At 37.3% G+C, this 72089-nt stretch overlaps 2 long non-coding RNA genes across 4 annotated transcripts; one reads left to right on the plus strand and one right to left on the minus strand.

Annotated features, from left to right (window-relative positions):
- The first annotated feature begins 21270 nt into the window (after window positions 1-21270).
- Window positions 21271-23631, plus strand: LOC113331210. Of its 2 annotated transcripts, none has more exons than XR_003350803.1 (4): window positions 21271-21521; window positions 21926-21955; window positions 22326-22431; window positions 23253-23631. It is a non-coding gene; the product is annotated as an uncharacterized LOC113331210 (long non-coding RNA). The 2 variants fall into 2 exon arrangements; XR_003350802.1 differs by having other exon boundaries at window positions 21272-21521; window positions 22326-22441.
- A 247-nt stretch (window positions 23632-23878) lies between these two features.
- Window positions 23879-27558, minus strand: LOC113331448. Of its 2 annotated transcripts, XR_003350923.1 has the most exons (5): window positions 27235-27558; window positions 27023-27106; window positions 26764-26904; window positions 26364-26410; window positions 23879-25019 (listed from the first exon to the last, which is right to left on the minus strand). It is a non-coding gene; the product is annotated as an uncharacterized LOC113331448 (long non-coding RNA). The 2 variants fall into 2 exon arrangements; XR_003350922.1 differs by lacking the exon at window positions 23879-25019 and having other exon boundaries at window positions 25959-26410; window positions 27235-27557.
- Window positions 27559-72089: the final 44531 nt, after the last annotated feature.

The following is a 72089-nucleotide window of genomic DNA, read 5'->3' on the forward strand; positions in this document are numbered from 1 at the left end:
AGGGAAATACATAGTGGATGACAGCTAATCCGTCCTTTATTTTCGGGTATGGTCTGCGACATTCTCGCAACCTTACAAATGTTAATTTCGCAAGCTCTCTAATTTTCGCAGGACTATCACATCTTTCTCGTGATCCTAGCTGACGTCGTTTATCGTATCATTTCTGAAATTGTTCTGCGATGTTGTTGTGTTGTGTTGTGTTGTTGATAATTTCGCTGAGACATTATCGTTGCGAGATTCTGATCCTACACTAACCATTTGGTTAACTACTGTTGAAACAACTAAGTGTACATGTTTGGGTACGGTTACACAAACCTAAATAAACGTGCATTTCCTTTGTGTGCAACAATCTAAGTTCGATCTAACGGTTGAAAGATATTAGCTTGAATTTAATCAGGTTTTCATCTAACGGTGAATATTGAATGCTTTGTTACTAATCTAACATTGATTGCAAACCCTGATTTGAAAGTCTATATAAAGGAGAACTCTAGCAACTGGGAAACCTATTCCCCACACCTCCTGTGTGATACTAGTTGTATTAGCTAGAGTCGATTCTCCTTTAACCTTATGTTTCTTCTCGAGACCCTGTAGGTTAACGACTTGAAGACTTCATTGGGATTGTGAAGCCAGACCCAACTATTTTCTTTGTAGTTGCGTGATATGATTTTGCTGTTTCTATCGTATTTGAGTACAATCGTAATATTGGCTTGAGATTGATTTATGTGATAGGCAAGATATAAAAGAAGTCACAAACACCTTCGTCTCATCGTTTGTGATTCCACAATATCTTCTTTCGCTAGTTGATTACGATTACTGTGAGGTGATTGATAATTCTAGGCTGTTCTTTGTGAATATAAGTCTGGGTTATCAATTGGTTCTTGTTCACCTTGATTTATCAAAAAACGGAACCAAAACTCGTAGGTATTTCTGTGGGAGACAGATTTATCTATTATCGTAGACTTTTCTTTGTGATGCAAATTTTTTAATTAAAGTCTTCGACTTTGGGTTATAGCAACTCTTAGTTGTGGGTGAGATCAGCTAAGGGAATCAAGTGCATAGTATCCTGCTAGAATCAGAAACGTAAGGAGCACAACTGTACCTTGGATCAGTGTGAGATTGATTGGGGTTCAACTATAGTCCATACGGAAGTTAGTTTGTAGTTGGATAGTGTCTGTAGCGGCTTAATATAGTGTGTGTTCAATCTGGACTAGGTCCCGAGGTTTTTCTGCATTTGCGGTTTCCTCGTTAACAAAACTTCTGGTGTCTGTGTTATTTCTTTTACGCATTATATTTTGTTATATAATTGAAATATCACAGGTTGTGCGTTGAATCGGTCAATTGGGAAATCCAACCTTTGGTTGTTGATTGAAATCGAATTATCCTTGAACATTGGTCTTTGGTACCGTTCAAGTGATTTCTCTTGTATTCAATTAGACTCGCAGATTTCTATTTGCTTGAGTAAGTATTGAATCGAGAAAGTGAGATATAGCTCTTTGATATACTTTTATTAAGATTGAATCTGACTGTCTAGTTGATTCTCTTAAAAGTATATTGGAGTTTGTCCATACAGATTGCTAAGCGAAATATTGGGTGTGGTTGTTAGACCCCCGTTTTTTCAATTGGTATCAGAGCAGGAAACACCATAAACCTAATAAGTTTGTGTTTGATTGATCCTTAAAAATTTCCCTATGGGAAATTTCTTTGGAAAACTTGCTCTTGGCATCTGTAACGCACGCCATGACTCCTTAAAGATTGTTCGATGATAATTATGGACAAAACCTCTGGTTTCTCATGATAATCTCTTTTCATCTAAGATCTTGGAAAACTTAGATGATGAGGACAATCTAAAGGAACAATTAAAAAGAAGGAAAGATTGAGAAAGCGTTCGTTATGCTCAAAGATATGGACCCTCACTAGATTAACTCTTAATTTTTTTGAGAAATTCTATCATAATGGATCAATTGACCAAGATCTATTCAGAGCGTCTGAAAGCGTTTTTAGATTCTTAGAAAAACTTAATTTTGTTAAGTTTAAGAATCGACCCGATAAAAGTCCCGTACATGTAAAACCATGGAATAATGATGTATGAACTGGACACGCTGTCAACACAAGTAGATCCAATACGGGTTCGCATGTTTTTGACACAGGTTCAAGGTATCGGAAGAATCTTCTTTCTAGTCATATAAAAAGGAAGATAGAAAGCTCTGAAAACCCTGATTATCATCATTCCTTTGATTATATCACTGGGACTGCTCACAAATATCAACCAAAAATGTTGCATGAGGATCTCTTTGCACATCATGCTTCTTGGTAACAAGCCTGGTACTACCTCATTTGTATATATCTTGAGATGGGGCAAGAAATAGTTTGATTTGTGTACAATTGGGTTAAAATGATATCCTTCTTGGATTTTCTAATAAGCTTTCTACTGCATATGTTTCTTCTCACAAATTATGTTGTCACGGGATACACAACCTTGATGTGCGAACATCAAAGAAAATCCCACATTCCTTTTGTGGGTCGCGGTTCATAAACGGGTCCAAGCCCATTAGTGAGCTTATAAAGAAGAAGTACGCGTACCTTCTTCTTCCTCTCATCAGTCAGCGTACGAGAAATTTCTAGGGTTCATGAATTTCCTCCATTAAAATCTCTTGGAGGAAAATAAGACAAAGGGGTGGTCAAAGTTCATTCCAAGTAAGTGATTTCCTCTTGTTTCTTTCCAATTTCTAGATCTCATGATGAATTTCAAGGTTTCAAAAAGAACTTCAAAAAGTTTAGGTTCCTCTAGCATGAATCTTCCTTTAAACCAAAATTCTCTTAGAATTAGCTTTGTCAATGATTCTTGTGATGATGTTTTTGAAAAGATTTCATCTAATGATTTTATTCTAGAAAAGAAATTGGATTCATCTAGTGGACATAAAGAGGATTTAGTTTGTTTTGAAAAATTCAATCTTGGAAACATCTTTGATGGTCTTGGTCAAGGATTTGATACTCTCACAAGAATTTTCTATGCCAACATTCATGATGTTGATCTCGAAAAAATATAATTTAAAACCATGATAAATAGAGAAAGTTTTCTTTTTAATAGAGAGCTGATTTCGAAGATTACCAAAATTCCGTTGGGTAATATTCGTCTACCTAGGCCAAGTGATAAACGACCATCGTATGAAGACATCTCTCATGGTCTTTGTGATAAGAAGGTTGCTTGGAATCAAGGGAAGTTTCCTACTAATTTTCTTAGTGTGGCCTTGATAGCTTTCAGAAAACTTGGTATCTCTAATCTTTGTCCCTTCACAATTGAGAATTCTCAGTGGAGTCGCGAGTTTGCAGAATTGGTCTATTTCCTTGAATTGGGTGTTCCGAGTCTAGATATTTGTGGTTTCATCATTTTTCAAATGACTTCGATGACTTCATCCAACAATAAGTTAGGTTTCCCTTGCTTTATTAGTCAAATTTTCCGTGTACGTGGTTTTGACCCAATTGGCAACTCCCTTGGAGCTCCCAAACCTGTTCGTCCCTGTACTTTCAAAAAAGAAAAAGGGAGAAATGTGTGCAAAAGACAAAGAGATGATTCCCTTGACAATTCTTGTGATCCTACCACCTTGAGTCTTCTTCAAATAATTCAAAAGGGTGTGTGTAAGGTCAATTCAAGGGTGAACTGCGTGCAAGAACAATTGTCATTGGTCGTAACTAAGTTTCTCGAGATCAAGGAAGACTTGAACATGATTCAAGGATCTTGGATTGTTTTCGATGATGAAAATGATGAGTAAGTGTTTTGCTCATGGATTTTATTTTGTATAGTAAATATTCTTATGAGAATTTTATTCTTGTGTTTTTAGGAAGAATAACTAGAGTTTGGAATAGCCATTATTGTGATTACACATAGTTATGTCCAACGTTCTCATCTTTATTTTTTAGGTTTATTTGTTTAAATTCTAAAAATTGTTTGAAAGATGATTTTTGCAGTATTAATATTTATGGTTTCATATATTGCAATTTGTTATGAGATATGTGTGTTTGCTTCCGTGAACTATGATTGTCCCATACCTTGTCAAAAGTTAAGTCGTCCATATGTCGATATGCATGTATTGATAAAAGAATGAATGAACTTTTGACATTACAAAAGTTAAAGACTTTTATGTCATTTTTTGATGGAAGAAAGAATAAAACTTTTGTTTACGAGGATTATGTCTATTGTATGTCATTGTGCAAATAGTGATGGAAAATAGGATGAATCCTTGTTTATTCCGCAATATTTGGTCGATCTCCGATCCACATTTTTGTGCATATACTGTGTTTGTTCCAGAAGGTTTCTTATGTTGAGCACAACCGACTGAGTTGATCATTCTCTTATGATTAAATTAGTTGTTGCTCCGTAAGGTTCCTTATGTCGAGCATAACCAACTAAATTAATCATCCTCTTTTGGTTAATTTAATTGATTATTTTTGGATTCAAATTCATATTTGTATGTGATTTGTTATGTCCAAAGAAATCCTTCTTTTCTTGTGAAAGTAAGGTCGCTCTTTTTGTTCTTTCGGGAATGACATTTTATGGGGGAGAGTTCTTAATTGAACTTGCGCTTAATTGCCAAATCTTTGTGGGGAGTGCGGCTGTGGAATATTATAGGAGTTATATTGTATCTTTATAAACTCCTTGATGAATGCATTTAGCTTCGGCCATATGATGACATCTAAAAATTTGATATGTGCTTTCTTTTGGTCATGAAATGTCTCTATGGAAATTTCATTAGGACCCCACTAGTTTTCATACCTTTGCCAATTTTATTGACCAAAAGGGGGAGAATTAATGTGTAGTTCACACTGCAAATACATATGGTTTTCGGATCATTATGTAAGGGGAGTGGTTTCCATGTGAGATGGAGTATTGACTAAGGGGGAATGATACATATCACCATAGTATTGTTGTCGAAGTTGGGATACAATTGAACTTTGATGTTGTGTAATAATACTATGACACTGTGTAACAATGATTGAGAATTCTTGTTTTCTCATTGTTCTAGCTACGGATTTTCAACAACGATGATACTAAACTACAACCTTTGGAATCATTGGAGTACTTGGAAGTGACGAAGATTTCGAGTAATGTTGAAGAACCAAGGAGATCAGACATGTGGAAGAGAAGCTACAAAGTTTATTTATTTATTTTGTATTCCATATGTATTGATAGTTTTGTCATTAAAACTGACAAAGGGGGGGATTGTTAGAGCACTGCTCGGTCGAACTCGCATGCGTTGCAATCTCAAGCATGTTTGTCAATGTTAGTGATCAAAACTATAAGTCTTGATTTCTAGTCTACTATTTTCTAAGTCTCGGACTAGGATAGAAAGTGTAGTTGAGTTCAAGACTCCATGGCGATCATCATACAAAGACGAAGAATTACTCAAGGAACTGGTGGAACTTCATCGACTGAAAGGTATGTGAAGATTTGAACTTATCTATCACTCAAAAGTTTATTTACTCTATCTCCTATCTTGAGATAAAAGTCGTATTGTTATAGACTTTGATTATACACATTTGCTATTTCGAGCCGAGTTTTTCTCGCTTATCTATTTCTCGAAATATGTGTTGGTAAGCTTTCGCTTTGTCCAAGTTCATCTTTACTAGTGACGAAAGTCATATTAGTTTCAATTATTTGAAAATTGCTTTAACGAAAAATATCTTGTGAACAACAACTATATAACGTCCTCTAAGAATGTTTCAATGGTTGAAATGAGAGTTTAGAATATATAACCTTAGAAGGATATAAATGGTAGGCGAATATAGATGTGTAAATAAGATGAATAAATGGATGCCTACAGTGATACCGCAAGTGCACGGTGTTGTTGCAGTGAGTGCACAAGTACGGGTCGAATCCACAGGGACTTGGGGTGTTATGAAGTTTTCCTAGCTAAGCTAATTCTATATGCAAGGCAGTGACAATGAGGGATAGGCCAAGGCAGGGAAACAAGGTGGAAAAGTAGTGAAGAAAATGAAAACAGTGGGAATGGAAGTGTATGGAGATGGATGAGAATTCTCTTTCACCTAGCTAGTTAGCCTGGGATAAATCCTTGTCCCTAATGGACAAGAGGGTCTAGTTCAAGCTAGCCTCTTGGACAGGGCAATTCATGTGGCAAGTTATCTAACCTAAAATCCATAGATTAACACCTAGCATTGCCTATCTGATTAAAGCATAAACAATCACAGGTCATTTAGGTTTCTAGGTCTCTAACTAATATGGCTGGTTAATCCCTTAGAACTACCACTAACCCCTAGCATTAGTGGTCTTTTTACATCACCACTAATCACAAGTCAGTGAGGCTTTTAGGAATTTAGCTAGCCTAGACTATTTTGAGTTCTACAAGAATCAACCTAAAGGCTAACCAACAAGGCTTAAGGGTCTTCTCACCCTAGTGGTGGATTTAGAACATGCTGAAGTTAGGAGTTTTCATGTTTGTCAAGCATTAAGACTCAAAACAAGAACATGTGAGTCAAACAGGGGAATTACATGAACATTAACGTACACAAGAACATGAACATAACATCAGAACAAAGTTTAGAACATAAGAACAAAATTTAACAGTGAAGAACATGTACTGATAGTATTATGGAATTGAAATTGAAATTAAACATGAAATTAACCCAATTAGGGGGTATCTCGGATGACCCAAGAACCCCTTTTGCATTCTCTACAGCTTCCCTTTTATAGTTTTTCAAAAATACAAAACCCTAATTCGAAACCCTAATTTTTTGGGGAAAATCAAATTCTCTCACCAATTTCCTGAATTGAGCTCGACCCATGCTTTGGGTATGTCCCCTCTGCTCTTCTGAAGCTTTTCCTGCCCTCAATTTTGTCTTCTCCTCGCTGTTGGTGAAACCCTAGCTCGAGCTTTCTTGTCAAACCCACACCTAGGGTTCAGAGATGTGAATTTGGAAAGAAGTCTAGGCTAGGGAGAGATGTCGTGGTGTTGTCGGTGGTTGTGTGGTTCGAGAAGAAGGTGTAGGTGGTGGAGGTGATGGAGTTGCAGAACTGTGGAGCAGCTCTCTGCAGTTTGGGGAAGATGAGAAGAAGAACTCGATGGAGAAGAAGGGTCCGTTTGGTTAGGGGTATAGGGTTCTGATGCTAGGGTGTGAGGCGGGTGTATCAAAGGTTGATGCTCAGCAAAGTGAAAGTGTAGGATGAAAAGGTGATGGAATGATCCAACGACGCGATAGAAGCGACCGTTGGATGATGAGATACAACAAAACTGACGGCTTCAGATGGAGTTAGGTACTATAGTGTTTGACGGGAGCTTCGGAGTTTGATGCACAATGATGAGGCGACCGTTGGATGATGAGATGGATCCAATCTGACGGCTCTCATGGAAATGGGTATGGATAATGGAAATGGATTTGGGTAAGGGTTTTGGGCCTTGGGTATGCCAAGCCCATATCTTCTTTAAGAACAATTCTTCCTCTTCAAGCCCACTTCTCGTTGATCCGGCTCTTGCAAACATCATTCTTCGCTTCCTCCTAGCGAGAGTCTTTGCCGTTCCTTTGCTCTTTTCGCTCCGTGAGTTAACCAGGCTTTATTTAGTACCTAAAAATGCAAAATTAATTAAGAAAAGTTTATTCTTGAAAACAACGAAAACACAGAATATGGGATAAAATGTAGAATTAATGCACAAAAGATGAGTTAAATGCCAAGAAAAATATATAGAAATATGCACTTTTTAGCACTCATCAAATACCCCCAAACCTGAATTTTACTTGTCCTCAAGTAAAACAAAACTAAGGAAATCCTACCTATACCACTGTCGCTGGTCTCTCGAATGCATTTAGCGTATGCACTAAGCCTTTTAAACCACTAAGTGTCCCTAGTGGACGAGTGAAGTCTCGTGAAGGTTTGCTTAGAACGTACCTACAAAGTTCTAGGACAAATATAAGCTCAGATTCCATCAAATGTGACATGTGCAAGTCAGTTTAAGCTCACAGCAAAATGGAGATGTCAATCTAGCTATCGAAGGCACAATCCTAGCACTGATAACAAATAAAGACATGTGATAAGGTGTAAAGTGTATCTACACATGTGTAAAGAAAGATCGGATGTTATGACTACTAATCACCAAGAGATAGTTTCTCAGGCTAAGAACCAAGGTCGAAATCTAGCTAGCTGTCCGGACTTTACGAGAATTGTGAATGAGTTGGAGGTATTTCACAATTACTCGCGTTGTACATCAATGGCATACACCCTCCTTGCTTATTACAATGAAACAACAAAATGACTTTACATGACTCTTATTTACATTGACTACTCTTTTTATTTTGGAACAAGAGAGGATGGAATTGAAAAATACTTGATTTTTTTTTGTATTTTTCTGAATATATCATCTTTTTTTTTTTTTTTTTTTTTTTTTTTTTTGATAAGGAAACACTTTTGATACATATACAAAAGGAAACAAAAGATTACATGACACTTTGCAAGAGGTAGCCCTTTTTGATGCACCCAGTTAAATTCGATGGTTGTCTTTCTTAATGTAACCTCCACCTTCTATCCCAACCAACCAAAGAACAAGCTAGTCAAGTTTCGTTCAGTATTCTAAAGTGATTGGCAACTAAAACTTCCGATAGAACACCTCAAGGATGAGGCTATACATGTATTGGTAGATCGTGCGCGTGCAATTTCTTATCACTATGTGAATTGTGCTAGAATCAGGGTGCCTAAATATCTAGACTAAGACTCCTAATAATTACATATTTGCACAAGAGTCAACATTTCAAGGTAAATGAGCTCCATTTTTATGTTTTTTTCAATTTTTATTTTTATTTGATTTTTTTTTTCATTTTTTTCAAAAAGAAGAGTTCTTTTTTCAATTATGGCATATTATCAAAGTATCTACTTTTCACCCCCAAACCTAAACTAAACATTGTCCTCAATGTTTCAAAATATGAACAAAATTATAATAAGACATATGAAGAGGATCATGTTGAGTAGAGAAAAAGGAAAGAGAATACCCGATTTCGGCGAAAGCAATATTAGAACTCCGTTATTCAAGGCAAGAATCCAACATATGTCAGCCGAGATCATATTGGATTAGCAAAATATATACAAAAGGAACAAAAGGGTTTTAAGAAATTTTATCTACTGGATTATATACAAAAATTCACCATACACTAACAATCTAAAGAGTTGAGGATCAACCCAAAAGACAAAGTGTAGAGGTTTCAACAGCTTCACACAAATATAACAGGAAATAAACGCAAGTGAAACTGTGAAACAAAATGAGCTACCCCCAAACCTGGATTTTTCAACGGATAAAATTTTGGAAACAAAATCTCGCAGTTTTGGGGGTTCATCATGTACAAGGTCTAGCTCGAAATGAACTGTGCTAGGGACGGGCAAACATGCTAATTCCAACTGTGGTTCCTCAAATGTATTATACTTAGATGCAAAATAGTCCAAAAGGACTTGGGAAGCACACAGTTCCAAACCTAGATTAGGGACTCTCAGAAAAGTCGGTTTGACAATATGGGTACAAACCAAATCTAGGTTGGGTGGAAGGCCATCAGATTGTGACTTATGTAGGACGATAGGCACATCATTACTAATCACATCAACATCTCCTAAGTCTTCTACACGTGTCACAACATGCTCACAATCATCAAACAAATTGGCAAGATCACAATCAGAGTCATCAACATCATCAACAAATTTATTCTCATGCATCGGCAAATCAGGAGAAATATCACAATGTGACCTAGGTAGAGAATCAGACACATCAAATATATTTTCATGCATATTAGCATTAGTGTCTACAGAAGATTCAACTATTCCTATGTCATGCTCATCTTCGCAGAATAATTGTACGAATCCCATGTCAATATCAAAATCATATGAATTACAATGAGTATTAGAAAAAACAACATTCATGAAGGTCGAGGGCGAGAAGCCATATGTTATTGAACCAACAGGTTCCACAATATTTTCATGTTCTTCTAACATATCATCATAATCATCATAATCATCATCATGGTGGCATGCATATTGGTCCTCATTAACAGTGGTGGTGTCATTAGTCGATTCATGTTCCTCTAAATTAGGTTCATATTCAACATCATTTACATGAATGGGACTAGACACTTCATTAGGGACAACATACATTTCCTCATGAATTTCCTCCTTTTGTAGGTGAAGCAAAATATGATCTAAATATGCATGAATTCGTGATGTAGATCTATCAAAGTTTTGCTTACTGAGTCTTAAAGCTTCTGTGGTGGAGTCTAAATTCATGGGAGTACAAAATTCTTCATGTTCAAATTGTGGTGAATGGTACATGCGTGCATGGTCATTAGGGTTTACAAAATATTGATCGCAACCCTCAAAGGATTGATTATGGTCCCAATGACTACCATTCTCACAATTTATGGGCATTTCATACCTTGGATTTTCTCTAGATTGCCTAAAATTATGCAAAATATGACAATTCTCAACAGGGTGGTCTAAACTACCACATGCGGGACATGCATAGATTTCAGGTTGCCTAAGAAAATTAGATGTGACAGATTCCTCATGTGATTGCATTTCTAAAGCTGTGATTCGAGCTTCTAATTGATCGATCAGTGATGATTGTGTGAGTGAGGCACTATCAAAATGTTCATTTTCACGTTGTGATGAATGATGCATGTGTGAATAGTCATTAGGGTTCATGTATTGAGGCTCGGGACTTTGAAAATGTCCATAATAATTCCTATAACTATTGACATCATGGTCTATGGGAGGTTCATAACGTGGAGTATGTCCATACGCAAGTTCTCTAAGGGATTTGTTGTATTCCCCAACTGTAGACCAAGATCCAGACATGTTTTGGCTCAAAAGCTAAGTAACTATGTTACAAATCCCAAAATTTGGTTTTTAATGGGTTTGGATTTTTGGGAAAAATTTGGTTTTTATGGGTAACATTTGGTTTTGTCGGGTTTTGGAAAAAATTTGGACTATAATGGGTTCGAAGAACTTTGGTTTATTGGGTTTTGAAAACTTTGGTTTTAGACTTTGAAGACAAAGCCCATTTGGGAGCTTTTGGTTTTGATGGGAGCAAATTTGGTTTTTATGGGTTTAAAAATTTGGTTCTTATTGGGATAAGAAAACACTTTGGTTTATTGGGTTTTGAAAACTTTGGTTTTATGGGATAAAAGGCCAAGCCCACTGTTGGGTTTTGGAAAAATTGTTGTGAAACAGAGCCCAACTTTCGGCCTAGAGTTTGGGTACACGGCCCACTAACGACTTCAGCAAGCCCAGAAACTAACGAAGCCCAACTGAGTTGGTAGGTTCAGTTAAACTTGTTTAGGTTGTTTGTTGGGTTTTTGAAACCCAAAATTTTGATAGGGAAAATCCCACAGTTAAGCTCAAATACAAACCCAAAAGTTAACTTAAATTACAAGCCCAACAAAAAAATGGAAAAAATTATTACAAGCCCACAAATTAAAAATGGAAGCCCACAGGTTGGGTTCTCTTAATGGGTTTAGGCTTACTTGCTTAAGCACAGCCCAGCTGCTCAGTTTGGTTGCAAAAGCCCAGTTGGGATTTGGATCACAGCAACAGCAGCTCCAGCAGGAGGTAGCAGCAGGAGAAGCAGCTCAGCAGCAACAGCAGCACCACAAGTTCAGCAGCACCACAAGCAGTAGCTGAACAGGGGCAATGTTGCAGGCTTGGCAGCAGCAGCTCTACAGGTTCAGCACAGAAGCAAGCTGCACAGGCCAGCAGCACAGGGAAGAGGAAGAAAGTAGCAGCAAGTGGCAGGGCCAGCTGCAACTCAATCAGCAGCAACAGCAAGGGCTCAGCCAAGCAAAACAGAGTCACAACAGCACAGCAACAGGAGCACCTGGAAATCTCAACAGAAGCTGTCAAGAACAGCAAGGGAAAATGATGCAAAGATGAAAAATTATGCAAAGATGAAAATGCAAGTTATGATGCACTAAATACTTATACTAAGATGCAAAGACTTCACTACACGACACCAAGTCCCCGGCAGCGGCGCAAAAAACTTGGTAGGCGAATATAGATGTGTAAATAAGATGAATAAATGGATGCCTACAGTGATACCGCAAGTGCACGGTGTTGTTGCAGTGAGTGCACAAGTACGGGTCGAATCCACAGGGACTTGGGGTGTTATGAAGTTTTCCTAGATAAGCTAATTCTATATGCAAGGCAGTGACAATGAGGGATAGGCCAAGGCAGGGAAACAAGGTGGAAAAGTAGTGAAGAAAATGAAAACAGTGGGAATGGAAGTGTATGGAGATGGATGAGAATTCTCTTTCACCTAGCTAGTTAGCCTGGGATAAATCCTTGTCCCTAATGGACAAGAGGGTCTAGTTCAAGCTAGTCTCTTGGCCAGGGCAATTCATGTGGCAAGTTATCTAACCTAAAATCCTTAGATTAACCCCTAGCATTGCCTATCTGATTAAAGCATAAACAATCACAGGTCATTTAGGTTTCTAGGTCTCTAACTAATATGGCTGGTTAATCCCTTAGAACTACCACTAACCCCTAGCATTAGTGGTCTTTTTACAGCACCACTAATCACAAGTCAGTGAGGCTTTTAGGAATTTAGCTAGCCTAGACTATTTTGAGTTCTACAAGAATCAACCTAAAGGCTAACCAACAAGGCTTAAGGGTCTTCTCACCCTAGTGGTGGATTTAGAACATGCTGAAGTTAGGAGTTTTCATGTGTTGTCAAGCATTAAGACTCAAAACAAGAACATGTGAGTCAAACAGGGGAATTACATGAACATTAACGTACACAAGAACATGAACATAACATCAGAACAAAGTTTAGAACACAAGAACAAAATTTAACAGTGAAGAACATGTACTGATAGTATTATGAAATTGAAATTGAAATTAAACATGAAATTAACCCAATTAGGGGGTATCTCGGATGACCCAAGAACCCCTTTTGCATTCTCTACAGCTTCCCTTTTATAGTTTTTCAAAAATACAAAACCCTAATTCGAAACCCTAATTTTTTGGGGAAAATCAAATTCTCTCACCAATTTCCTGAATTGAGATCGACCCATGCTTTGGGTATGTCCCCTCTGCTCTTCTGAAGCTTTTCCTGCCCTCAATTTTGTCTTCTCCTCGCTGTTGGTGAAACCCTAGCTCGAGCTTTGTTGTCAAACCCACACCTAGGGTTCAGAGATGTGAATTTGGAAAGAAGTCTAGGCTAGGGAGAGATGTCGTGGTGTTGTCGGTGGTTGTGTGGTTCGAGAAGAAGGTGTAGCTGGTGGAGGTGATGGAGTTGCAGAACTGTGGAGCAGCTCTCTGCAGTTTGGGGAAGATGAGAAGAAGAACTCGATGGAGAAGAAGGGTCCGTTTGGTTAGGGGTATAGGGTTCTGATGCTAGGGTGTGAGGCGGGTGTATCAAAGGTTGATGATCAGCAAAGTGAAAGTGTAGGATGAAAAGGTGATGGAATGATCCAACGACGCGATAGAAGCGACCGTTGGATGATGAGATACAACAAAACTGACGGCTTCAGATGGAGTTAGGTACTATAGTGTTTGACGGGAGCTTCGGAGTTTGATGCACAATGATGAGGCGACCGTTGGATGATGAGATGGATCCAATCTGACGGCTCTCATGGAAATGGGTATGGATAATGGAAATGGATTTGGGTAAGGGTTTTGGGCCTTGGGTATGCCAAGCCCATATCTTCTTTAAGAACAATTCTTCCTCTTCAAGCCCACTTCTCGTTGATCCGGCTCTTGCAAACATCATTCTTCGCTTCCTCCTAGCGAGAGTCTTTGACGTTCCTTTGCTCTTTTCGCTCCGTGAGTTAACCAGGCTTTATTTAGTACCTAAAAATGCAAAATTAATTAAGAAAAGTATTTATTCTTGAAAACAACGAAAACACAGAATATGGGATAAAATGTAGAATTAATGCACAAAAGATGAGTTAAATGCCAAGAAAAAATATATAGAAATATGTACTTTTTAGCACTCATCAATAAACATTGTGAGGTAACACATACGTGTGTAAGTCTTTATTCCTTGAACCAAAGTATGTGTACTTTGCTGCTCAGGAAAACCATAACTAAAGTCCGCGTACTAGCACGCACACTGTCGGAAGTTCACGTCCCGAGAATTTCTGCTGGAGTTTGTGAACTGAAAACAAACTCATTCCGGGTACTTAAGTCCCCGTACCAGTATGCGTACTTAAGTTGGTTATTTTCTAAAAACGATTATTCGTGAACTTAAACTTATATAAACTAAGGAATGCATAATTGCAAACCGTGGATATAAAGTTCATGAATTGATTCGAGTGAATCAAATCGTTTTTGCTTCGATTGTGTCTTGTATACTTTTATAAGATCTAATCAATTGAACAACTCTCTAACTAGTTCATTTGAGTCATTTGAACTAGTTGTGGTAAAGAAGAATATGGTTGATATGGAAGTGCTCATATGGATAACCATTTGGTTAAATAATGTTGAACCAACTAACTGTACATGCTTGGGTACGGTTACACAAACCTAAATAAACCTGCATTTCATTTGTGTGTAACAAGCTAAGTTCGATCTAACAGTTGAAAGATATTAGCTTGAACCTAATCAGGTTTTCATCTAACGGTGAATATTGAATGCTTTGTTACTAAGCTAACATTGATTGCAAACCCTAATTTGAAATTCTATATAAAGGAGAACTCTAACAACTGGGAAACCTAATCCCCACACCTCCTGTGTGATACTAGTTGTATTAGCTAGAGTCCGTTCTCCTTTAACCTTAGGTTTCTTCTCGAGTCCCTGTAGGTTAATGACTTGAAGACTTCATTGGGATTGTGAAGCTAATAAGTGCATAATTCATATGATTTTAGTGTCCATTCCATACTTATTTTAGCTATTATTCTTGCATATTTTCGTATTATTACTCTTGTTTTCTCTTATTTTCCTCTATTAGGTGAATCATCCACAAAGGAGCTACAAAGTGCTGAAAAGAGCTCAGGAAGAGAAGTATTCGAAGTATCCAAGTGCCTAAGTCCAAGCGAAGTGGAAGAAGTGGACGAAAAGGAGCAAAACGCTCATAATCAAGACACAGGCCAAAGACGGATCTTAACTCATTCAAATTAATAATTTACATCATCATCTTGAATAGAATTGAAAGATAAAAATAATGCAAAAAGAATGAGGTCATTCCGAGTTCGGATGAAGAAGTTGTGGCCAAAACAGTTTTATTGAAAACCGAAGATAGTGCAGTCCGCGAACTGGGTTTTGGTCTGCAACTGACTCCACAATCACGAGATTTCAATCGTGTCACATGGGGGATATTAACCAGGTTTTGGTCTGGCGGTCTACGGCACGTGTGTTCACCCACGATGAGAATGTGAGCAAGTCGTGCAATCAGTTGGAAGAGTCAGCAAAGTAGTGGGTGGAAAGTTAACCAAGTCTCCGCACGATGAGTAATTGGTTTTAGCATGATTTCCCCATTTCCCATTCTCTGATTCCATCAACTGTCACACTTCATGGGATCATGGTGTTTTCAACTACGGCATTATAAAATGTCTCTGAATCCTGATTGAAAATACAGAGAAGTTTTTGAACATTCGAACGACATTCTCCAAGACGAGCAATTTCTCATCAAATTTCATACAGACAATCTTTCGTCTACACGAACTCACAGAAATTACTCTCAATTGAGCAAAATTCAATCATCTAGAACATTTTCACGCTGAATTCATACACACCTACAATCTCAGATCACCATTGATCTTACGCATTTCTCAGCTTCCCTCCTATAGATCAACCCATCCTTTCTTGTGACCGAATTGACTCTGGAACGGCCATTGTTCTTGGTTTAGGCCGGGGTCTTACATATTGATCTCTCGAACTTAAAGCACTCCCTTCTTGCAGTGCATCTGAGTGAGGTTCAACATTTCGCTCGGTTCAAGGAGTCTCCACACGGTCGACTCTTCAATTCCGTAAAAACCAGCAAATCGTTTTTCCTCACTCACACAAGGTACAGTTGTGTTCCTTACGTCTCTGATCCCAGCAGGATACCGCGCACTTGATTCCCTTAGTTGAGCTCATCCACAACCAAGAGTTGCTACGACCTAAAGTCGAAGAATTGATAAACAAATCTGTCTCATACAGAAAAGTCTATAGATCGAATAAATTTGTCTCCCACAGAAATACCCAAGAAGTTTTGTTCCCTCTTTTGATAAATCAAGGTGAACAGGAACCAACTGATAAACCAGACTTATATTCCCGAAGAACATCCTAGTATTATCAATCACCTCACAATAATCTTAATCGACTAGCGAAACAAGATATTGTAGAATCACAAACAATGAGATGATGATGTTTTTGATTACTTTTATCTTGCCTATCGGAGAAATTAATCTCGAGTCAATTATTTCAATTGTACTCAATACGATAGAATCGGGCAAGATCAGAACATGCAACTACAAAGAAAATAGTTGGGTATGGCTTCACAATCCCAATGAAGTCGTTAACCTACAACGTCCCGATAGAAACCTAAGGTTAAAGGAGAATCGACTCTAGTTATGCAACTATTAACACACAAGAACTGTGGGGATTAGGTTTCCCAATTGCTAGAGTTCTCCTTTATATAGTTTTCAAATTAGGGTTTGCAATCCAAGTTACCTCGGTAACAAAGTATTCAATATTCACCATTAGATGAAAAACCTGATTTAACCAAGCTAATATCTTTCAACTGTTAGATCGAACTTAGCTTGTTACACACAAATGAAATATACCCTCATTTAGGTTTATGTAACTGTACTAAACGTGTACACCATGTTGGTTCACAAATAGTTAACCGAGGTTAGCCATATGATTACTTTCATATCAACTTTATTCATCTTAACCATAGCTAGTTCAAATGACTCAAATGAAACTAGTTAAAGAGTTGTTAAATTGTTATATTCTCATAGAATTATACAAGAACACAATTGAAGCAAAATCGGTTTGATTCACTCGAATCAATCATGAACATTATAGCCACGGTTTGCAAAGATTGCATTTCTTATTATATAAATGTTTATGTTCATGTTTAAAACCGATTTTAGAACTTTAACCTTCAAGTATGCAAACGGGTACGCATACTTGAAATACCCGGACTAAGATTGAGTTACGCCAGTACGCAAACGGGTACGCATACTTAGGTTCCAAGATTTCTCAAACCAACAGGTACGCAAACGGATGCGCATACTATGGTTCCCGGACATGGATTACATATGTGCAAGAGTTTACAACATGACATATCCAATAATGGTTGAGTGTTCTAAACTCTTATTTCAATCATTGAAACTTTCTTAGAGGATGACAATAGCCGTTTTCCACACACTATTAGCATCAAAGCAATTTTCAAGTTATTGAAATAATCATTACGAAATATTCCAAGACAACACCAAATGATTGTATCACACAAACCATGCAAGATGTTACTCGAAAATTTTCACATGATATAAGATGAACTTGGTCGAAGCGAAAGCTTGGCAACACATATTTCGAGAAATATGTGAGCGAGTTAAACTCGGCTCGAAATCTCAAATGTGTATATAGAAAACTGTATTGTAATACGACTTATGTATCAATATAGGAGATAGAGTAGAAATAGACTTTCCAAGTGATGGATGAGTTTAAGTCTCCACATACCTTTTGTCGGTGAAGTTCCACAAGCTCCCCTTAGTAGTTCTTCGTCTTCAAATGATGAACGTCGTGAAAACTAAGCTCAACTACACAATCTATGTCCTAGTCCGAGACATCTATAAATATTTTAGAAATCAAGACTTATAGTTTTGATCACTAACATTGACAAACATGCTTGAGATAGCAAAGCATGCGAGTTCGACCGAGCAGTGCTCTAACAATCTCCCCTTTGTCAATTTTAGTGACAAAACTATCAATACATATGGATTACAAAATAAATAAAATTTTGTAGCTTCTCATCCAAATGCTTGATCTCCTTGGCATCTTCAACACGACTCGAACTCCATGATTCTAAACGTGTTCAACTCAGCATCATAGTTGTTGAAGATCCGTAGCGATTACAATGAGAAAACAAATGCTCTCAATCATTGTTATACAGTGTCATAGTATTATTATACAACATCAAAGTTCAAATGTATCACAACTTTGACAACAATGCTGTGGTGATATGTATCACTCCCTCTTAGTCAATACTTCTTCTCGACATGAAAACCACTCCCCCTTACATAATGATCCGTAAACCATATGTATTTGTAGTATGAAACTACACATTAGTTCTCCCCCTTTTTGTCAATATAAATTGGAAAAGGTACGAAAACTAGTGGGATCCTCATAAAATTTTCATAGAGATACTTCATGACCAAAAGAGAATAACATACCAACTAATTTAGATGCACGCATAAAGCCGAAGCTAAATGCATTCATCAAGGAGTTTATAAAGATGCAAGATGACCCCTAATATTCCACAGCCGCACTCCCCACAAAGATTTGGCAATTATGCACAAGTTCAAAAAGAACTCTCCCCCATAAAATGTCATTCTCGAAAGAACAACAAAGGAGACCTTGCTTTTACAAGAAAAGAAGGATTCCTTTGGACATAACCAAATCACATGAAAACATGAATTTGTATCCAAAAATCTCAATTGAATCAACCACAAAAATTATCAACTCAATTGGTCATGCTCGACATAAGAGAACTTACGGAGCAACACAGTATGTGCACAAAAATGTGGATCGGAGATCGACCAATACTGTGGAATACACAAGGATTCATTCTATTTTCATTCACTATTTGTACAATGACATACAATAGACATAATCCTTGTAAACAAAAGTTTTATCCTTTTTTCCATCAAATAATGACATAAAAGGCTTTAACTTTTGTAAGTCAAAAGTTCATTCTATCTTTTATCAATACTTTCATACCGACATAATAGAGATAACTTTTGAACAAGTATGGGACAGTCACAGGTTCACGGTCGTAAACAACATACCCATAAAAATTTGCAATATATAAAATCATAAAGATTAAAATTGCAAAACTCATCTTCCAAATAATCTTAGAATTTAAATAAATAAATCTAAAAACATTGAAGATGAAATCGTTGGAAATAGATATGTGTACTTACAATAATGGTTATTCCAAATTCTAGTTATTCTTCTAAAAACACAAGAAATAAATTCTCATAAGAAGATTTACTAGACACTGAGACCTCTGAAAAACTCTTTATCGTCCCCGAACTCCTTGTCGTCAACATCCATAGGAACATAAGGTTCGTGGAGAAAGGAGTCAATTCCAACACACCTTCTAGGATGATGATGTCGAACCAGGGCCTTCTGAATTTTGAGAGTTTTCAAAACAAAAGCCTTTATTTGCTGAATCTCCTTCCTTGATCTTTCGTCTTCATTTTAATCATAGTCATCAGACATTTCATCAAGAGTTGCAGCAAGACCTTTGTTCCCAGTGTATTTTCTACAGTTGGACACTCATTTGCAAAATGAACAAAACATTTACACTTAAAGCATTATGGCATATCCTCGTCATCATCCCTGTTTTAGGAGGAATGCGATTGTGAGGTTTAACTGGTGACCTAGGTTTGTCTCTGGTAACTGTCTTGTGATCAAAGAGACTGACTTGTCAAGATCTTCATCTGATGAATCATCCTCAGAAAGATCATCCTCGGAGACATGAACACTTTTACATTTGTAAAGTAATTTAGTGTTCTTTTGTGCTTTGAAGGCAACATCCTTTCCGATTTTGGATGTATGCTCATGATCAAAGATCTTTAGCTTTCCAACCAGCGTGTTTCTGGAGAGAGCATCAAGGTTATTTCCTTCAACGATGGCATGCTTCTTAGAATCGTATCTAGATGGCAGCGATCTGAGAATTTTCATCACAATGTCCTTTTCAGGAATAGTCTTACCCAATGCAAAGGATGCATTAACAATTTCAGAGACTTTGTAATTAAACTCATCAAATGAATCTTCATATGCCATACGAAGGTTTTCCCAGTCGGAATTAAGGTTTTGAAGCCTAGCTTCCTTTTCACTGGTATTACCTTCGAATACGGTTTCTAAGATATCCCAAGCATCTTTAGACCGAGTGCACGTAGTCACATGGTGCTGAAGATCTGGGGTAATGGCATGTATGATGGCATTCAAACCGTCGGAGTTTTGCTTTGCAGCAAGTATCTCAGCAGCGTCATATGCACCAATATCCTTAGGAACTGTCGCATTCCCTACTGCCACAATGGGAGCATCATACCCATTAACTACATAAACCCATGATTGAAAATCACGCGCTTAAAGAAAGGCACGCATAGCAATTTTCCACCACAAGTAATTTGAGTCATCGAAGACTGGTGGTACGTTTATAGAGATATCACCTCTGTCCATATCAGATCGCTACAAACACAGACTTATGAGGTTTTTAATGTGTTTGTCTGTTCTGATACCAATTGAAAATGCGGGGGTCTAACAACCACACCCAACAATTCGTTTTGCAATCTGAGAGGACTTACTCCAATACACTTTCTAGAAAATCAAATAGGCAGTCAGACTCAATATAGAGTAAAGCATATCAAAAAGTTTAATGTCTCTAACTCTTAATTCAATCCGGAATCAGCAAATAGAAATCTGTGAGCCCGATTGAATATAAGATGAGTTACTTGAACGATACCAAATACCAATGTTCAAGTGTCAATCAATGTAAATCAACAACCAAAGGTTAGATATTCTAATTGATTGATCTTAACGCACAACCTGTGATATTTCAATTATATAACAAAATATAATGCGAAAAAGAAATAACACAGACACCAGAATTTTGTTAGCGAGGAAACCGCAAATGCAGAAAAACCCCGGGACCTAGTCCAGATTGAACACCACACCGTATTAAGCCGCTACAGACTCTAGTCTACTACCAATTAACTTCAGTATGGACTGTAGTTGAACCCAAATCAATCTCACACTGATTCAAGGTACAGTTGCGTTCTTTACGTCTCTGATCCCAGCAGGATACTACGCACTTGATTCCCTTAGTTGATCTCACCCACAACCAAGAGTTGTTACGACATAAAGTCGAAGACTTGATAAACAAGTCTGCCTCACACAAAAAATCTATAAATTGAATAAAGAAAACGTTATCTATATACCCCTAATATGAGGTCCATTAAAATATACCCTTTCAAACTTAAATTATACCCCTACCTTCTAAAAGCCCATAACCTGAATCGTTAGATTACCGAAATACCCTTTTATAAAATCTCATAACCGTAGAAAATTAATCTCAGCACTTCTTTTTCATTTCTCTTTTTCTCCGCCCCCTCTTTCTATCTCTCTCCAAGAACCTCCCAAAATCACCTATTCAATTGAAAAATTCGAAGTAAAATCTTAAAAATCAGATAAAAAAGTTGTTGATAGATCAGAGAGATTTAACAGATCAATTGAAACATAGAAGATCAGAGAAAATTAAAAACAGAATCAAAGCTAGGCTTGGTCTCCACTTTACTGTAAATCTTCAATTGAAGATACAAAATTGAAGGTAAAAACGATTTTATCTCTCAGTTAGTTTAAATATTGATTTTTTAGGGTTAGAGTTGATCTACGAAACAATTTATGGTTGAATTTATAGAACGACATCATAAATTGTTTTTATTTTTTCATCTGAAAAGAAATTCTGTAAATCAGAATTGCAGATATTTAGTTTTGATTCGAAGATATAAAGATACTAAACTTCGCATGTTCGATTCGTTGAAGACAAAATGCTAATTCTAGTTTTTTTGTTCATCATTTGGTATTGCTGCCGTTTGTTTTATATCTTGATTTTGATATTAGGTTTGTTTCAAGTTCTATACTGAAATTGATGATAGTTTTTATTGATATGTATTTAACTGCTAATTTCGTCGATCTAATTATTTTGTTTCAAATCTTCTTTATCTCCTACAGGTCTGTTCATCAACAAAAACATCTTTAAAGGTAACTCTCTAAAATCTCTGATACTGAATCATTGTAAGTTTAGAGTTGTGATTAGTCGGTGTTGATGGTATGGATGCATTGTTCTAGTAGTCTGAAATATATTTTAGTCTGTTGTTATAGGAGATTTATTGAAAACAATAAAATCTAATGTATTACTGGATGTGCAGACAACTTGTGCCAGTTGTTCTCAGATTTGGAAGCAACTAGATTTAGTTAGCTTCATTTCTAGAGGCAACTTGTGCTAGTTTCTCCCACATTTTTAGACAACTTACAAAATTTGGTTCCAGATATAGAAAGAACTTTATTGTTATATCATTTTTAGAATAGTTTGTATCATAATTTTTGTTGTTGTTGTGCATCCTATTTTTAGGTGAAGCGGAATTTAGTACTTGCTGTGATAGCAAACAACAAAATCAAGTGATTCTGTTGGTGTAAAGAAATCATCGGCTTCTCTTGGTGTTAAGAAATTAGGAAAGGTAAAAAAAGGTATACTGGTTTACTTGCTTTTGTTCAGCTTCATAGTGATTTTGTTTCATATATTGATTTTCATTCATTTACTGTTTTGTATTAGTAGTATTGTTCAACTTGTGGGTGTTGGTCTTGAAGGGTCTAGGTGTAAGAGCAGTAGCAGTTGGTTATATATGGAGCACAATTTGTGCTATGGCTCCAGGTTTGGAAACAACCTGTAGTGGTTGCCTCCAGTCTTGGAAACAACTTTGTGTTAGTTGTTTCCAGTTTTGGAGACAACTTGTGCTTGTTGGTCTCCTTTCTGAAGACAAGTTGTTCTAATTTTCATAATTGAAGTAAACTGATTCAATACTAACTATTTATTTTGGTCAAAATAGATTAAGAAAACATTAAAAGCAAAGGGTTTTTACACAAGCATTGGAGTTACCGGTTTATTTTGTTGTTAGAATTAATAGGTGATAATATATGAAGAAGCATAATATGTCTCATTGTTACATTTAGACCTTTAGTTATAGCTTGCCAAAAGAATGAATCTTGCGACAGCTAATAGAAGTGGGAATGAACTAGAAAACACGAAGTCACCCCACATACAGTATTGTTAGAGTATTTCTCCATGTATTTTGGAGACCAAAATATAGCATGGTAGAAAGATGAAACAATGATGGGAGCAAGTAGTCTTTTCCATTAGCATCAAGTCAGTTGCAAGCATCGTTGAATCAATAGCTGGCAGCAAGTAGTTTTCTTTTCAATTCTTCTTTTTTTGACACCAAATTAACATAAGAATTAATGTAACTAGATTGATATCTTGTATATATTAATCACATTGCAGGAACGTGGATTTGGCTCTTCTTACACATGTAGACCATGCATAAGTGTGCAGCCACCAAGTCTGGATCGTGATAGTGAATTTGTAAGTAGATACCCGAGAGAAGATGATCATGAGAGAGATGCAGGCACTCCTGCAGAAAGACACAGTACTAAGAACAGAAAGGATTTGAACTGTTCATGGGCTTGACACAGATGCAGATGAAGATGATTTAATGTGTTAAAGTTGTAGAAATCCACTTAGGAATAGTCCAAGGTTTTGCTTTTGTTAGATTTGTGTCTGTTGAATGACACTCTTAACTGAAATGAACGAACCACTATGATGCATTGCAGGCATACAAAATTATGGAGATATCTTAAATATACAAACTAGTCCATGCAAATTATTTATTTTGTTTTGAATCAACTAGCTGAAGTTGGCTCTAAAATCTGAAGTGCGGGAATAAGCGGAGATAATTAGGCCAAGTTCGCTCGAAAAAGTGGAGACAACTAGGCCTAGTTGGTCTCAGAAGTGGAGTCAACTAGCATAAGTTGCCCCAAAAATCTGGAGTCCAGAAAACAATTTGGCTTTAAAAGTGGAGTGAACTAGCTCAATTTGGGTCCAAAATCATACAAATGCGCAACCATTTTGTCAAAAATCTTTTTGAGATTACACAAATATTACACAGAAGGTATGCCATCACAAACCATATATCCTTGGTACACTTCATTTAGAGGGAAAAAAAGATCCTTAACACAAATCCGTTACAGGGGAGAAGGGAACTCAACTAGTAAGGACAATGCAGATAATCCATATGCTCCTAATACAATTAATATACAGAAAGAATACAATGTCTCAATCTCATAAATGCTGAACCTACTACATATTTCCAATGACTAATGGATGTAATGTATCCATGTAAGCTTGTTTACAGATTCACTTCTACACTTGATCGCACAAATGAGCCTTAGAGAAGAGATACCTTCAAGTGCGAACTATCTGCAGCCTGGATAAATTTCTTGGCGACTTAATAAAGTAATACCAAAGAAGACTTGATACCATTTCAGAAGCAAGTTGTTCAAGTTGTATTCAAAGTTGGAAGCAACTTGCGCAAGTTGTTTTAATAATTCCAGACAACTTATGCAAGTTGTCTCCGAAATCAAGGATTCAGGACACTAGTGGCGTCTCATACTGAAGGAAACTCTAAAGTGTAAACATCAACTTTAGTAGTCCCTTGTATTCGGAAGTAGAAAATTTTCTAACCACATAAACATACAATAAAAGGGCACGTCAAAAAGGAAGAAAAATGCATACCAAAAACACATCAAAAAATAATGGAGGCAACTAGCCCAAGGTGTTTCAGTTCTCTTATTAAATCAACCACTACCACCGCCAACCATCCTCTATGCTTCTCTACTGGCCCAAATGAAGTATCAGTTCTTTCTATTTTTCCCCATTTTTTCTTGTTACCTACAAAACTTCTTCAACTACTCCAGATAGTATCCAAATATGGAGGCAACTATGGGCTAGTTGCCTCCAAATACGAAGGCAACTAGCTCAATTTGACTCCAAATCTGGAGGCAACTGGCCCAAGTTGTCTCCAAATGTGAAGGCAACTTGTTCAAATTGTCTCCAATTTGGAGGCAACTAGCAGAAGTTTTGTCCAACAAAAAGGGTACATAATAAGCTTCTCAAGAAAAATTAATCAAGAAATACTTGCATCACATGCAACGGTCACTGGAAGCAGCGAAAATAGAACCATAAAGATACCGTTTATGAATTACGGATCCCCTGGAAAAAAATATAGATGTTATCGTGTTAAAAAATAGATCCCCTGGAACCAAATGACAATTTCATATAATACAGGCGAAACACGGTTTCCAATTAGTTATCAAATTGTGTACTCAGTACATTCAAATAACTACACCATGTGGTGGTGGACACCAAGCATATAACACCAAGCATATCCCCTGTAAGACAAGTTTGTCTGATGCACTAGTCACCATGATAGCACCATGAGAGTCTCTTCATGCTCAAGTGTTATTCTAATACTAAGGTCCTGTTTTTAGTGATTGTGTAACCCTAAGAAACTCATTGGTATGAAATAAAAACCCATTCATGTCACAAATCAAGTCCAATTTAGTAATATAAAAATCAACTTACTTAACGTTGTCTCCAATAAAAAGTGTAAAGGAACAAGTTGTTATAACAGAATGAAGTCAACTAGTTTAAGTTTGTTTCCAGATTTGGAGGCAACTAGCATAACGTGTTTCCAACAAAAGTACATATGAACAACAAACAGTGTACAGGAATAAGTATCTAATACAAGTGGAACCAACTAGCTCTAGTTGTCTCCAAAACTGAAGCAACTAACTCAAGTTGTCTCTAAAAGTAGAGGCAACTAGCTCAAGTTGTCTATAGCAAAATATATATATAAACAAGTTGCCAAAAAAATAAATAAAAATGAAACCAACTAGTCCAAGTTGTTCCAAATCTAGAGGCAACTCGTTCAAGTTATCTCCAAAATATGGAGGAAACTAACACACGTTGTCTACCATTGCATCACAAATGAGTGAACCTGGCATGGATCGAACACGCATCTTCTGACGAGGAGTCAGTCGTGCTGTCATTGCACCACAAATGCAGCATACCACAATTCGTTTACATATCTTCCTAGTAACATTTTGTCGAAAAATCAAAACGAAACGCATATATGTAATGATTTGAGAATGGAGCCAAGTGACAACTTTATTTTATATAAATCCAAACCTTAAATGTAACAAGTGGCACTTTCATTTTTATAGTAGATCTGATTATCGAAACTAATATTAGTAAGAAACAACTTCATTGACATACAATGTACCACTCTGTTTCACTTCAGTGGAAGTCAAAGCTCCATATCATATTAGCTTGCTAAATGTCAACCAGAAGGCAAGCATTCCCTATGTACACAGACTTCCACGGTTGCCGCTACATCAAGTCTTTTACAGTTAAAACTTGCTAGTGCTACTCTATTAATCACCAGGACATTATTTATTTTTTTTGGCATTTAATCACCAAGACTTTTTTTTTATTGGCATTCCGAAAATGAGCAAAGAGAACCTAATGTGGAAATCAAGTTAGAGAGGTGCATACCTTTATCGGCAATCAAGTTAGAGACGTATGTACCATCACCTATATTGCTGCAGACAAATAACAAGAACAATCAATACACAGTAAACTCTCTTTATTACTTATAAATGACCTGGGAGTGCATATGAGATTATATAAACATAACAAAATGATCCATGAAATGTTCAAATATCCATTCAAACGGAGACATTAAATTTGATCAAAAGGAGACAACACATAGATAATTTAAAAATACAACAAAATGGCAATGCACATAAAAGTTAACCTACACCTAATCCTATACAGTCAAACAGTTTACGGGAACCAAAGCAAGCACATAAAATAATCATCTTATAGCATGAAGGGAACGAAACTAACTTCAAAACCATTGATCCAGACAAAAACTAGTAAGATGGCAAAATACCAATGTACAACAACAATTACTACAGCACAAAAATATCTTCAAACATCACCACCAGCATCTCCACGACAACCTCCAGCCTCACCTCCAGTACAACATCATCCTCCACCACATTAACAACGCAACCACAACAGCCACCAACACCTGCACCATCCATAAAAAAAAGTTCACTTTATATTAATAAAGTACACAAGTTTAAGGAGATTTTGATAAAATTTACCATGAAACACTAATTTCGATCAAACCAAAACCGTAAAACTACCTAATTTTTCATGAAATTCCTTGCTGTGCCGTAACTCTAATTCTACTCACCAATCAACAATATTAGTATCTCTAACACCTGCAACTGCATTTAGAACAAAAATAATGGAAATCAAAGTTCAAAATCTCTATATAATTTGAAATCTGGGCTTGAATTTATGAATTTAGACCTAAATTTGTAGATCGAATCTAAAAACAAATAAATTAAATTACCAGAAATCAAATCCTAAGATGAGATCTCTCCTGAATCTTGATGATGAACAGTTGATGATAATGATTTTCTCTCGATCTCAGTTGATTCTTCGACTAAAGTGAAAGTTTATTCCTCTCTCGATTATTCCGACGAAAACTCTTTCTCAAATGAAAATAAGTTACTGCTAAAATGTTCGGATTGAAGCTAGTGGTGGAGGTGGTGGTACTGCTTGTGGTGGAGGAGATCGGGACGGTGGTGATTGGAGCGACGAAGATGATTGTTGCTGGAGCGATGAAACTTTTTTTTCTGCGAAGAAGGAAAGTTAGATTGAAAGGTTAATTGAGGAATTATGGGAATCAGTGGAGATTTTAAATTTCGATTATACCCTTAGGGGTATTTGTAAATTTGGTAAAGGGTAATTATGGATCCTCCACAATTACCCTTTACAATAGTTTTCACTTATAACATTCCCACTTGAATAAATTTGTCTCCCATAGACATATCCAAGAGTTTTTGTTCCGTCTTTTGATAAATCAAGGTGAACATGAACCAATTGATAAACCAGACTTATATTCCCGGAGAACAGCCTAGTATTATCAATCACCTCACAATAATCTTAATCGACTAGAAACAAGATATTGTGGAATCACAAACGATGAGAAGAAGATGTTTGTGATTACTTTTATCTTGCATATCGGAGAAATTAAACTCGAGTCAATTATTTCAATTGTACTCAATACGATAGAATCGGGCAAGATCAGAACACACAACTACAAAGAAAATAGTTGGGTCTGGCTTCACAATCCCACTGAAGTCTTTGAAGTCGTTAACCTACAGGGTCTCGATAGAAACCTAAGGTTAATGGAGAATCGACTCTAGTTATGCAACTAGTAACACACAGGAGGTGTGGGGATTAGGTTTCCCAGTTGCTAGAGTTCTCCTTTATATAGTTTTCAAATCAGGGTTTGCAATCCAAGTTACCTTGGTAACAAAGCATCCAATATTCACCGTTAAATGAAAAACCTGATTTAAACCAAGTTAATATCTTTCAACTGTTAGATCGAACTTACCTTGTTACACACAAATGAAATGTACCCTCATTTAGGTTTATGTAACCGTACCTAAACGTGTACACCATGTTGGTTCACAAATAGTTAACCGAGGTTAGCCATATGATTACTCTCATATCAACCTTATTCATCTTAACCATTGTTGATACATGAAAAATACTACCCCTTAGCCAGGCTAGTGTGCCCTCAAAAGGGAGGCAAACCCAACATGAGACATGAGGACTTGGGGACTAAAGCCCAAGTCCACGAAGAAAGTATCCATGAAATGAAAAGGACAAGGGAGGAATTAAGAGGGAGGAAAGAGGTTTTATTAGAGAAGGGATGACATTGGTAGTAATTAAGGTAGTTTAGGACACATGGCATGATGTCATGAAAGGAAGGAGCTTTTGGAAAGTCTATATAAAGAAGGACAAGGTACAATGGAAAGACAACTCTCTCTCTTACTATTCTTAGAAAAGTGGGGTCATTTGGTTAGCTAGGACGGGTAGAACCTCAAAACTGAATTCACCCCTCAACATTTGGCGACCACACCCGGAGGCTCGTGCCTAGCTCACCATGACACACACAGAAGGCGCCAACTCAGGTGCGACAGAGAGCCCAAACATTCCCCCACTCAATCAAGAAAGCGAGAGGATAGGGATAGTAACAGACCCGATCACACAAGTGAAAAACCCAGGTGCCACGCGTGAAGAAAATGAACAACAGGAAACTGAGGAGGCGCCACCCAGCCAACCTTCCCTCGAGGAACTGCAGAAGGAACTAGAAGGCCATATACGCAGGGAACAAGAACTGAGAAAACTCATGAAGGCAACCAATGCCTAGAAGAGCGCCAAAGAGACAGTGGAGAACGCGGAAGAGGAAGAGCCCGTAGCTATGACGCAGGAGGCGATGGAAATATACTCCGAGACGAATTATAGGGTCGTAAAACAAGACAATTACAACTTCATGGCGAGTCCTTACTCTTCTGAAATAACAGAATACCAGTACCCGGAGGATTACACTTCACCTAAATTCAAGGTCTACAATGGTAAAGGTAACGCAAGAGAGAACCTCAGTCGGTTCCTATCTGCTATGAATGATTGCGAAACTGATGGGAAACTATGATTGAGAGAGCTCCCGAAGTCTCTAGCTGATACAACTTTCACTTGGTACGATAACCTAAAGTCAGGTAGCATCAGCTCGTGGTCGACCATGTCCACACTCTTCCTCGGAAAATTCTATTCAGCCAAAAGGAAAGTCAGAACAATAGACTTGAGTAAGTGCAACCAACGCCTAGGCGAGGAGATAGGAAAATACATCGCCAGGTTTCGCCTGCTTACCCGTGATTGCCACGAGGATGTCAGGGAAGAAGCGCTAGTGGAAATTTGCGTGCGAGGAATGACCCTATCCTTCAAGAAAAGCCTAGTCAACTTCCGCTTCCCCACATTTGTGGAGATAGAAGAAGCAGCCGCAAGAATCGCCGACTGCATTGAGGAACCGAGCTCATACTACGTAAGGCGAAACTCGGTGAACACTGTTTCAACCACGCCCAGGAATACCCGTGCAAACAACAGCCGAGAGGGTTGGGGAACACAGGCGCTTCCACCACCCCTGCCCTGTAGCAAGGAACAAATTGTGGGATTATTGGAACAGTGGGTAGCAAACAAGGAAATCCAACTGCCGCCAACAAAGACTGACCCCAACGCTATTGACACAAATGACACCGGGTATTTCCGTTACCACCGCAGGGTACAACATCCTACGATCGACTGCTTCAATCTTCGGAGGATGTTCCAGAAAAAGTTGGACATATGCGAGATTGAGATGAGCGACCCGGAAGGCTGCAAAACGGCTCAACACCAAATCATGATGCTCTCCCACAATCCGAGCGGGGACGTTTGGAAACTATGGGATAATGAGGTGGAAGAAGCGTGTGAATTCGAGATGGAAAACCCAGCATTTTCAAACACGGACAGCGTGGCTGGACAGTTTGCCAAAACGGTGTTAGCTCAACAATTCTTCGACTCCCTCGGTTTCAGCGAAGACCAAATCAGAGAAGCATCCAAGGATATAGCTGCCATAGCGGCAAGAAGTCCCTGTGGTCTCCTCCCCAAAGAAGCGATTGTGTTCACAAATGAAGATATCTGCTATCCGGGAGAACACCTCAGACCCTTGTATCTCACAATGCACATCAACAGGCAACCGCTAAAGAGGGCTTTCATAGATGGGGGCGCGTCCTTAAACTTAATCTCGATGCACACACTGGAAGTCCTAGGCGTGCAACGGTCTGCCATCAGAATGCGAGCTACAACGGTGAAAGGATTCGGAGGCCAGGCTCAGACAGCCATTGGAATCGTCAGCTTGGTCATAAGGGTTGGCCCCATCCTAGGGCCAACACCATTTACGTACTAGAAGAGGACACTACATTCCATGTGTTACTAGGAAGAGGATGGTTACTTAATCATAAGGTGGTCGCATCAACGTACCACCAGTGTGTAAAGACTAACGTAGGTGGTAAGCAATACCGAATCCCCGCTACGAGTAACCCCTTCGATCCAGAGGAAGCATACATGGTGGACGCAATCTTCTATGACGAGCCGAAAAAGGAAGATGAGGTGCCAGAAGTATAACTCATCCCGTTACCAAAATGGGGAGAGGATGAAAAATCAGAGCCGGCCAAGTCCATATTCAGCCCGTCAAGACCGGTGTTCCCAGCAGAGAAGAAAAGGAAACAAGAGGAGCAACCCAGTTTTTAACGTTTCTCCAAACCAAATGGGGGACATTAACCGAGGGAGCTCCCGCAAGCACGCAAGGTCACGCTGACGTGACAATGAATAAAGCGGAGCCTCCCGATGAAAGCGTCGAACAAAGTTTGTCTGAACTCCCTTACAACAGGATCGATGATAAGGAGTTCTGAAGCCACTCGACGGCCTCGGCCATCAGACGCCCCTCATCACACTGAACGACAGCTTGAGATAATTCCCAGTCAGCCTCGCTAATCAATCTACGGATATCTCGCATGACTTTTCCCTTGCCTCCTGCACTACGAGCGAGCGCCAGAGTGCCTTCGTGTTCGTCACGTTCCCTATGAGCTTTGTCTAAGCGATCCCGCCTTAAAGCCCATAGAGCCTACACCTCTGCTCTTAACACCAGTAGGCGGGCGAGTTCATCCCTGGGATAGAGAAAGTTTACAAGCGCCGAGACAGCCGCTAGGGACAGGGTAGAACCTCAAACCTGAATTCACCCCTCAACAACCATAACTAGTTCAAATGACTCAAATGAAACTAGTTAAAGAGTTGTTCAATTGTTATATTCTCATAGAATTATACAAGAACGCAATTGAAGCAAAATCAGTTTGATTCACTCAATCGATCATGAACATTATAGCCACAGTTTGCAAAGATTGCATTCCTTATTATATAAATGTTTATGTTCATGTTTAAAACCGATTTTAGAACTTTAACCTTCAAGTATGCAAACGGGTACGCATACTTGAAATACCCGGATTAAGATTGAGTTACGCCAGTACGCAAACTGGTACGCATACTTAGGTTCCCAGATTTCTCAAACCAACAGGTACGCAAACGGGTGCACATACTATGGTTCCCGGACATGGATTACATATGTGTAAGAGTGCACAACATGACATATCCAATAATGGTTAAGTGTTCTAAATTCTTATTTCAATCATTGAAACTTTCTTAGAGGATGACAATAGCCGTTTTTCACCCACTATTAACATCAAAGCAATTTTCAAGTTATTGAAATAATCATTACTAAACATTCCAAGACAACACCAAATGATTGTATCACACAAACCATGTAAGATGTTACTTGGTAATTTTTCACATGATATAAGATGAACTTGGTCGAAGTGAAAGCTTTCCAACACATATTTCGAGAAATATGTAAGGTAGTTAAACTCAGCTCGAAATCTCAAATGTGTACATAGAAAACTATATTGTAATACGGCTTATATCTCAATATAGGAGATAGTGTAGAAATAGACTTTCCAAGTGATAGATGAGTTTAAGTCTCCACATACCTTTTGTCGATGAAGTTCCACAAGCTCCCCTTAGTAGTTCTTCGTCTTCAAAATGATGAACGCCGTGAAAACTAAGCTCAACTACACAATCTATGTCCTAGTCCGAGACATCTATAAATAGGCTAGAAATCAAGACTTATAGTTTTGATCACTAACATTGACAAACATGCTTGAGATAGCAACACATGCGAGTTCGACCGAGCAGTGCTCTACCATATCTTTTTTTGCCAAGAATTGGATTATATGTGCAATATAAAAAACCGATTATTGAGAGGCATATTTTATATGATTTTGCAAGGACACAATTGGTCTATGTGGACATCCCTAAACTCTGATTGTGTGAATTGAATTCGAAAAAAATAGTTGTTGAGACTTCATCTATATAATGACAACCTCTTTGAGCCACTCTTACATCACACACTTATACTAGAAAATGGAATGGGAACCGTATGAAGATTTGTGTCTCGTTAAATCGTTTGCTAATATGTTCCGTGAACGTCCGGATAAAATCTATTCAATATTTTGGAAGAGAGTTAAAGAGTTCTTTTACGGGCGTACCGAGAATCTTAGTAACCTCAAATGGAGAGACTTGGAATTTCGATTCAACTATAAAAGGTGCAATGCGAGAGTACGTAAAAGTTAGAAATATGGTGTACGACTATCATCCACGAGCTCCTCTTAGGGAAAAAGTGAGTAATCCGATCATTTCCTATGTCACCGTCAAAAGTTCGCATACTAACATTTAAGAATTCACTGAATTTCAGCTGGAACGTTTCAATGGGTTATGGAGGATTCGTAATAGAGAAATAAAGTTCATTCACCACAAAGAATATACGACGTTGTACCGACGTGCTCGGAGGTTCATTGACGAACTTTTGATGTGTCAAATTCTATAATTCCCGTATTGAATCCTATATATGTAGTGCCCTAATTTCCTAAACTATGTAATGAATATTTTGTTTTTGAAAGTAAGGCATAATCGGATTATGTGGATGTCAGTAAACACCGATTTTAACAATTGGTTTATGTGGGTATTGAAAAAAACCGATTCTGGGTTTTCCCCGTCAATTGGAAAAAAAACGACCCAGAATCGGTTTACTACGGCACTAACATAAGTCGATTATGGGTCAATATTCAATCAATTTTTTTCAGGTTTAGATGATGAATTAGTGGTAGTTGATTTCAGGATTAACTTGATTAATCATCAATTAGTCACCCTAATTAACACTAATTAATTAGGGGTAGTTTTTTCATTTAGTAAAATAGTTGCATAAAGGGTTATCCATTTTACTTCAAAATATTATTTTTATGTCATGTAGCTATAGGCCCCAAATAATCACAATACACCCCAAATTAGCCAGGTAAATTTAGGACTGTTAAAGGGTAAATAAAAAAGTTCTAATAAGAGAGGAATTTATTCAAGTAAATAATTGTTTACAAAAGTTTATCTCTGTGGGTATACTGGCTTACTCAATCAGGGATGTTGGTTTTCCATTCTTTTCTCCGTGGATATCCTATCAACGCAGACATGCTATATTTAGTAATTATATACTCTCTCCATTCCTAAAAAAGAAATATTTTTCGTATTTACACAATTTTTAAGGAAAATATGTGAGAGAGTAATCTTTTTAATATACTACCCTCAATAAAACGTTTAATTACCACAATTTCCACTAATTATCATTAGTTTGGGGAAGAACAGAAATTAAAGTATCTCTTTTTTAGATACAAAAATTTTTTGAAAAAAAAGTATCTATTTTTTAGGAACGAAGGGAATATTATTTTTTTCTCCGATTCAAGATCGGGGATTACAGAACTAACCAAGAAATTATAACAACTTTATAATTCTCAAGAGTTTCACAAAGAGAACAAACATATTCAAGCCGCTTAACTTCATAGTTACAAGCCATAATTAGATGAAGAGTCTTAACCATTTCCTTCCAATTTCTTAGTAAAGTAACAAGTTTAAATGACCCGGTATGGAATAAAACTAACACATCTAAACCATATGACAAACGTATATCTGGTAGAGTTGTTATGATCCAAAGACCTAACCACTTCTCGAGGTTTTTTTTAAAACTTAATCTTATGACAAAGGTTTATAGAACCCATAAGTTCAACCATTTGCTAAGAATTATTTGAAATTAATTGTAACACAAATAAGTTAAATCGGTCATCAATGAGCGAAATCGGTCGGAATTGGTCTGAGTCTTCATCGGAATCGGTTTTCTGAAATTGGTTGTTTCTGGTGACTTTTGTGTTGTAGTCGTTATAGTGTCCTTGGAGAACTTGGAGAACTTATTGCTGCTGCCACTGGTGTTTTGCTTCTCATGGTGGTGGTATTGTTCATGGTAAACTTCAACAAAATTATAGAGCAGGAGCAAAATCCAAACAAAATTCCTAAAATCAGAACCCACTACCCAAATTTCAAACAAATTAAAACCTAAAGCTATTACTCAGAACTGGAATCAAAAGAAAGGGGAAGATGAATCTAACCCAAGAAAATAAATTAGTAAAGAGAAGAAGAAAATAGGAATCCTAAATCTTGAAACCTGATAAAAATGAAAAACAATCGAATCAACAGAAAGACTTGACCGAGAGAAATAAGATAAGAGAGTTATTGAGGATATCGACAACTAGGGTTTGGGAGACTCTCTTATCGCAGGAAACAAAAACTACAGATGAGTTCATTTTGATGACTCAAGAACGTTCAGAATACTAATGCGATCTAATATTAAGTTCCTAGGTTTCCACTTAACTGGCTCTAAGCGACCATTTAAAAGTTAAGAAAATATTTAGACAGCCTCCTTCAAGATGTAAATTCGCTACACCATTTATTTCATCATAGCTTTAGCTTCCGCTTGCTACGGATCTATTGCTTTACTTTTGCAGCATCTACCTCCATTTATATTATCTGCAAAAAAATTCATAATTAGTTCCACATACACAGTTTTTGTTTTCTCATTGAAAGTTGCATCAAAATTTAATTTAATGAAAGGATACTTCGGTTTTTCCCGTTGTCAATGTATCTGAATTCCGAGAGAGGTAGCAGAGTTAATATTACTAACTAAGACTTTATGCCGGTCAGAATTTTAAGATTTGACAAAGTGGACTACTTGACTGATGGTGGTATGTTCGTTGTTCAATTGTATCCTGCATCTTAATTGCTTTCCATATTCGACATATTACAAAACCAAACTAGTAAAGCATAAAATCTCTAAAGCCTCCTAGATGATGGACCTGTGTAGATGGTGGCTTTTCGACAAGGGATAAAATCTTAAAACCATAATTATACATACTCCTGATCCAACAATCAGATGAGTATTGAGACTCATGTCTCTCATCGAAGCATGAAAGCTCATGCCACGAGAATCTCTGACCGAGAATACTGTCTCTCAGAGTGTATGTAGATTGGTAGTCTCTCAGCTGAGACAATGGCATATCTCATGTATACTGAGCAATTTCAGTAATTACTTTTATATAGAATCGAAAGATTGGACGGCTCCTAGACAGCTTGCCTGCTAGTATAGAGCAATAACATCTTAAGGATGTAACAACGTTTTCCCTGACTATATAAAAGAAATATGATGTTTTAACAAGCTCATATCCCTCAATTCCTGAATAATTAATGCTCCTAGACGATCGTACTAGTATAGAGCCATCAATTAATTATTCCTAAATCATTAGATTGATTAACTTAATCCCTGGAATATACTATACGTTTTTCATTATATTTCGTTACTTCAATCCATGGTTCTTCCCAGTAGAATTCCATGGGTTAGTAATAAATATTCAACACACGGGCATTTGAGCAACTATCGAGTAAGTCCCGACCAAAATGGTGCAAGTGTACTCAGCAATAATGCACTAACGAGCACCTGAATGCACGAACGAGCATTCCAAAACATGAAGGAACGATGAACCTATGCAAAAATAGGAAGAAAATAATAAATAATAAAATATTAATCAAAAAGCAGGGGGACTGGGCCGTCCGGCCGGCCGGTCGTGCCGTGGCCAATCCCACGCTCAATTTTATACTTTATCATATTTCTATTTTTTTCCTTGATCTCATGAAAATCCCTTCATTTGAACAAATATCTTTCGTTTTAAGGAAACTCCTCAGTTTCATGGTGTTTCCTTCGCATCAAGGAAGTAATATAAAATTGGAAAAGGTGTCTGGGACCGTGTCTACTAGCCGGACGGTTATGCCCTAGTTGTGGTCGGTCCCACACCTCATGATTCCTCATTATTTTATTATTATATCCCTCATCTCATGAAAACTCCTTAATTTCATGATATTTCCTTCAAGTCATGAAAATAATATAAAATTAGGGAAACTCGTGGGACCGGGCCCTAGCCGGCCGGTCATGCCCTAGCCTTTCCCACACGCCCCTTATTTTATTATTATTATTTTTTATGTTTCCTTCGTTCCATGAAATTCCTTGATTTCATGATATTTCCTTCAAATTATGAAAATTCCTTCAAATCATGAAATAATACATAAAATTAGGGAAAACTCACGGGACCCGGCCCTAGCCGGCCGATCATGCCCAAGCCGGTCCCACACGCCCTTATTTTATTATTATTAATATTATTTGTTTCCTTCATCTCATGGAAACTCCTTCACTTCAAGGAAACTCCTTGATTTCATGATATTTCCCTAAAATCATGAAATATAATATAAGGAAAAGTGTCATGGGACTAGGCTCTTTGGACGGACGACCATGCCTTGGCCATAGTCGGTCCCACACTTCATGATTCCTTAATTTATTATTATTATCTCCTTCATCTTATGAAGTTTCCTCAGTTTCAGCAAAATCCTTGATTTCTTCATATTTTCTCAAAATGTTGCTCAAAGGCACATCAGAAAATATGAAAATTCTCAGGACTGAAACACGGACACTTTGGCGACGCGAGCATATTACCTTGACCGACCAAGGTTGGCTCTTTGGCTTGCAAGACGCCGGTCCCACAAACTTTCATCATTTGACCTAATTTGTTCACATTAGGTTCAAATGCTTCCAAACAATTTTGGAATTTCATAAAACGATCCACAGTCAATCCCGTGACCAACCAGGGCCGGTTTCATGACCCCTTGGTCAGTCCTTCATCTTTTCATAATTAATTAGGTTTTATCACCTAAGGCTCAGAGGAGCATTATTTTAAATGATTAAACCAGCATTTAATCATCCTTTCACCAACTAGTCTTCAAGAGACTTTGGTATTTGCTCACTCGAGCATCTGGTCGCTACATGGTCGACCCATCATCCCATGTAGCCGGTCCCTCCTTCACTATGTGGTTAATTTTCAATAAACTATCAATTGATCATCAATTGATCGAATTAGGGTTTCGAGTCCAAGGTTCATAATTTCAGATTCGAACGCTACTAATTTTACGACGATCTCATGATCAACATTTTATTAAATTATACTCGGTTTAGTTGCCAGTATCTTAAAATAATATTTTATTTGGTCATGTTACCAATAATTCATCAAACGAGCAACACTTGCTCAAATAAGCAATATTTGCTCACCTTAACTATCAACATTTATTCGACAACTATACTTCTGTCTCACGTTCAATTCATGAGTCTCAGAACATTTGCAAATCACGTTCGACTCAGCAATACAAGGACTCATCATCCCATGAAGTCAGCAACTAACTAACTAAATACACGTCTGCCTTGCAGATTCCATAATCACGAGACATCAATTGTGTTACATGGGGGGATATTAACTAGGGTTTTGGTCTGGAGGTCTACGGCACGTGTGTTCATACACACGATGAGAATGTGAGCAAGTCGTGCAATCAGTTGAAGGAGTTAACAAAGAAGTGGGTAGAAAATCAACCAAGTCTCCGCACGATGAGCAACTGGTTTTAACACGATTTTCACTTCCCCACTCTTTGATTGCAGCAAATTTCACACTTCATGGGATCAAGGTGTTTACAATTCTAGCAATATAAATAAGTCTCTGAATCATGATTGAAGAAAGGACAATCTTTCGTCAAACAGACAACACGAGATTAACAACTCAACGTCTGAGCAATCACTCTCAACAGATCAATCAAATCTTATCTTATTTCTTTACGCAGAATACACAACACACCTATAATCTTCGATTATCGTGATCTCACACATTTCTCAACTTCCCTCCTACAGATCGACCCATCCTCTCTTGTGACCGAATTGACTTTGGAACGGCCATTGTCTTGGTTTAGGCCGGAGTCCTACAGATTGATCTCTCTAATTCAAAGCACTCCCTTCTTGCAGTGCATATGTGTGAGGTTTGACAGATGCACTGCCTCAATTCAAAGCACTCCCTCCGCACGGTCGTCTCCTCAATTCCGTAAAAACCAGCAACTCGTTTTGCCCCATCTACAACCTGAAACAAACAAACTACCCAATCAACAAAAGCTATATTAACCATATTCTGACTTAGATTTTTATCTATTACAATCCATACATCCCTAGCAAAACAATAATCAATAAAAAGTTATTGTAAACTTTGATTATGAACATTATACAAAAGTTTTGAATGCAATTCTACAGAAAATGAAGGAAATGATTGGACAGTCTAGTTTTCCAAAAGTGGTTCCACTGTACTGGAGATTGAGATATAATCTCATGCTCCTGGTTAATTCATGTTATTCTAAATTGCCATGTGAGCATCTTCAACAGTAAATACTTCATTGGAGTTCGATTTTCATCTTAGATGATCAAATCCTGCGAAAAGAATTCTAATATCTAAAATATTATTAATAGTGTCTTCATCAAGGAGTGCTTTCATCATCTGCATATTCCGATTAGTATCAATACCAATCAAAATAGCAACATGAGAAATATTAGTTGAAACAAATTTAGTGTTGAGAGTAGTTGTTATCATTGGCATCTATCTTCTTTCCATATTTTTTTGGACTTACCATCACCAACTTCCCAGCAAGAAATTTTTTTCACTATTTCTAAACCTTCACAAATCCCATGTCAAATTCAGGAACCATTTATGGAATAAAAATCGTTTAAGGGGTCCAAGTTGTTAGAGCACTGCTCGGTCGAACTCGTATGTGTTGCTATATCAAGCATGTTTGTCAATGTTAGTGATCAAAACTATAAGTCTTGATTTCTAGTCTACTATAGATAAGTCTCGGACTAGGATAGAAAGTGTAGTTGACCTCAAGAACTCCATGGCGATCATCATACAAGATGAAGAGCTACTCAAGGAACTGGTGGAACTTCATCGACTAAAAGGTATGTGGAGACTTGAACTTATCTATCACTCAAAAGTCTATGTACTTTATCTTCTATCCTGATACAAAAGTCATTTTGCTATATAGACTTTGATTATACACATTTGTTATTTCGAGCCGACTTTATCTCGCTTACTATTTCTCGAAATATGTGTTGGTAAGCTTTCGCTTTGGCCAAGTTCATCTTTACTAGTGACGAAAGTCATGATATGTTTCAATTACTTGAAAATGGTTTTGACGAAAAATGGTTTGTGAATAACAACTATATAACGTCCTCTAAGAATGTTTCAATGATTGAAATGAGAGTTTAGATTATATAACCATTGTTGGTTATAAGCATTGTGTGGAAACGCATACATGTATAAGTCCTTATTCCTTGAACCAAAGTATGCTTACTTTGCTGCTCAGGAAAAACGGAACAAGAGTTCGCGAACCCAGTCCGCGTACTGACAGAGGTTTTCTTCCCGAGAAAATCTGTTGGAGTTCGTAAACTTGTTACAAGCTTATTCCGGGTACTTAAGTCCGCGAACCAAGTCCGCGTACTTAGGTTGGTTATATCTAAAAACGATTATTCGTGAACTTATACTTATATTAACTAAGGAACGCAAGTTTGCAAACGGTGGCTATAAAGTTCATGAACCGGTTCAAGTGAATCAAATTATTTTTGCTTCGATTGTGTCTTATATACTTCTATAAGATCTAAGCAATTGAACAACTCTCTAACTAGTTCATTTGAGTCATTTGAACTAGTTATGGTGAAGAAGAATATGGTTAATATGAAAGTGCTCATATGGATAACCATTTGGTTAACTATTGTTGAACCAAAAAATGTACATGTTTGGGTACGGTTACACAAACCTAAAAACGTGCATTTCATTTGTGTGTAACAAGCTAAGTTTTCGATCTAACGGTTGAAAGATATTATCTTGAATCTAATCAGGTTTTCATGTGACGGTGAATATTGAATGCTTTGTTACTAAGATAACATTGATTGCAAACCTTGATTCGAAAGACTGTATAAGGGAGAATTATAGCAACTGAGAAACCTAATCCCCACACCTCCTGTGTGATACTAGTTGTATAAGCTAGAGTCGATTCTCCTTTAACCTTAGGTTTCTACCGAGACCCTGCAGGTTAACGACTTGAAGACTTCATTGGGATTGTGAAGTCAGACCGATACTACTTTCTTGTAGTTGTGTGATCTGATCTTGTTGTTTCCATCGTATTGAGTACAATCATAACGATTGGCTTGAGATTGATATCTCTGATGGGAAAGATATAAAAATAGTCACAAACATCTTCGCATCGTTTGTGATTCCACAATATCTTCTTTCGCCGCGTCGATTAAGATTATTGTGAGGTGATTGGTAATACTAGGTTGTTCTTCGGGAATATAAGTCCGGGTTATCAATTGGTTCCTGTTCACCTTGATTTATCAAAAGACGGAACAAAACTCGTAAGTATTTATGTGGGGGACAGATTTATCTATTACCGTAGACTTTTCTGTGTGATACATATTTGTTTATTAAAGTCTTCGACTAAGGGAATCAAGTGCGTATTATCCTGCTGGGATCAGAGACGTAAGGAGCGCAAATGTACCTTGGATAAGTGTGAGATTTATTGGGGTTCAATTACAGTCCTGACCGAAGTTAGTTTATAGTAGGCTAGTATCTGTAGCGGCTTAATACAGTGTGGTGTTCAATCTGGACTAGGTCCCGGGGTTTTTCTGCATTTGCGGTTTCGTCGTTAACAAAACTTCTGGTGTCTGTGTTATTTCTTTTCCGCATTATATTTTGTTATATAATTGAAATATCACAGGTTGTGCGTTAAGTTCAACCCAACCTTTGGTTGTTGATTTACATTGATTGACACTTGGATATTGGTCATTGGTACCATCCAAGTTATCTCTTTTGTATTTAATTAGACTCGCAGATTTCTATTTGCTTGAGCAAGAATTAAATCGAGGATTGAGATATTATAACTCTTTGATATACTTTATTAAGATTGAGTCCAGTTGATTCTCTTGAAAGTGTATTGGAGTTAGTCTATACAGATTGTTAATCGAAATATTGGGTGTGGTTGTTGTACCCCCGCTTTTTCAATTGTTATCAGAGCAGGCAAACATGTTTTAAGACCTTATAAGTCTGTGTTTGTAGCGATCTGACTCTATGGACAGGAATTCTATCTCCATAAATGTACCGGCAGTCTTCGATGGCTCAAACTACTTATGGTGGAAAATTGTTATGCGTGCTTTTCTTCAAGCTCGTGATTTTCAAACATGGGTACGTATTGTTAATGGCTATGATCCTCCGGTTAATACGATGTATTTATACTAAAGGATATAGATATATATAGTCTAGAAGAAATTCTTCCTTCAAAACATAATTCTGACGGCTTAAATGCTACCATACATGCTATTACCCTAGACCTTCAGCACCATGTGACTATGTGCACAAAGACTAAGGAAGCCTGGGATATCTTAGAAACCGTATTTGAAGGAAATACCAATGAGAAAGAAGCTAGGCTTCAAAACCTTAGTTCTGATTGGAAAAACCTTCGTATGGCAGATGAAGAAACGTTTGATGAGTTTAATCACAAAGTGTCTGAAATTGTTAATGCATCTTTTGCATTGGGTAACACTATTCCTGAAAAGGACATTGTGATGAAATTCTCAGATCGCTGCCATCTAGATACGATTCTAAGAAGCATGCCATCGTTGAAAGAAATAATCTCGCAACGCTTTCCAGAAATACTTTGGTTGGGAAGCTAAAGATCTTTGATCACGAGCATACGTCCAAGGCTAGTAAGGATTTTGCTTTCAAAGCACTAAAGAACACTAAATTACTTGATAAAAGTAAAAGTGTTTATATCTCTGAAGATGATCTTTCTGAGGATGAATCATCAGATGAAGATCTTGACAAGTCAGTCTCGTTGATCACAAGACAGTTTAGGGATCTTATTTTGAAGAGAAGTAAACGGTTTCCCAGAGATAAATCCAAGTCTTCAGATAAATCTCATAATCGTGTTCCCCCTAAAAATAGGGATATTGATGAAACTGATGACGAGGATATGACTCAGTGCTTTAAGTGTAAAGGTTTTGGTCATTTTGGAAATGAGTGTCCAAATCGAAAGAAATACACATGGAACAAAGGTCTTGCTGCAACTTTTGATGAAACGGAGGAGGCAACTTAGTGCCAAATGCCTGGCAATCCTTGTCCGATCAGACAACTATGATTCTAATGAAGACGAAAAATCAAGCGTTGCACTTCTTTGTGAAAATATTGATTTTGATAATTTTAGCAATACACACATCAATCTTGATATTCTTTAAAAAGAAAACCCAACTAATCAGGAAGATAATATTGACCCCTTCTTTGGAAACTCTATGTATGATGTTTCAGGTTCCACTATGCGTCTAGCTGCTTGCACTTCTCAGATGCCTGAATTATATTAAAGATTGACGTGCTCATATCGTTCACTCAAGGGTAATGAACTATCAAAGTGTTACAAGTACAAACATAAATTGAGACATGTCAACAAACTTCAACGAAGAACAAATAGATTAGCAAACAAGCTTAAACTCGCGCAGAAGACTGCTGAGGTATGTAAGATTTTATCTTCGTCTAAGAAGTTAGTTTCCAAAGACAAAACAAGACCATTAGAGAAGAAAATATGGTCAAATTTTTTTGATATACAGAGGTCTGTGGATTCCTCTCAAGAGAAACATGGTGGACAAATTGTTGTTCACCGCAACACAACTTGATTGTGTTGATTTGTAAATCTTGTCTCATGTGCCTGATCAAAAGAGACAAGATTGTGTACCTCTCAGGCTTTTAGAAAAGTTAGTTTTCTTCTTTTCTTAGTTTTTGTTTATTTTTGGAATTCCCTGTCTGTCAATAAAGGGAGGGTCATTCTCCACAATTCTACTCTTTTTAGGGTTCAGAATTGTGCGTGCACGAACCTGTTAAAGGTTAACCCTACATTCGTTTTTCCTTCCCTGTAACTTCTTTTATCTTAAGACCACTTGTTGAGATTGTGATTTCCTCTCACAAACCCATACATTTATGGATACTCCAAGCATCATGCCTTCCGATGGAAAAGATGTTACTATGATTGTCAAGCCACCAATCATGAAGGAAAAAGAGATCTCCGTTAGCTCCGACATTGAAAAGAAAAATAAGGAATGTGAGGAAGCCTAGAGTTGTTCCTTCAAACTCTCAGAAGTTTTCTGATGTTCTTGAAGTGTTAAAGGAGACGCAAAACGAGATTCAACGAATAAAGGCTTTTGTGTTTAAGACTTATGAGATTCAGAAGGCCCTGGTTCGACATCGGTCAAGAAGGTTTATTGATATTAACTCCTATCTTCATGAACCTTATGTTCCAATGGTTGTTGACGACAAGGAGTTCGGGGACGATAAAGAATTCTTCAAAGGTCTTAACATCTAGTAAATCTTCAGATGAGAATTTTATTTTCTTGTTTTATTTAGAAGAATAACTAGAGTTTGGAATAGCCATTATTGTGATTACACATAGCTATGTCCAACGTTTTCATCTTTATATTTTTAGGTTTATTTGTTTAAATTCTAAAAAATTGTTTGGAAGATCATTTTTGCAGTATTAATCTTTTTGGTTTTATATATTGCAATTTGTTATCGGATATGTGTGTTTGCGTCCGTGAACTATGATTGTCCCATACCTTGTCAAAAATTAAGTCTTGCATATGTCGATATACATGTATTGATAAAAGAATGAATGAACTTTTGACACCACGAAAGTTTGGAGCCTATTGTGTCATTATGCAAATATTGATGGAAGATAGGATGAACTTTTTTTTATGAGGATTATGTCTATTGTATGTCATTGTGCAAATAGTGATGGAAAATAGAATGAATCCTTGTCTATTCCGCAGTATTGATCTTTCCTGATCCATATTTTTGTATATACTGTGAGGCTCCATAAGTTCTCTTATGTCGAGCAATCCCGATTAGATTAATTATAGGTTCTCTTGTGATTAATCTAATTGAGTATTTTTGGATTCAAATTCATATTCGTATGTGATTTGTTGTGTCCAAAGAAATCCTTATTTTATTATGAAATTAAGGTTGCTCTTGTTGTTCTTTCGGGAATGACATATTATGGGGGAGAGTTCTTAATTGAACTTGTGCTTAATTGCCAAATCTTTGTGGGGAGTGTGGTTGTGGAATATTATAGGAGTTATCTTGTATCTTTATAAACTCCTTGATGAAAGCATTTAGCTTCGGCTATATTATTGCATCTAAATAAGTTGATATGTGCTTACTTTTGGTCATGAAATGTCTCTATGGAAATTTTCATTAGGATCCAGGTTTCGTACCTTTGCCAATTTTATTGACAAAAAGGGGGAGAATTAATGTGTAGTTCACACTACAAATACATATGGTTTTCGGATCATTATGTAAGGGGGAGTGGTTTCCATGTGAGATGGAATATTGACTAAGGGGGAGTGATACATATCACCATAGTATTGTTGTCGAAGTTGTGATACAATTGAACTTTGATGTTGTATAATAATACTATGACACTGTATAACAATGATCGAGAATTCTTGTTTTCTCATTGTTATAGCTGCGGATTTTCAACAACGATGATGTTAAACTTACAACCTTTGGGATCATTGGAGTACTTGGAAGTGACGAAGATTTCGAGTGATGTTGAAGATTAGGCATGTGAAATAGGAGCTACAAAAGTTTATTTATTTATTTTTGTCTTCCATATGTATTGATAGTTTTGTACTAAAATTGACAAAGGGGGAGATTGTTAGAGCACTTCTCGGTCGAACTCGCATGTGTTGCTATCTCAAGCATATTTGACAATGTTAGTGATCAAAACTATAAGTCTTGATTTTTAGTCTACTATAGCTAAGTCTCGAACTAGGATAAAAAGTGTAGTTGAGCTCAAGAACTCCATGGTGATCATCATACAAGACGAAGAGCTACTCAAGGAACTGGTGGAACTTCATCGACCAAAAGGTATATGGAGATTTGAACTTATCTATCACTCAAAAGTCTATATACTCTATCTCCTATCTTGAGACAAAATTCGTTTTGCTATATAGACTTTGATTATACACATTTGCTATTTCGAGCCGAGTTTATCTTGCTTATCTATTTCTCGAAATATGTGTTGGTAAGCTTTCTCTTTGGCCAAGTTCATCTTTACCTAGTGACGAAAGTCATGATATGTTTCAATTACTTGAAAATGGCTTTGACGAAAAACGGTTTGTGAATAACAACTATATAACGTCCTCTAAGAATGTTTCAATGATTGAAATGAGAGTTTAGATTATATAACCATTGTTGGATATAAGCATTGTGTGGAAACACATACATGTATAAGTCCTTATTCCTTGAACCAAAGTATGCTTACTTTGCTGCTCAGGAAAACCGGTACAAGAGTCCGCGAATCCAGTCCGCGTACTGACGGAGGTTCTCTTCCCGAGAAAATCTGCTGGAGTTTGTAAACTTGTTACAAGCTTATTCCGGGTACTTAGGTTGGTTATATCTAAAAACGATTATTCGTGAACTTATACTTATATTAACTAAGGAATGCAAGTTTGCAAATGGTGGCTATAAAGTTCATGAACCGATTCGAGTCAATCAAATCGTTTTTGCTTCGATTGTGTCTTGTATACTTCTATAAGATCTAAGCAATTGAACAACTCTCTAACTAGTTCATTTGAGTCATTTGAACTAGTTATGGTGAAGAAGAATATGGTTAATATGAAGGGATAATTAGATTTTAGTACTTGGCTTTTGTCCAACACTAGGCTTTGGTCTAACATTTGTCAAACGTTAGTGCTTGGTACCTGGACTGGACGTTGACCCATTTTGACTAGGTTAAGTCTTCACTTCTGTTTAATAATTATTAAAAAACATTTATAAAATATGATTACAAATCAGTTTACAATCATACACTCCAGAGTAAATGTTTACAAAACTTTCAGACCAGACAACGAAAACAAATCGTTTCTTATTTTCCTTCACCGCTACCATCATATTCATCTCTCTGGTCATTACCACTCTCTTTGTCTCTTTTTTTTCCTTGTGATTGAGGGTGCTCGTGGTTGAGAATCCGTGATTGATTGATACGGAGGTTTTTATAAATCAGGTATTCAAGTTGTAGAAGAGAAGTTTTTAAATTGATGAAATTAGGATTTTCCATACACCATGAACAACCACCAGCAGCCACCGCAGCACCAGCACCACCTAGAAAAATTTTATCAAATTATTCCCTTACTTTTCTCGTATTAGCAACAACAACTCTGTCCCTGGAACATCAATCGAAACCCTTACTGAAACCCTATTGAATTCGATTCTATTGTGAACCCAAATTGAATCCCTAATTTGAAATCCATTTCTCAAAACAGTGATTGTTGTCGAATCTAGCGATTGAGTGAAATTAGTGAGATGAAGAAGGGAAATCATTCAAGAACAACACATGATAGGCATTTTATGTTGCCGAGAAGAAAATCAAGGAAGAACTGATGGTGGTAGTGGTATGGAAACATTCAAGGAACAGGTTTTCTGTTGATGGGAGTTTGAAATGACTGTTTGGTGGAATGAAAAGATGAGGGAGGAGAAATGGATTCTACGGTTCTATTGTGAATGAGAAATTGATTTTTTTTTTCTTGGTATGAATGAAAAATTGATGATGTTGTCGACAAGGGAAGGATGATTTCAAGGGAAGTTTAAATGGGTTTTGATTACATTTCGAATCCATGGAGTTTTTGGCAGAGATCTTGAAGCCGAGTCAGTGATGATTTGGGATTTGTGGTTTCTTTCAAGAACAAGAAATCAGGGAAAGAAATGAAGTTGATGCTTCTGTTAGAATAATATGAGACAATAAGAAAAAGGAATGATGCTTGTCTTATGTATGAGAATGGATTTGAGTAGCATTTGAAGCTAACACAGAGCTCATAGTGAAGATTCAATCTTTTCAGTGATTTCAATTGAGTCGGAATTGATAAAGTTTGGTTTGAAGTGAATCAGGGCCGTTGGATAAAGTGCTTTCATTATAACCGTTGGATCCTGGATCGATTACAGGGATATACTTGTAAATTCGTAATTTAACAAATTAAAATCTTGTCATAAACAGTCAACTCCAGTCAACATCCAGTCCAGGTACCAAGCCCTAACATTGGACAAATGTTAGACCAAACACTAGTGTTGGACAAAACCTGAGTACTAAAGGCCAGTTATCCCTAATATGAAAGTGCTCATATGGCTAACCATTTGGTTAACTATTGTTGAACCAACAAATGTACATGTTTGGGTACGGTTACACAAACCTAAAAACGTGCATTTCATTTGTGTGTAACAATCTAAGTTTTCGATCTAACGGTTGAAAGATATTATCTTGAATCTAATCAGGTTTTCATATGACGGTGAATATTGAATGCTTTGTTACTAAGCTAACATTGATTGCAAACCCTGATTCGAAAGACTATATAAGGGAGAACTCTAGCAACTGGGAAACATAACCCCCACACCTCCTGTGTGATACTAGTTGTATAAGCTAGAGTCGATTCTCCTTTAACCTTAGGTTTATACGGAGACCCTGTAGGTTAACGACTTGAATACTTCATTGGGATTGTGAAGCCAGACCGATACTACTTTCTTGTAGTTGTGTGATCTGATCTGGCTGTTTTTATCGTATTGAGTATAATCGTAACGATTGGCTTGAGATTTATATCTCCGATAGGCAAGATATAAAAGTAGTCACAAACATCTTCGTCTCATCGTTTGTGATTCCACAATATCTTCTTTCGCTGCGTCGATCAAGATTATTGTGAGGTGATTGATAATACTAGGCTGTTCTTTGGGAATATAAGTACGGGTTATCAATTGGTTCATGTTCACCTTGATTTATCAAAATACGGAACAAAACTCGTAGGTATTTCTGTGGGAGACAAATTTATCTATTATCGTAGACTTTTCTGTGTGATACATATTTTTTTATTAAAGTCTTCGACTTTGGGTCGTAGCAACTCTTAGTTATGTGTGAGATCAGCTAAGGGTATCAAGTGCGTAGTATCATGCTGGGATCAGAGACCTAAGGAGCGCAACTGTACCTTGGATCAGCGTGAGATTGATTGGGGTTCAACTACAGTCCTGACCAAAGTTAGTCTGTAGTAGGATAGTGTCTGTAGCGGCTAAATACAGTGTGGTGTTCAATATGGACTAGGTCCCAGGATTTTCTGCATTTGCAGTTTCCTCGTTAACAAAACTTCTGGTGTCTGTGTTATTTCTTTTCCGCATTATATTTTGTTATATAATTGAAATATCACAGGTTGTGCGTTAAGTTCAATCAATTAGAATATCCAACCTTTGGTTGTTGATTTACATTGATTGACACTTGGATATTGGTCTTGGTACCATCCAAGTTGTCTCTTTTGTATTTAATTATCCTCGCAGATTTCTATTTGCTTGAGCAAGAATTAAATCGAGATATTGAGATATTATAACTCTTTGATATACTTTATTAAGATTGAGTCTTGTTGATTCTCTTGAAAGTGTATTGGAGTTAGTCCATACAGATTGCTAATTTAAATATTGGGTGTGGTTGTTGTACCCCCGCTTTTTCAATTGGTATCATAGCAGCAAACATGTTTTAAGACCTTATAAGTCTTTGTTTGTAGCGATCTGGCTCTATGGACAGGAATTCTATCTCCATAAACGTACATACAGTCTTCGATGGCTCAAACTACTTATGGTGGAAAATTTCTATGTGTGCTTTTCTTCAAGCTCATAATTTTCAAACATGGGTATGTGTTGTTAACGGCTCTGATCCTCCGGTTAATATAGAAGACGATGTATTTATACTGAAGGATATAGATATATATAGTCTAGAAGAAATTCTTGCTGCAAAGCATAATTCTGACGGCTTAAATGCTATCATACATGCCATTACCCTAGACCTTCAACACCATGTGACTATGTGCACAAAGTCTAAGGAAGCCTGGGATATCTTAGAAACCGTATTTGAAGGAAGTACCAATAAGAAAGAAGCTAGGCTTCAAAACCTTAGTTCTGATTGGGAAAACCTTCGTATGGAAGATGAAGAAACGTTTGATGAGTTTAATCACAAAGTGTCTGAAATTGTTAATGCATCTTTTGCATTGGGTAAGACTATTCCTGAAAAGGACATTGTGATGGAATTTCTTAGATCGCTGCCATCTAGATACGATTCTAAGAAGCATGCCATCGTTGAAGGAAATAATCTCGCAACGGTTTCCAGAAATACTTAGTTTGGGAAGCTAAAGATCTTTGATCACGAGCATATGTCCAAGGCTAGTAAGGATGTTGCTTTCAAAGCACTAAAGAACACTAAATTACTTGATAAAAGTAAAAGTGTTTATATCTCTGAAGATGATCTTTCTGAGGCTGATTCATTAGATGAAGATCTTGACAAGTCAGTCTCGTTGATCACAAAACAGTTTAGGGATCTTCTTTTAAAGAGAAGTAAACGGTTTTCCAGAGATAAATCCAAGTCGTCAGATAAACCGTAGTACCCTGACTCGTGAATAAGCCCTACGATTTACGTATCGTCATACCAACGGTCCCAGTAGAATTTAGCAGATGCTCAAAGACTTATTTTTTTTAAAATATGTTTAACATTGCTACGACTCTCTTAAGCACTTATAAGACTTCACTGATCACTTAAACACGTATGGATGTGCATCATAATTAAATTTTTAAATGTTTAAATGAACATAAAATTGCTTATTGTTCATCTGACATATTTCCAAACCGAACAGTCATTACACACAGTTCCGAAACCGAACCGTGGTGTATATTCTTCTATGGTTTTACCTAAATACCACCCACACATTTCCTAAGTACCACCTAAAGTAAAAAATCTGCTAGTTTTGCACCTAATCTGAAGTGGGTAATAAAAACTCACCTTCTTCTCTGACTATCCTCCAACTGCATATCACATATCAAGCATTTCATGTAGCAGACACCACCCTCAAGTTACAACATATAACATTAACATGTATATCATCAATATTTTAATCTTATTACGATTTAAGTTTCAATTTTATTTTTAATCTTCATCTTAATCAAGATTTTAATTTTGTAGGTAAAGTTAGGTCTTAGTTTATTTTCATGGATTAGGTTTGATTTTCTTATAGAAACAAACTAAGTTTCAGTTTTTAATCTTAGTCAGGATTTCAATATTGAGAAACCAATTACTCATTAAAAGCTTTCACATTTTTTTCTTGGAAAATTGATGTTTAACAAAAATTAAACCCGTGCTAATTGTTCTGTTTGGTATGTGATCTTTACAGCAATAGCAAAGTTCGAGTTGATGTCGAAAAGTCAAGAATAAACATTAGGGCCTTCCTAATTTAATGAAGTAGGATTCGATAACTTCATTACCAATTGAATCCATGGATAGGTCGTGTGTAGTTCTAACAGAGGGGTGGTGATGGTGGTAACCGCAAATTACCGTACTGTGGTACAGAAGAAGATGAGTTTTCATTACTCACTCTAAGTTAGGTCTACAACTAATGTGTTTTTAGACTATGGGTGGTAATTAGGTAAAGTGTGGGTGGTATATAGGTAAAACCTTCTTCTATTACATATTCAATGTTTAATTGAAACCCTAAAAAGTCTTTCATCTAAACAGAGAAAGTTTTTGCTTGATTCTCAAGCTATCTTAGCTTGAATTCTATCCAACCCTCAGTCTTGAAAAACTATAAATAGAGATGCTCTTGCAACTGGGAAATTCAATCCCTGACACTTTATTTCCTAGTTGATTCTCCTAGCTATAGCTGCTACTTTGGCCTGATTTAAAAGATCCTTCTACCCTATTGACATTTCCTCTACTTAGAAAAATTGTTTTTTGGGGATCCCTACTATTTTCCCATTGCTGGGTATTTCGTCTATTTCATTCAAAAATGGCATCATCTGATCAACAGTTTTATTTCAAACACTCATGTGCATAGAGACTCGGCCATGGTTGTTGTCGAATAATCTAAACCCTCATAGAGGATCTGAACTAGCCTAACCTTCTCTAACCATGATAAGGACATGATGTAACTCAAAGTTGTTGTAGATAGTGATAAAAGGGTTGTTTTAAGACTTGTGAAGGTAATGAATTTTAGACTTAATAAAAATTTAAAAACAAACAAAACTTATTACAAAATTGACTTCAAGATATTAAAAAACAACCAAGACACTGATTTCACTATTACACATGAATAAATTATGGTAAACAATCCAAAACTCTAATTATCTTTTAAGACTCTTATTTCTTAATTCACAAATAATCTGGAAAATTCTCAAAAATTAATTGTATCCCTAAGCATAGATTATCTAAACAAAGCATAACCTATCTAATTGAATCACAACTAATGGAGAAAATTTTTGCAAACAATTAAAAACTATGCAAAAGTAGTGATTGAGTAAATTATAAATTATAAATTAGAGGAAATAAATGATTACCAATTATTCATGCGTAAATAGCTTCCTCATTGCCTTGGTTGTGGGAGAATTTAGCCTCTCATCATGTTGGAAACACGCTCAAAAGTTGATTTCATTTATGCTCAAAGATGGGTTTACAAATGATAAAAGTGTGAAAATAATTAAAGTTACAGAGAACAATATATGTTGACTGTCGTTGTCACTGTAACAAATAAGACTGTCCTGCGGCAGTCGCTGAAACTGTAGCTTTTAAGACTGTTCTGTAACAGTCGCAATCACTATAGCATAAACGAAACAAGGGTGTGCGTCTTATGTTCTTCAGCAGCAGCAGAAAAATGGCAGCTCTGTAACTTGATTTTTATCGACTTTCTGGTGCTCTCAAACTCTCCCCAAAACTATCCTCCCTTCGTACTAATCCTCATCCACTTATATAGCCTTTCAACACCAAAATATCTTGTCATAACTTCATCAAATTCTCCATAACTCGGCTTGAAGAAAAAATATTCTTCGGATATTTTCTTCCCTGAATTCATTCTCTCATGCGCTTGTTGTACACGGAATTGCTCCAGCACGTTTCTACCTAATGCCAGTATCAGTTATACATGCAATATCCTCACGAAATCTCCTCAACATGGCACAAAAATCCTGAGTATCTTTCCCATACGTGGCTTGCCCTGTTTTCTTCTTGCGAGTTATCCAGCCAAATTCGATCGAAACAAACACCCATACCAGCTTTGTTATGACATATCACGTCTACCCACTAAGTTTCAGGGATTGAATCTCACTGAATCACGTCCGAAATTCGATCGAAAATTCTGCCAGCAACTGTGACTATTTTCCCGCCAATTTTCATTTTTGAATTTTTGGAAGAAGATGTCCTCCCCTTAATCCTGTACGGGTGTCCCTTTAGCACTTGCCTTGGGGTGCAAATAGTATTTTTGGACGTAAATAGTAATTTTTTTGGGATTCCTTCAGCACATTTCTGGGGTGCCTTTAACACATTTCGGGGGTGTAAAACACCACTTTTCGAGCCAATTTCGCCGCAAGAGCTTATTTTTCCAAAAACATCTACAAAAACACAAAACACCATAATAAGTACGAAATCGAGTACTAACAATACAGAACATTGAGGACAAATTAGACACAAAAATGTGTCTATCAAATACCCCCAAACTTATTATTTGCTAGTCCTCGAGCAAAACTAATAAAAAATAAAACCGAGTTAATCTCGGGAGGGTTTACCAGAGGTGTACCCAAAAAACCATTACTTCTAATTGGTCACAAGTATCCAAAGAGCTATGAGGACATACATATTCTCAACCTATCTCCAAGTAACTAGAATGCCAGAGAAATTAAAGGTGTCAGCTCTAAAGCTGACTGAAGAAAAGGGGAGACACATCCGCAACACTGTTAGATAAAGAGATATCCGCTACACAGCTAGATAAACATTGTAAGATGCGTCCGCTGCTTTACAACTGGATAAGATTAGGAGACAAATAAAGATGAGAGGGACATCTGCTACACAGCTGGACTAATTACGTGTGATGAGTTAAACCAGTGCTAGAAAGATCTTGTGCCAGATTGAAAGCGGACTAACAAAGCAACCAAATGTATCTTTCTTCGACTCTCTCATAGTGCTCAGTAGAAACAACGTCTTCTTCGGTCTTCAACTGTTGATGATTAACTATGGAACCTCATAGAACCTTGAAAATTAACTCTTCTCTTCGATTTCTTGCTTGACTTATAAATTTCTACTTCCCTTTGGCCTTATTGAACAAAACATAACGATGATTTTTTTCATTTTTCATTTTTTTTTAAAGAAAACAAGTTTATTAATCATCATCAACAACAAGGAGTTTACAATTATTGGATGGAATCCTGGCAACAAGTTGTGCTCCAATCTCTTTATTGAGAACCACACCTATCCTATGAAAGAGAAAATCCCCGATAAAGACATTCTCATCATGACTAGCCATATAGTTTCGTAACCTATTCAGGAACTCCTCGGTATCACTCCCCAACCCACCTAAGGTTGTGAAGGCAAGAACTCCAAACCCCAGCTTCTGACCCTTGCATTTCTCCAAATACTTGGCCCTCTTCTTCACCACCGCATTATCCATAGCCCGACCAAGATCAAAATTACGTTCCCAAGCGCCAGTGAAGGGGGAAACCACCGTGCCATCCAAGCACATATCATGGCCATTATCCCAACCATACACAAGGATATCCGCTGGGAGTAAATCCGACCCATCATCCGAAAGGAGTCCCAAATCTACTTCCTTTCTGGCAAAAGATTCGTACGATAACAAATATCCGCAAAGGTTTCACGCATTAGGTCATGCCTGTATTTGATCCCGACCCCGTGCTTGCAATGCAATGCATGATCCCCAAAGATATCCATCCCAGCACCACAAATAGAGCACAAGTCTCCATTTTCAAAGATGGGAATTCCGAGCCTATACTGAAGAACAGCACGAAACTGCCTAGCACCAATTGTCTGATTAAGCCCGTCAATAGGCATCACCAGCAAGAAGTCTTGTGCATGATTGACTCTCTTACTCTGCCAGAGGGCTGAATCACGCTTCGACATGTTGAACTGCATATGTATGTTCTTATTCACAGCATCAAAGTATTTGACTTCCAAATATCTCATAGAGTGGGGGGAAGTATCCTCAATGCATAAAAAAGAATCACCAACACCACATACCTGTTTGAAGCGTGTCAAAGCGTTCTCAAAAATGGAGCTCAGACCCGAAACCCCAGAGTGCCTCATAATGGTCCCCTGCTGGGAGCTTGTCTGAAAACAAGAAGCAACATAACAATATTGCTTCGTGTCCTCCATAGTATACACCCCCAAACCACTATCCTTAATGGGAAGCGTAACTAGTCTCTGCTGCAGTAAACCAAAACCTGTCCCGTCTCCCATAACCAAGTGCCTAAGAAACTGTCTAAGATGGTCATCAAAAACCACTTGTGCCTCATACAAAAACTCAGGTTTAGTAGTACGCATGGCGAAATATAACCTAGAGACACCAAAACAGTTTCTTAGCAAAAGCAACTCTCCTTGTGGGTCCTTCAGCTTCATCACCGCATCCATCAATGCAATGGTCTTCTGCACCCTCTTGACAACCATGTTTCTGCAAAACTGGGTATCTCGGCTAACTGGCCCACCCAATAACTTAACACCATCAACTAACCCTCTACTATCAACCGAAGGCCAGAAAATCTCCGACTTAGAAACATTGAGATTCAACCCCAAGTGAACACCTTCCTGCTGGATAATGTCCAAAGCCTTAGCTACCATCAAAGTATCTCCGACAATGGTACCATCATCCAAATACCAAGCCTAAAGATCCAAGGTGCATCTCTCGGTGATCATATGAATGAGGGGGTGTAGAGTCAAAGAAAATAACATGGGGCCAAGAGGATCCCCTTGTTGAACTCCCTGAGCAGAGGAGAGAGTTTTGTCCATATAATATATCCTAGCAGGAGACGCATAAAAAAACTCCACCCACCTCGAGATCGAAGGACAATGCTTTCTAACCTCTCTAATCATAGCAGACCTGCTTACCAGGTTGAAGGCGTTAGAGAAGTCCACCAGAAGCATAGACATAGAAGTAGAGTCACCCTTGACTTCCAAGAGCCGGTTAACTGCATGAAGAATGGACTCGCCACCACAGGGTACCCCTACGCCAAACTGAAAGTCACCAAGATAGCTATCCATTTCCTTACCAACATGAGAAGCAGCTACTTTGGAAACCAGACGTCTCCAGATAGTACCCACGGCTATCGGACGGATACCCCCATTAGGCTTAACAAGAGGTGTGAGGGGAGCCGAAGCTATAAACTCACCCAGTGCTTGCGGACAACCCCCAGCGAGCCAAATGTTCGCAAGGTCCGTAATGGAAACAATGAGCTCACCCGGAACTGCTGAAGCAGCCCCTCCCAGTGCATCAATAAGGTGTTGGGACCGAAGACCATCTCTCCCACACGAGGTCCCTCTAGGAAAACTTTTCAGCTTATCTAGGACCAAATCTTTAGATGCGACAAAGGGCGTATGAGCCACTGGTGTGGAGGGTATCAATGGGGGTGGCGCGTACGGATGCATGGCTTTCAACTCAAGCAAAGTGGATTCGTTAGGATGAGCAATACCACTTGAAGTCAAAGTTCGAATCGCGGCAGTATATAAACCGTTACTCAATTTCCTACGGCATACTTGGAGATTATCCTTCTCCATATCCTCTTCTGTCTTAACCCGAGTTGTCCTTCGCTTGTATTTCGCCCTTAGATGTTGTATAGACTCTTGATCTTCCAATGCAATTTGAACCAGAGACGCACATCCGTCTGTGTCTGTCCATTGCTTCAACGCCAAGAGGATTGCAGCCACCTGCAACCTCTTCCTATTGCCTGAACGTTCTTCCTTGCTGCAAGTGGGAGTGTAACGCCGTAACGTACACACAGGGAACAACAGGAGCTTAATCCATCAAGTGATATCCGCGGGATTACGAACTACACTCTGAATTTCAGCCGCAAAACCCCTAGCAAAACTAAGCCTGCATTTGGCAGGGATGCTGGTAACAGTTGAGATTTGGCGTCGCAGAACCCTGTCAAGCAAAGCAAGATCAATGGGAGGGAAAACAGAAGCCACGGAAACTCCATCCAAGTCAGGGAAAACACCGTCAACAGTTGGCGCAGCAGGCCATGGAATGTCGTGAATTAAGAAGTCAACAGTCCTTCCTTTCAACGGGCATTGAGTTTCCCCACCCTTGTGCATGGCACACTTCTTCTTCCATCCATGTATGAGCATACAACGGTGTCAAAGCCACATTTGCATACTTTGCAGTGACTTATCCCAAGCAAGATATACAGCCAGCTCATTGCTGATCCTCAGACGACACTTCTCTTTGGCCTCCACAGTTGGGTAATGCTTGTCTCTGAGATGCGTGAGAAGGTAACCTTTGATATAACCCCTCCCTCCCACGCCATTTATGCAACCATCCAACCAACCCAGCAAAGGTGCTTTGGTGATATTCAGAGTCGTCAACATTAGATGATGACGCTGAGATGGTAAAGCCATATACAGGTGACGGGACAGGCGTAACTTGAGCAGTCGATGCAGAAAATTGAATGCAGGCAGGGTACGTAAAAGGTTCAGCAGCTATGGGGGTATCAATCCAATCAGAAGATTGAATGCAGACTACAGGAGGTTCAGCAGCTACGGGAGTATCAAACGAAGCAGAAGATTGAATGGAGGCTACGGTTGCGAATGCTCAAGTTGCAGGCGTAACTTGAGCAGTCGATGCATAAAATTGAATGCAGGCAGGGTACGTATAAGGTTCAGCAGCTACGGAAGTATCACTCGAAGCAGAAGATTGAATGCAGGCAAGATTAGTAGAAGGTTCAGCAGCTACGGGAGTAATAATCGAAGCAAAAGATTGAATGGAGGCTACGGATGCGACAGGGAAAGTTGCAGGTGATGTCGAGGCGGAAGATAAACTCCTGGGAGCCTTTGCAGAGGATTGAATAAATGCAGAGGATTGAATCAACAACGATCGTCTTGTGCTAACCATTGATAATCATCACATGGGTTAAACACAAAAAAAAAAAACCCTAAAACGAGTTGCAGACAAAACTCGAGCAGAGGAAAACTGTTGGAGCAGGGTATGAAAAAGATGCGGAAGAGGAGAGGGAAACGATTGCAGATCAAAAAAACCGATGAAGAACGGAGTTGATCAATTAAAACTCGAATTCCTTCACCATTTTTTTTTTCATTTTTTTTTTGTTGGAAACAAAAATTACAAGACAACAATTTACATGGCCATGAGAGAAGGACTTTCAAAACTTGGATCTTCGCAACTTGTGATGTCTTGGTATCATGAATTCTAACAACTTATATCATTTGCTCTTATAACTTCAACTTTGATTTTTGAATTATTCTTTTCTATTGTTGCTTCTAAACCTAAAACATATTCAACTTTCTTCATAGATTTTGATGTCGCTCCGCTTGTTGATGATGATAAGTTTCTACTGAGAGAGAGTCGCAATCCAGTAACTAAGACTACATTGTGAGGTTGCTTTGTCTTTCTGGCATTTCATGACCTACTTTCCTTTCCATCATGTATGGTTAGGTCCATCACGGTTACCCTCTAAAAGGAACAAGTTCTCTCCTGAATTTCAAGGATCTCAATGTTTTTTTCTCTAATGTCTCAAAAGGTTGTTATCCCTAGCATTCCAATTTCTATCTTTTTGGTGAGAAACAGTATGTAAACTTAGCTAACCGGATACCATGTGACGCTAGAAGTTTCAAAAGTGCAACTAAAAAGTTCTTCCCCACCCCCAAACTTAAATCTAACATTGTCCTCAATGTTTCTAATGAAAGAGCAATACCAAAAGTAAAATAACACGAGGAGAAGTTGGAAAGATAGTACCTGGGTGAAGAAAATCAAAAACTAATATACAACATACAACTTCCTCGATGGTCAATCAAGGGTAAACAGGGTCCTCCAGAGGGACCTCCTCAACATCACCTGTAGGAAAGGGCTCTAAAAAGGGTTTCAATCTCTGACTGTTAACCTTCGAAGAACTACTACCATCCGGTGTCTCAATTTCAACAGCTCCATGAGGAAAGACAGTGTGAACAATAAAAGGACTCGTCCACCGAGAACGTAACTTCCCAGGGAAAAGATGTAAACGGGTATCATACAGAAGAACTTTTGACCTGGAGAAAATGACTTCCGTAAAATATTTCTATCATGCACAAGTTTCATTTTGTTCTTATACTCCTTCGCACTATCGTAATCATCTATACGAATCTCGTCCAACTCATTGAGCTGGAGTTTCCTATGGGCTCCTGCCTTGTCAAGTGAAAAATTTAACTGCTTAACAGCCCAATAAGCTCTATGTTCTAACTCAACAGGTAAATGGCATGCCTTTCCATACACAATCCGATAAGGCGACATTCCAATGGGGGTTCTAAACGCAGTACGGTAAGCCCATAAGGCATCAGTAAGCCTAGACGACCAATCTTTCCGATTATGATTAACTGTTTTCTCTAATATACGTTTTATCTCCCTATTGGAAACCTCTACCTGACCACTAGTCTGCGGATGATACGGGGTAGCTACCTTATGTGTAATACCATATTTCTTCATCAGAAGCCTAAAAGGTCCATTACAAAAGTGCGACCCTCCATCACTAATTATGGCTTGTGGTGTACCAAAACGTGTAAGTATATTATTTTTCAAGAACTCAATCACAACCCTATGGTCATTGGTTTTACACGCAACCGCCTCAATCCACTTAGAGACATAGTCTACGACGACAAGGATGTATAGGTTACCAGAAGAATTAGGAAACAGACCCATAAAGTCAATACCCCATACATCAAAGACCTCAACAACTAAAATAAGGTTCAAGGGCATCATGTTCCTACGGAAAATGGTTCCTAATTTCTGGCAACGCTCACAAGTAACACAGTAACTATGGGAGTCTTTAAACAACGAAGGCCAATAGAATCCACACTGCAATATCTTAGCAGCAGTCTTCTTAGCACTAAAGTGACCTCCACAAGCATGATCATGACAAAAGGAAATAATACTGGACTGGGTTGCAGGAAAACCCGAGTTTCTGCTGCTGCTGATGAAGAACATCCGTTGCAAATAAGAACAACGTCTCAAATTTGTAACTCTGCTACAGTAACTTCTTTGTAACAGTCAGTCATTCGTTTTGCGACTCCAATACACCGTTGCAAACAATCAGTTTTATAGTTTTTCATTCTTTTAATAAACTTTTGGGCTAAGAACAAATATTTTGACAAGTGATTAATATGAGGAGCTAAACCCCATTGCTGAGGCGACGGAGGAAGCCATTTTTCCAAATATTATGTGGTAAATTCTATTTAATTTAATTTTTTTAATTCTTTTATGATTATTTCACTGAACTGAAATTGAATTTATGATTCTGATTAAGTGGTTGTGTTCTCAATTGATGGGTCATGCTTAGGTTAAGTCTTTTGATGGTCCATGCTTTCGATTTACAGCTATTGTTTTGAGAATCTACTTGTCTAGGCGAATATTAGAATCACTTCAAACGTAAAGAGTGCATAATTATTGACTAGATTAAATCACATAAAAATTGGAGATTGGTGGAATCCTGAGTCTCAGTGCTTTTTATAATCTTGATAACAATTACTTTTTGAGTTTTCTATTTTAATTTGAGTCTAAAATCGAGTGTACACAATCCGAGTTGAACGAACTTTACTACCACTTAAAAACTACATCACCACTCCTGAGGGTTTTAATATCATTCACATGATCGGATGGTCTTTCACATATTTCATTAATTCCTCTAGGGTTGGGTTGAGTCTGACTAGGAAACTTACCTCTTTCTCTTAAAGACTCATTTATCTGACTAACCTGGGTTCTCAACTCGGAAATAGCCTGAGAGTTAGCCTGACTTATTCTCTTATTTTCTTCTAAAACCTTGAGCAACAGATTGCTGAAACTGCACAGTGTTACGAGTTAACAAAACAAGAGACTCTTCTAAACTCATAATCTTTTTATCTGAAGGGTTCTGAAACTGTGCCGGAGCTGAAGGATTCTTAGTGTAGCCAAAACCTGGGGGAACCTGAGCATTACTAGACTGAACTTGATTCTGGCCCTTAGACCAAGAGAAATTAGGATGGTTTCTCCAACCAGAGTTGTAGGTCTCTGAGTATGGGTCAATCTTCTGACGGTTTTCAAACCTAGTGTTGTTATAGACAGCATGGGCTTGTTCTTTACTAACCTGACCTTCCCAAAACGAGTTATTGGGTTCTACTCCACAACTAGAGACTTGAGAGGCTCTAATCCTCTCATCAGGTTCAACAAGAGACCTATGTTTAGACTGATTCAATTCCAAAGCTTCTAACCTTCTAGACAAAGCAACAAACTTAGCATCTGACCCAAAGCTTGTATCTACCATATTGGTGCTACTTCTATTGACCAAGAGTCTTTTAGGAGATTCAACACAAGACACCCACTGTTGGGATTTTTCAGCGATAGTTCCTAAGAAGGTAAAGGCATCATCAACACTTTTACTAGTGAACTCACCAGCACACATAGACTCGACCATGGCTTTGGTCGAATAGTCTAAACCATCATAAATAATCTCTACGAGTTTCATCTTATCAAATCCATGGTGAGGACACTGGGAGAGGAGATCATTGAATCTCTCTAAAAACCTATAAAGATATTCTCCCTCTTGTTGCGTACTGGAACTAGTTTTCTGCCTAGCAGCTGCAGTTTTATGCTTAGGGTAGAACTTCATATAGAAAGCAGCAATAAGTTCTTGCCATGTTTCAATGGATTCAGATGGAGGTTGTTCATCCAGGTCTTGGATTTATCTCTCAAGGAAAAGGGAAACATCTTAAGTTTCAAAACTTCATCAGTAAGGTCTTTTATTCTAATTGTCCCACAAATTTCCTCAAAGTCCCTAATATGAAAATAAGGGTTCTCATCATCCTTTCCTAAGAATATAAGGATCATCTGAAGAATACTAGGTTTTATCTCGAAATTAGTCGTAGTGGCTGGCAATTTAATGCACGAAGCTCGGTTGGTCCTAGTTGGGAACATGTAATCTTTCAAAGTTGCCATCGCTGGCACAGCTGAAGTACTAGGGGTACTTTCCTCACGAAGAGACAGATTCTCAAAACTAAAGTTTCCAAAAAAAGGGCTCTCAAAAGAAGAGTCTTCGAGCTCCCCGCCTTCACAAGAAGAACTACTAGGTTTATCACTAATCAAACGACCTAGAGTGTTTCTTTTCCAATCCCGCTCTCTGATAACCTCGAGCATACACTAGAAAAACAAAAGAAAAAGAAAAGACCTAAAAGGAAGGGAAGTTCTATGCAAACACAAACAAGGCTGACTCCACCACAGCAAACCTACTGATTTCTAGCAAACAAAAAGCATGATGGATCCACTTAGATTGTTTCTAGACCAGCTTCTAATCCTTCGAATGGGAATTCGTTACAATTTGAGGAAACCCCTCTGGAATCAATCCGAGTCAAAGTAAGTTGAATAGAGGCGAGGGAAGCTGCGTAGAGCTTTGATACCCATGGCCTCACCGCATTCCAAGGCGGCGCAGTCACGCATTCAACTCACAGAAACCATCATGAACTTCGAAGTATGCTCAAAAGAGTAACCAATATTTTTCGAACGACTTTTGTATTAATCTCGTTACCCAATAGGTCTTGTTCTATTCCAAATTTTAGGTTTAGGTTCGCGTTTGGTTTTGTTTTCCTAAGGCGAGCAAGAAGAGAACGGTGATGAAATCCGAACCCTTATCTTGTATGGCCAGTCCTTGCCCTTTACTAGGAAATTAAAGCAACCGTTTTCAAGTCCTCAGCATATATGCAAACGAAGAAATACAGTAACTCGCTGACAGGGGATTCGCGAGTGTTTCGACAAACTTACCTCCCGTTCCAGACGGGGGATGAACCGCTGAAGTCGACTCGCGCCACAACTCCAATGTCGTGTACGAACCCGAGGGGCCGAGGTGATATCGTAATGTCCAAATGTCCAAGTCCAAAGTCCAAAAGAAAAGGAAATTCTAACAAAAAATAATAAAATAAAAATAAAATAAAAATAAAATGTCTCTCTTTTTTTCTCTCTTTTTTTAATAAAAACAAAAAAAAAATTCTTCTTTCGCTCCTTTCGCTTTGTCTTTTACTCCAAGTATTTAAGTATTCACCAAAGCTTTGGCAAAATTTTCTTTCGCTCCCAATTCCAAAATCTGTAAGGAAAAAACAAAAACCCAAAAACGTAAAGAAGAACGAATAAAATAAAAACAAATAAAAACCTAAAAAAATCTAAAAACTCTAGCCTAAAGACAAGTCCCCGTCGGTGGCGCCAAAAATCGATGTAACTCAAAGTTGTTGTAGATAGTGATAAAAGGGTTGTTTTAAGATTTGTGAAGGCAATGAATTTTAGACTTAATAAAAATTTAAAAACAAACAAAACTTATTACAAAATTGACTTCAAGATATTAGAAAACAACCAAGACACTGATTTCACTATTACACATGAATAAATTATGGCAAACAATGCAAAACTCTAATTATCTTTTAAGACTCTTATTTCTTAATTCACAAATAATCTTGAAAATTCTCAAAAATTAATTGTATCCCTAAGCATAGATTATCTAAACAAAGCATAACCTATCTAATTGAATCACAACTAATGAAGAAAATTTTTGCAAAAAATTAAAAACTCTTGAAAAGCAGTGATTGAGTGAATTATAAATTAGAGGAAATAAATGATTACCAATTATTCATGCGTAAATAGCTTCCTCATTGCCTTGGTTGTGGGAGAATTTAGCCTCTCATCATGTTGGAAACACGCTCAAAAGTTGATTTCATTTATGCTCAAAGATGGTTTACAAATGATAAAAGTGTGAACATAATTAAAGTTACAGAGAACAATATATGTTGACTGTCGTTGTCACTGTAACAAATAAGATTGTCCTGCCGCAGTCGCTGAAACTGTAGCTTTTAAGACTGTTCTGTAACAGTCGCAATCACTGTAGCATAAACGACACAAGGGTGTGCGTCTTATGTTCTTCGTGTTCTTCAGCAGCAGCAGAAAAATGGCAGCTCTGTAACTTGATTTTTTTCGACTTTCTGGTGCTCTCAAACTCTCCCCAAAACTATCCTCCCTTCTTACTAATCCTCAGCCACTTATATAGCCTTTCAACACCAAAATATCTTGTCATAACTTCATCAAATTCTCCATAACCCGGCTTGAAGAAAAAATATTCTTCGGATATTTTCTTCCCTGAATTCACTCTCTCATGCGCCTGTTGTACACGGAATTGCTCCAACACATTTCTACCTAATACCAGTATCAGTTATACATGCAATATCCTCACGAAATCTCCTCAACATGGCATAAAAATCCCGAGTATCTTTCCCATACGTGGCTTGCCCTGTTTTCTTCTTGCGAGTTGTCCAGCCAAATTCGATCGAAACAAACACCCATACCAGCTTTGTTATGACATATCACGTCTACCCACTAAGTTTCAGGGATTGAATCTCACTAAATCACGTCCGAAATTCGATCGAAAATTCTGCCAGCAACTGTGACTATTTTCCCGCCAATTTTCATTTTTGAATTTTTGGAAGAAGATGTCCTCCCCTTAATCCTGTACGGGTGTCCCTTTAGCACTTTCCCTGGGGTGCAAATAGTATTTTTCGGCGTAAATAGTAATTTTTTTGGGATTCCTTCAGCGCATTTCTGGGGTGCCTTTAACACATTTCGGGGGTGTAAAACACCACTTTTCGAGCCAATTTCGCCGCAAGAGCTTATTTTTCCAAAAACATCTACAAAAACATAAAACACCATAATAAGTACGAAATCGAGTACTAACAATACAAAACATTGAAGACAAATTAGACACAAAAATGTGTCTATCAGGACATTGGGCTGATAAATCATTAAACCTTTCTAAATACCTATTAAAAGATTCCCCCTCTCATTGAAAAAGTACAGATCCGTGTTCTAATAGAAGATGTTTTGTGCCTAGGTAAAAACTTATGTAGAAAGGCAGATGTAATTTGTTCATATGTTTCAATTGACTCAGAAGATAAACTATATAACCAGGATCTGGGTTTGTCTCTCAGGGAGAAAGGAAATAACCTAAATTTCAATGCATCATCATCTAGATCCTTAATTATTAGAGTACTACAAATTTCCTCGAATTTCCTAACATAAAAATAAGAGTTTTTCATTTTCTTTCCCTAAAAAGTAATGGGAGCATCTGTAAGGTCCCAGTAGAATTTAGCAGATGCTCAAAGACTTATTTTTTTAAAATATGTTTAGATTGCTACGACTCTCTTAAGCACTTATAAGACTTCACTGATCACTTAAACACATATGGATGTGCATCATAATTAAATTTTTAAATGTTTAAATGAACATAAAATTGCTTATTGTTAATCTGGAATATTTGCCAAACCGAACAGTAATTATACACAGTTCCGAAACCGAACCATGGTGTATATTCTTTTATGGTTTTACCTAAATACCACCCACACATTTCCTAATTACCACCTACAGTGAAAAATCTGCTAGTTTTGCACTTATTCTGAAGTGGATAATAAAAACTCACCTTCTTCTCTAACTATCCTCCAACTGCGGATCACATATCAAGCATTTCATGTAGCAGACACCACCCTCAAGTTACAACATATAAAATAACCATGTATATCATCAATATTTTAATCTTATTACGATTTAAGTTTCAATTTTATTTTTAATCTTCATCTTAATCAAGATTTTAATTTTGTAGGTAAAGTTAGGTCTTAATTTATTATCATGGATTAGGTTTGATTTTCATATAGAAACAAACTAAGTTTCAGTTTTTAATCTTAGTCAGGATTTCAATATTGAGAAACCAATTACTCGTTAAAAGCTTTCACATTTTTTTCTTGGAAAATTGATGTTTAACAAAAATTAAACCCGTGCTAATTGTTCTGTTTGATATGTGATCTTTACAGCAATAGCAAAGTTCGAGTTGATGTCGAAAAGTCAAGAATAAACATTAGGGCCTTCCCAATTTAACGAAGTAGGATTCGGTAACTTCATTCCCAATTGAATCCATGGATAGGTCGTATGCAGTTCTAACAGAGGGGTGGTGATGGTGGTAATGGAAAATTACCGTATTGTGGTACAGAAGAAGATGAGTTTTCATTACTCACTCTAAGTTAGGTCTACAACTAATGTGTTTTTAGACTATGGGTGGTAATTAGGTAAAGTGTGGGTGGTATATAGGTAAAACCTTCTTCTATTACATATTCAATGTTTAATTGAAACCCTAAAAAGTCTTTCATCTAAACAGAGAAAGTTTTTGCTTGATTCTCAAGCTATCTTAGCTTGAATTCTAGCCAACCCTCAGTCTTGAAAAACTATAAATAGAGATGCTCTTGCAACTGGGAAATTCAATCCCTGACACTTTATTTCCTAGTTGATTCTCCTAGCTATAACTGCTACTTTGGCATCTGATTTAAAAGATCCTTCTACCCTATTGGTATTTCCTCTACTTAGAAGAATTGTTTTTGGGGATCCCTACTATTTTCCCATTGTTGGGTATTTCGTCAATTTCATTCAAAAATTGCATCACCTGATCAACAGTTTTATTTCAAACACTCGTGTGCATAGAGACTCGACCATGGTTGTTGTCGAATAATCTAAATCCTCATAGAGGATTTGAACTATCCTAACCTTCTATAACCATGATAAGGACATTGGGCTGATAAATCATTAAACCTTTCTAAATACCTATTAAAAGATTCCCCCTCTCGTTGAAAAGTACAGATTTGCGTCCTAATAGAAGATGTTTTGTGCCTAGGTAAAAACTTATGTAGAAAGGCAGATGTAATTTGTTCATATGTTTCAATTGAATCGGAAGTTAAACTACATAACCAAGATATGGGTTTGTCTCTCAGGGAGAAAGGAAATAACCTAAGTTTCAATGCATCATCATCTAGATCCTTAATTATTAGAGTACTACAAATTTCCTCGAATTTCCTAACATAAAAATAAGAGTTTTTCATTTTCTTTCCCTAAAAAATACTGGGAGCATCTGTAAGATCCCAGGTTTCAACTCATAACTAGTCGTAGTATCAGGCGATTTAATGCACCAGGGTCGGTTAGACCTACAGTTAAACCTTGATAAATGAATGTCATCGACACCAAGAAAAAATATTCGTGTAGCGTGGTTATTTATTTATCGATATTATTCATTTATCAAAAAATGGATCTTTATTTATTTAGACGGTATTTTCTCAATTAAGAAGTTAAAGTGTATTAGAGAAGATGTAAAAATTTACCTAAAGGGTATTTGTCAAAATTCTTATCAATATTCAATGGTCATAGAAGAAATATAACCAAGGATTAATTGGTGTCATTTTTAATTTACGTTATAGGAATGTGATGGACGTCGAACATCTTTTAAACTATCCTAACGAAAATGATGCAATTATTGAATGTCCAACAGACGAAGAAATTATTAAGTCAGTAATATATGATGAGAATGATCTTGAACCAGATGATGGTAGCTGAAAAAGCGGGGGTCTAACAACACCCCCCAATATTTCGCTTAGCAATCTGTATGGACTAACTCCGAAATACTTTGCTAGAGAATCAACTAGACGGTCAGACTCAATCTAGATAAAAGTATCTCAAGGAGTTAATATCTCTATCTTGTTTTTGATACTACTCAAGCTAATAGAAATCAACGATTCCTAATCAAAATACAAGGAATACTTGGACAGTTGTACTCCTACGCCTCTGATCCCAGCAGGATACTGCGCACTTGATTCCCTTAGCTGATCTCACCCACAACCAAGAGTTGATGGAACCCAAAATAACAGACTTGATAATAAATAGATCTGCCTCACACAGAAAAGTCTATCAAAGGATAAATCTGTCTCCCACAGATAAACCCTAGGTTTTGTTCCGTCTTAAGATATAAAATCAAGGTGAACATTAACCAATTGATAATCCGGTCTTATATTCCCGAAGAACATCCTAGATTAATCAATCACCTCTCTACAATCCTTTCTGACTACACCGGCGGTTTGTCGAGGAATCACAAAGAGTAAGACGAAGATGTTTGTGACTTCTTTATCTTGCCTATTGGAGAACTCTCACGATCTCAAGCCAATCAATCGATTGTACTCGTACGATAGAAGATGCAAGATCAGATCACACAACTACGATAAAAGTAGTATCGGTATGGATTCACAATCCCAATGAAGTCTTTAAGTCGTTAACCTGGTTTTAGAGAAGAAAACCAAAGGTTAAAGGAGAATCGACTCTAGCGGGCGCACTAGTATCACACAGACGTGTGGGATTAGTTTTGCTCGAAGCTAGGTGTCTCCTTTATATAGCCTTCAAATCAGGGTTTTTCCTTAGTCACAAAGCAATCCTTATTCACCGTTAGATGAAAACCTGATTTATATTCAAGCTAATATTTCTCAACCCTTAGATCGAAAACTTAGCTTGTCACACACACACTTTGGTAGACGTTTATTGGGTTCATGAAAACCATGCCCAAACGTGTAAGTGTATGTTGGTTCAACATAGTAACCCAAAAGGTTAACCATATGAGCATTTCATATTAACCTTGTTCTTCTTCACCATAACTAGTTCAATTGACTCAAATGAACTAGTTAAAGAGTTGTTCAATTGCTATGAGATCTTATGTAACTACACAAGACACAATTGAAACAAAGATGATTCGATTGAATCGGCTCATGAAAATTATAGCCACGGTTTGCATAAAGCATTCCTTAATAATTTAATGTTTCATGTTCAGAGCACATCTTTAGATCATAACCTCTTAAGTTCACAAACAAGTTCGCAGACTTAAGTAAACCGGTTGAGTTTTCCAGACTCAGCAGTAATTCTTGGAAAGAGAACTTCCGCCAGTTCGCGGACTGGGTTCGCGGACTTAGCACACAAACGAGTTTTGGAAAATCCAGCAGAAATTCTCGATCGAGAACATCCGGCAGTTCGCGGACTTAGCAAACCAATTCCACAATCCTTCCGATTTATCTTGATCAACAAAGTTCGAAAACTTCGGTTCAAGGAATACATGGTTATGTAATCTAAACTCTAATTTCAATCATTGAGACATTCTTATAGGACGCTATGTAGCCGTTATTCACAGACCGATTCACGTCAGAGCAATTCTCAAAGTGATTGAAATTTTTCATGACTTTCGTCACTAGGTGAAGATAAATTTGATCAAAGCGAAACGCTTTACCAACACATGATTTCGAGAATAATATAAGCAATGAATGCTCAGCTCGAAATGTCAAATGTGTATGATCTAGTCTATATAGCATACGACTTTTGTCTCATAAGAAGTAGGAGATAGAATAGATAGCCTTTTGAGTGATAGATAAGTTCAAGTCTCCACATACCTTTTTGTTGATGAAGTTCCACGGTTCCTTGTGTAGATCTTCGTCGTTGTATGATGAATCGCCATGAAGTCCTTGAGCTCAACTACACTTTTCTATCCTAGTCCGAGACTTAGCTATGTAGGCTAGAAATCAAGACTCATTGTTTTGATCACTAATATTGACAAACATGCTTGAGATAGCAACGCATGCGAGGTCGACCGATCTATTCTCTAACAATCTCCGCATTTGTCAATTTCAGTGAAAAAACTATTAATACATATGGAATACAAAAAATATAAACTTTAGTGGATCCTATTCCATAGTCTAATCTTCGACGTTCCCTGAAATCTTCGTCCTTCCAAGTACTCCAATGATCCCAAAGGTTGTAAGTTTAGCATCACCGTTGTTGAAGATCCATAGCTATAACAATGAGAGAAATCGAGATTCTCGATCATCATTATATAGTGTCATAGTATTACTATGTAACATCAAAGTCCAATTGTATCACGACTCTAACAACAATACTATGGTGATATGTATCACTCCCCCTTAGTCAATACTCCATCTCGATCATGGAAACCACTCCCCCTTACACAATGATCCGAAAACCATATGTTTTTGTAGTGTGAACTACATTATTTCTCCCCCTTTTTGTCAATAAAATTGGCAAAGGTAAAAGAACGGGATCATAATGAAATTTCCACAAGAGACATTTCATAGACTAAAAGAAAAAAATACATACCAACTTAATTTAGATGCAATCATAAAGCCGAAGCTAAATGCATTCATCAAGGAGTTTTAAGATACAAGATAACCCCTATAAAATTCCACAGTCGCACACCCCGCAAGATATTACCATTAAGCACAAGTTCAAAAGAACTCTCCCCCATTTGATTTCATTCCCGAAAGAACAACAAGAGCGACCTTAATTTCGAAATAAAAGAAGGATTTTTTAATTGGACACCAAAAACCATGGAAATGATTTTCTATATCCAAAACTCAACCAAATTAATCACAAGTAAACCCATGATTAATTTAATCGGAATACGCAACTAAATCAAACCAGAAAAGTGATCAATTTAATTGATTGTGCTCAACATAAGAAAACTCACGGAGCTACGACTAAGATAACCACACGGAGATGACTACCTTAATCGTTCAAATACTCAACATAAGGAAAACCTTACGGAATATACGACTACATCAACCAATAAAACATGATTAGTATAGCCGTTCATATACTCAACACAAGAATTTGTGGAATATATGAAAACTCAACTAGACTAATTACAAGAGAACTTATAATTAATCTAATTGGAATACAAACAACCAAACTAATCACAAAAGTAATCATTTTAATTGTCAAAAGATTTTGCTCTACAAAAGAAGACTTTCAGAGCAAATAACTAAATCACCAACCAAGATGATTAATTTAGTTCATAATGCTCAACATATAGCATCTTATGGAACAATCAACAAGCCAATAAGAATAATCGAAATAGTTTTATCGTGCTCAACATAAGACACGCAATGGAGACATCACGGTAATACATAACAAAATGGATCAATGAAGATCAATACCATGGATAACATACAAGGATCTATTCTATTTTCCATCATAACGACATAATAGACTTTATCCTTGTCAAAAAAAAGATTTTTATCCTATTTTCCGTCAAATATACGACTGCATAGGCATAACTTTTGTAATTGTCAAAAGCCTATTCGTCTGAATACTAATTCATGAACGACTTTACTTTTGACAACATATGGGACCTTCAAGTTCACGGACGCAAACAATACATATCTCATAAACAAATTACAATATAACGAAATCATAACGATCAATACTGCAATAACATCATCCTCCAACTATTTTTAGAATTTAAAACCAATAAACCTAAAAATAGCATAAAAGGATGAAAACAAAAATAGCTATGTGTAGTCACAATCATCGTTATTCAAAGCACTAGTTATTCTTCCAACTAAACCAAAAGGAAGACATACTAGGAAAATAAGACTTAGTTTTCCTTGATAATTTCATATCTCTGAAATGGTCCATCAAAGTAGGAGTCACTGATATCCTTGACCTTGTTGACCGTAGAGACACCATGTTCAAAAGTTAGAACGTTTACCTTTCGGTCAACAGTGCGAGCATAATGACGAGCCTTTGCACAGTCAAGGATAATTTTCTTCTGATTTCTGATCAGGATATTCTGAGTACCAAGGATTTTTGCATGTCCATCAATAAGTTGGTTTATCTGCAATTGAAGATTAGCCAGTTCGTTCTTAACTTCATTCTGAACACAAATCAAATCCTTGACAGATTCACCAATCCAAGTGTTATACTCTTTTCTTTCAAGCATCTTCGTTCGTCTAAACTCTTGACCAGAATCACATCCTTTGAGATCATCCTCAACCAAGGGGTTAACTTCTTCTTTGGGAACAGTTTCCATAGAGCTCCTTTCTGAAGAAAAAAAGAAACACATATAATATATATATATATATATATATGTTCGTAAATGCCCTGGCTAGAAACCCTAGATTTTCTTGAGGATATATGGCCGTTCGCGGACCGACCAAAATGGCCCTAAAGAGAGATACTGTGCAGCTTCCAAAACGTCCACCATCCCAAATGATCAAGGTGACAAAAGTAAAAGGAGACTAGAGAAGATCATTACAACAAGGAATATACAACCTAGAGAAAATATAGCACAATACTTGAGAATCTCTCAAATCCTCATCCTTGTATCTCTCAAGCTAGACACAAGGATAGAACATTCTGCTACTAGGTAGCAGAGAGAGACATAGTCTCACCATAGGTTCTGAGAGAATAGATGTAATTTCCTCTAGGATATCCTATCTCAGCAATTTTTGTCCTTTCACCGTAGCTTCCAAGAAAAGAGGTGTGTCTCGCAGTCCTTCTGGGAATCACAGGTGAGAAACCTTTCTGATGACAAATTCTAGGACCTCTAGAAATAGGTTCTAGGGGATTTTCCGAAATTCGTCTCCACACACTAGACTTAGATTTATCAGATTTGTTCTTATAATCACAGGACATACTTTTATTGGTAGCACGAGAATTTACAAATGTCCTGTAATGATTTCTAGGAGAGTGATCATTTT

The sequence above is a fragment of the Papaver somniferum genome, unplaced genomic scaffold (assembly GCF_003573695.1).
Source record: "Papaver somniferum cultivar HN1 unplaced genomic scaffold, ASM357369v1 unplaced-scaffold_125, whole genome shotgun sequence".
Taxonomy (NCBI): domain Eukaryota; kingdom Viridiplantae; phylum Streptophyta; class Magnoliopsida; order Ranunculales; family Papaveraceae; genus Papaver; species Papaver somniferum.